General features: G+C 44.3%; 1 protein-coding gene across 1 annotated transcript; it reads right to left on the minus strand.

Moving 5' to 3' along the window:
* Positions 1 to 11,628: 11,628 nt before the first annotated feature.
* Positions 11,629 to 33,335, minus strand: LOC141083058 (hepatocyte nuclear factor 6-like). Its single transcript, XM_073567231.1, has 3 exons — positions 33,024 to 33,335; positions 31,764 to 32,777; positions 11,629 to 12,767 (listed from the first exon to the last, which is right to left on the minus strand). The coding sequence occupies exons 2-3, from the start codon at positions 32,707 to 32,709 to the stop codon at positions 12,451 to 12,453; spliced, it is 1,263 nt and encodes a 420-aa protein (XP_073423332.1). The 5' UTR covers positions 32,710 to 32,777; positions 33,024 to 33,335; the 3' UTR covers positions 11,629 to 12,450.
* Between the last annotated feature and the right edge of the window lie 38,754 nt (positions 33,336 to 72,089).

The following is a 72,089-nucleotide window of genomic DNA, read 5'->3' on the forward strand; positions in this document are numbered from 1 at the left end:
CCGTTTTTCCTATCAGACGTGTTGGGACATTTTTGGTAGGGTTTTTGCGGATTGCAGCCAGCATCTTTTCTGTCCTTTCCTATCTAGTTAGTTGGGCCCCATCGTTTGCTCTGCCTGTCTTTCTGTCTGTGTTTGTGTTTTCATCTGTTTTCACAGACAATACATGTTGGGGGCTGTCTATTGCTTTGGGGTCTGCTCTGGGGCAGTTTAGAGTTCCCCTTTCTTTCTTTAGGCTTATTTAGTTCTCCGGCTGTGAAGAGGCCTCTAGGACCACTGTAGGAACGCTCCATGGCTACTGTTAGTTGTTGTGAATAGGATCAGGGGTCTGCAATCCGCTAGCTACCAACCTCTCCGGTTTTCTGGACTTAGCTTGCATTTTTATTTTTTCCTCCTCTGGTGACTCATTCATAACACTCACCATTCCATGAGCAAGAGATTCTTCATCAGACGTTCACGCTCTTTCATTTGTTGAATAATTTGCTGCCAAATAAACTGGTCTTGTTCATAACGAGTGGGAGGTATTCCAGCTGTCGTCTGCTCCCTACGGCATAGTTCAGGTTGAGTGGCAGACCACGGAAGCATATCTTGACCTGATGAATCGGCCGTCTCTGGGGATTCAGACCTATGCACTTCCTGATGGACGGCGGACTATCCGAATCTGAGAACAAGGCGAGTGTCTCTTCCTCATAACAGTCAAGAACCGTTGGGGTGAGCGTTTCGGTGGTGTACGGCACTCTCTCTCTTCAGGACCCTGTGACAAGCAAGGATGCAACATGCTACGATGGACTATTTGGGTAAGTGCTCCTTCTTCCCGTCCAGGTTGAACTTCTAGCCCATCAGACCTAACTCGGCGTTTCATTCAATACTGGTTTTTCTCCCATCGATACTCCTACTTGCTTCGGGGCCGCTTGTCTCGGTTCAACACTCGATCTCCTGCCTTTAGAACTGTCCCTCAAATAGGGATCGTTTCATGGTGTTGAAGTTCTCAGAACTTAGTCTGCACCAGCTGGTGAAGAGTCTGTAGCTGATGTCGATGTTCTCAGACCCAGGAAGATACTCCTGTCTGCGGGTAGTCTTCTTCCAGATCCAACTCCAGCTCTGTAATTTCCCATTCCTTTTGCCCAAACAGCATAGTGTAAGGAGTGTATCCTCTTGTACTGTGCACTCAATTGTTGTACACCCAGACCAATTCAGCCACGTACTCAGGTCACCATATTTTCCAATCTTCCTCAAATGTTCAGAGCATCTGAATTAGCTTCGGATTGAAGCGTTCACAGGCTCCATTCCCCTGAGGATGATAGGGTGTCGTCCTTGACTTCTCAATCCGGTACAGACAATGTAATTCCTCCATCACTCTACCATGGAAGCAAGCACCTTGGTCAGAATGGATCCTCTTCGGGCAACCATACACCCGGATGGTCTTGGCAAATGACTTGCACAGCTGACTCAGCAGTCTGATCCCGAGTTGGAGTCACCACAGCGAACTTGGTAAAGTGGTCAGTCAGCACCAATGTTCATAAATGATATGAGCTGGGTCCACAGTTAAATAATCGATCATCAATAACTCTAAGGGGGCAGAAGTTACGATGGTCTGCGTCGGGGTTCTCTGCTCCAGAGGTTTGGCTAGTTCACAGCTCTGACATCATTGACAGGCCTCTTCTACTGTAGTCTTCAATCAGGGGGATATACGAGCTTCTGTAACCACTGTAACATCTTCTCCGGACAAAAGTGAGCCCCTCTCTCCTTGAAGTAGCTGTAACTGTCCGGGTTCCTTTCAGAGTCATGAAGAGACCGGCTCGCATAGGCAATCACCCATCCCTTCCCTTCCTGCATTAGCGATAGCACGGCCCCCAAACCATGCAGACTTCCATCGGTGTGAAGAATGAAGGGCTGAGAAAAATCCACATAGGCGAGTATTGGGGCCTCAGTAAAGGCCATCTTCAAGGCTCTGAAGGCTTCTTCCTGGCTACCTCTCCATTGGATAGTCCGATTTTTTGAACCAGACGGCACTCTCTTAAGTAGTTCCAGCAGTGGATTAGCTATGTGGATGAAATTCTTCACGAACCTTTGGTAGCACCCAGTAAGCCCCAGAAAAGTCCAAACATCTTTCACTGTCTTCGAGGTGGGTCAGTCCTGTACCGCCTCTGTCTTCTCACGGGCTGATACGATGTGTCCTAGGTACCCAATTTGTTTATAGAAAAGGTGACATTTTTGGGGTTTCACTTTCAGGCCATGCTTCTGTAGTCGACTCAACACTTGCTCCAGGTGTTCTTCAAAGGTGGCTGCATAGACGATAATATCGTCCAGATAGATGAGTGTTGCTTCGAAGTTCAGATCCCCCAAGCATCTTTCCTTCAGTCACTGAAACGTCCCAAGAGCGTTAGTCAGGCTGAATGGCATCCGATTAAATTCAAACAATCCCATGGGCAGTATGAACGCTGTCTTCGGCTGATCGTGTTCAGCCATGGGCACCTGCCAGTATCCGCTGGCCAGATCCATGGACAAAAAATACTTCTCCTTTCCTAAGGCAGATAACGACTCCTTGATTCGGGCAATGGATAGGAGTCCTGCACCGTGCAAGCATTCAGTCGTCTGTAATCGACACAAAAGTGCAGGGTCCCATCCTTTTTCCGGACTAGAACAATGGGAGCCGCCCACGGGCTCTGACTCTCCCGTATGACTCCACTCTGCAGCATGTGGGCCAGCATCTCTTTTACTTCCTATTACATCTGAGGCGCTATCTGTCGATATCTCTCCCGAACTGGGGCAGCACTTCCTGTCGGAATTTCATGGGTTATAGCCGCGGTGCACCCACAGTCATCTTCATGGCGAGCGAAAACCTCATTGCGGATGCTCTGGTGTCATTGTGACAGCTAGGGTTCAGGGGTCCCCTTGTTTGGCTGACAGCTGTACGTTCTCCGGTTGCACCTGCTCTTTTGACATTCCCAGCAACTGAGCCACTTTACCCTTATGCAAGAGGGTGAGGTCTTATTCTCCCAGGTTGAAGCACCGCACCACAACGTTACCATCATGGACTGTGGCTAATGTCAGAGCACTGAGAAGTCCCGAGGGTATCTGACCCATTACGGTTAGCTCTACCTGTACCTCCACCCTTTCGAGATGTGTACAAGCTCCTATGGGCAACGTGAGCACAGTCTGACCAGGTCGTGGGATGAGTTTAGCAGCTGCAGTGACTATCACTTTTCCTAGAAATCTCCCTTCGCTCGAAGTTTCCTGGGCCTGGGCAACCCTTATCAATTGCTGAAACACCTTCCTCTAGGGTGTTCATGGGCTCCATCTGTTCAAAAAAGCACCTGGTGGCTCGCTGATCAGAATTCCAAGTTTTTTCACCACATCCATCCTTAGGGTCACCGTAGGACCGTTGCCAGTTTCTCCAGTGACCAGCACGACTCCTCTCCGGCCCACATCTTTGACGCACACTTTAATCTGCATCCAGACCACCCCTGCAACCAGGGATGGGCAAGTGATTGGCTGCCATCAGCTTGATTACTGGACCCCACTCTGGCCTCGTCACCTCAGTGAAATGACGTCTAAAGTACGTTTCCGGCATGGTGGTCACCTGCAATCTGGTATCAACTAAACATTGAATGCCACCACCATTCATTTCAGCCCATACGAGGGGACTCTTAGAAATTAAACATTTGGGACTGCCTTCTCTCCACCTTGATCTCTCAGGCTCCGGGCGGCATCCGCCAACCATGCAGACCACTGGTTTAACAGCTGCCGAGTCAGAGACTGCCCTCGTCTTGCACACCCTCGGGCATAGTGTCTGACGCTCCCACACTTGAAACAAGTCGGATTACTCTCTGCTTGGGATTGTTCCATTCCCGGGCGGTGTTCAACTAGCAAGTGGGGCTCGAGGCCACTCCTGTCTCTAGGCACATCCAGAGCTGGAGTGGGGGCTCTTCTGAGGATGGACCTCTCTTCTCACATTTGCCGTATTTCATTCCGAATCTCTCGGGCCCCCTCTGGTTCAGCTGTGGGCGAGGCAGGTACCCCATTGCTTCGGACCATCCGTGGCAAGGCTGCGGTCACCTGCTCCTGCTCTCTTACACGCGCTTCAGCCCCGATTTGTAAGAAAGTCATACACGTCCTAGCACGCAAGTGCTCTCGCAAAGCTTGCTTAAGTGACACGTCTCTGAGACCCGCCACAAACTGGTCCCTCAATATCACGTCAGGGGGCCCCACTCCTGTTACCCCCACATCATCCTGGGCGATATGCGTGTGCACCTCCTGTAGCACAATAATTTATTGCGTCACTGATTCCACCTCCCTTTGGAAACGACTGAACAAGCGCAGCCGCAATTCCCCAACATGGGTGGGATCTCCATGCATCTCCTCCAGAATCTGTAACACCTTGGTCAACCCGCTCATGAGGGGGACATTACAGAACATCTAGCCTCACCGTCTAAGGCCAACAGGGATCATGGGATGCATCCTTAACATGCCTTTAACTTGCTCAGTCCAGTCCCACAGCATGATATTACTCCACATAAATTTTGGGAGATTGCTGAGCATGGCCCCAGTGGCAATCTGAACTTCGGTGCACCCTGGAACATTTGGTCTGCTGTCTCTACGTTCGTAGACTGCATCCTCCTGATTACGCCAAATGTAATGCAGTAACTCAGGGATTACAGAACAACGCTGTACAACAATGTTATTTAATTTTTTAGCAAAAGGTTAACAATGACCTCATCGCAGGGAGTTAGTGAGCAGTAAACAATCAACAAGGGAAGTAAAGAGTTTACGCAACAGTCTGATATTTAAACGGCACTTATTGTCTTCTCTGGTCCTCATCTACATACAGTCCGATGGGAATTAGGGTACCAGCAATTGCCTGCGTGATGTCCTCAAATGAAGTCTAGCAAATCAGGGACCATCTTCTGGCAGCAACAGGCGGTCACTGGTTTTGCCCTCTGGGCCCTTAGTCCATAAATCTGCGCAGAAGTGGGGAGAGCTGCAGGAGTCTTTTTCCACAACGTGTGCTGCTGCGCGTCTGTCGGCAATGGAGAAAGCACCTCAGGGTCCTGCATCTGGCACCCGCTCCTCCGTGCAAGCACTGAACTCTGGCTAGCACGGCGCACTGCACACACAATGGCTCATTGGAGCGTTCACGCAAGTTCTGCCTCTCTCGCTGCGGAACATACCGCACACATTCCTCTGCTCTCGCTGCTAACTCTTTCCCGTGCTTCCTGTTCACTGCCTGGCTTAGCCACACCCCCTCTCCCCGGGTCATGGGACCTGTCCGGATCCCCATTCTTTCCCCCCCCCCCGGCAACACTGGACGCAACCTAGACAGTTCCGGACCCGGCATGACGCAGGTACTCGCAGCCCGGTCTTCCTCCTTAGGGCAGAGACACACTGCCGTATTTTTTGTCCGAGACTCGCATTGTAAATCTCGCACTGGCTGTCTGCTCTCCTGACCTGAGCTTGACAGCTGCATAGTAATCCATCATGCTGTCATGCTCAGGTCAGGAGAGGTGCCAGCCAGTCCGTTCAGTGCGATGCGATTATCACAGGGGAAATACGCCAGTGTGTCTCTGCCCTTAGAGTGATTTTTGGGTGGTTATTTTTGGTGTTTACCATTCACAAACCCAAGGATGTGAGTGTTAGTATGACCGAAGCTTGTATTTGGACCTCCAATGGTTCGGTATTAATAATTTTGTGAAAGCAAAATGCACTCTCAAGCCTTTAATCTTTCAAAAAAGGACATTTAATTTCTGCGTAACATCACCACGGACAAATCACACAATGAGGTATCAGAGAAAAAACTTTGGTATAAAATGTATGTGTTTTTAAAATGTGTACAAGCAAATAGACTTTGGTTAATCAGCACAAATAACAAAGTTTAAACATTCAAGTTTCCTCTCCCTCCTATATGTGTAATATATATATATATTTATATAGATAGTAAAATGCACAGCTGGAACGCTGCATGGATGAATCGGAAAGAAATGAGCAATCATAGACGCTATCATTCTGGACCATTAAGGGTATGTTCACACAAGGACTTTTATTTAGAGTGGATCAACCCCCAAATCCTCCTCAATAACTGCCTCAAAAACTCTTCCAACTCATTTTTATTAGAAATCCACTTTACTGTTCATGTGAGGAAATTTTAAAAAAATACTTGGTGGAAAAAAGAAAGCGCATGGTCACTGTTTCAAAGCTGATCCTTAATGAAACTTCTCCAAACTAGGCTTTTTTAGCAGAAGCTGAGAGGAAACTTTAAAACTTCTCAAAAACTTTCAGTTTCCTTTAAAAATAAAAAATAAAAAAGGCTTAGCCACTGACTATAAACACACAGAGGTTTTTTTTGCAGCAGAAAACAAAATCAAATTGAGGAACAACTCTTCAAATTCTCCTCAAAATGCAAAGCTCCTTAAAATCTTGAAGGTTTTGCTCAGTTTCTTAACAAAAAAGTCAGCAAGGAAAACTTAGTGTGCACATAACCACTGAGAGTAAATGTTACATTTTTGAGGAGTAGTTTTGAGGAGGATTTTGGAGAGTTTCTGCTCAGTTCCCTGTTCAAGATTTCCGAAAGCATACTCAGTGTGAACATACACTTACACTTATAAGAGCAAAACTCCTTGAAAATGTAGAGTTCCCGCTATATGCACAAGGAGTCTTTTTGCAGAGTTTACAGAGCAGAAACTGAGCAGAGCCTACAAGTTTTTGAGTATTGAGTTTTTGAGGGAGATTTGGAGAGTGTCTGCTCAGTTTCTGCTTCAAAAACTGCTAGAAAAACTAGAGGTGCATACCCTTAGGCCAGGTTCATACTGCGTTACAGCAGCCCGTTCGACGCATAGTGTTGACAGGCTGCGTTAACGCTATAGTATAACGCAATCGTGTTATGCTATACTGCTAGCACAGATGATTCATCTGCACTAGCAGTGACAGAGCCTCAGACACTGCAGCCCATGTCCGAGGCCGATTATGGCATGCGTTGGCGATGCGTCCAATAATAGGGGTTAATGGCAGCGTTATGCCGCGGTGTAGCGCAGTCCATCTAACGGAGTGCTACGACGCAGTATGAACCCAGCCTTAGAGTTTCTTCACATTGAGTTTCTTTTCAGGATTTTTTGCAGCCAAAACTTTATAATCAAATCTCATAATTGTTACCTTCTCGTGGTTTTTGGAGGGTCTCTTCTCCAAAAACTCCTGAAAAATAAACAGTTTTGTTTTTTTTTTCAGGCTGATAAATCTACTCCTAAAAATTACTCCCAGCAGATTTTGGTGTGGTTTTTGCAATGTCCTACATTTTTGTCACTGTATTGGTGTAGTTTTCGACAACTTTTGCTCCATGGTTTGGATGCACCTAAAGTAAGTTTCCTCTTCAAAAACTATTGTCAAAAAGTTTTTTTTAAAAACACAGAAAAAATGTACAATGCCAAAGAAATGACATGCGCTAACACTTGTTATAAAAAAGAGTGGGAAAAAGTGACATATTTACTGTTTTCTCATTCAAACGATTGGGAAGTTTTGGTACAATCAGAATCAGGGCCAAAAATCTTGAAAAAAAAAATTTGTGTAAACATACCCTAAGGCCGAGATCACACATGCGAGAAACATGGCCGAGTCTCGCATGTTAATACCCGACACTGCAGCTGGCACTTGGGAGCGGAGCGTGCGGCCGCATAGCAATACATGCAGCTGAACGTTCTGCTTCTGAGTTCCGGCAGCAGTGCCGGGTATTAACATGCGAGACTTGGCCGTGTTTCTCACATGTGTGGTCCCAGCCTTAAGTGAAGACGCCCTATGGGATATTTGGTGCTAATGAGAAAAAAAATCACTTCCATTTTCCCTAGCAAAAACAAATTTTTTCTAAGGGCTCATACTCACATGCGAGAAACTCGGACGAGTCTCACACGTCAATACCCGGCACTGCCGCTGGCGCTCAGATTGGAGCGTTCAGCTACATAGAAATACACGCAGCTGAACGCTCCGCTCCAAGTGTCGGTGGCAGTGCCGGGTATTGACGTGCGAGACTCGTCCGAGTTTCTTGCATGTGAGTATGAGCCCTAAGGATCAATCTCTATAAAATGTAGGTGGGTCTCTGACTAAAGCCCTAGGTGCAAGATTGGCACCTGTTGGTCATTTTATGGATCCCAATAGCTGATAGCAGTTCATACATCAACTATCAAAAGTCGCTTTTATGGTAATTATCCACCAATAATAAATTAAATAATTAATAAATAATATCAATGAAATAAATACATAGTTAATATAATAATAATACATAATAAATAAATCTTAACAATTCATTTTCACCAGTTGAAGCATTTATGGATTTGCATAAAGGGTTTATGAAACAAAAAAAATTTGAATTTTTCCAGAAACAGCGCCTCTTTTCCTCGTGGCTCATGTCGGGTATTACATGTCATGTCTGAGATGCAATACCAGAAGGTAAACCAAGCAGATCATTTCACCTAATCTCATACAACCCCTTTTGACTGTAACATAAAATGGAATTATGGAAAAATAAAATGTGGCGTCTCACAGATAACCGCGTCCAGCATGTAAATAAATAAATACATTATTAACATCGTCATCTTGCAGGTAATTTTCGCCTAGGATTGCACTTTTTTAAGTTAATACTGTTTCAAAAATACAAAAGAAAAAAAACCCGTAAAATTGAATTGTCGCTCAGCGATCATTTCCGATTTTTTAATTTGTTCTTTTAACCCTAAAGTGTCGCCTAGTCACTAATTCGTCTGGTACCCCCAATTCAATTGCTCAATTTGCAATTTTAGCCAACTATGATTCCAATGGATCCACTCAATCCCATGAATTTCACCTCCACTTGTCACCCCTTCCCTGTAATCCTACATCCCACCTACTCCTACCACCCAAAAAATACAAACTCACAAAAGCCATGGCAGCCATGTTGTGGGTTACAAAACAATTGTCAAGCGCATACATTTCTTCTTTGGTATCAAACGAAAAGGATTATGAGTAATTCGGTGAAGAGCTCCACCATTTTGGACCTGAACAGTCTTTTTATGTGTGTTGTGAGGGCACAATGAATAAAAAAAATTATTAACAGATGCATCATTGACCGTAACCACTAGAATGATCAACATTGTGCCACATTCGACTTCATTTTAGCCCTTGAGGCTGCTATGGGCATATATACATGAAGGGGAGGGCCTAGCTTAGGTCACACCCCCTTCTTTATTCATGAGTGGACCTATTTTGAGATCTTGTTACCCTTTCTGTACCCTGAAAGTCCCAGTATAAGTTTTCTGGTGGTACCAATCCAAACAAGGACCTCCAGATCCTCTACGTACACCTCTGTTGCAAAGGAAACCATGTTGTAGAATGTTCAATTATTAAATATTTCATACATCATTCATCCTGGACCTCATACTTGGCCTACAGCTATATTACAAATACCCGTCAAGACTAATTTTCTTTTATAACCCCTAAGAATGAGGTAGAACTATATTGATATGCCAGTTTAGCCATGCCAATGAAAAAATAAAAAGGAAAAAAGTCCGTACCTCCAATCTGTACCATGTTACTACTTTCTTCTACATATGGTTTCATGCAAATTTAGTGAAGGAACCTTAATGGAGGTGGTGAGGAATTGAGAAACTGGACCTGGTGGTCCTAATGTACTGGTCTTGTTTTGCCCTTTGCCCTATACCAGGCTACTATAGCCTTATGTCATGTATGCCATTATGGTGTCAATGGTACAAGCTTATTCCCATCATACAAGTCTTCTATGTTACTACTTGGATCTTCCATTGTCGAGGTCACAGTATTGTGGCTTCAAGCCCTCATTATCCTCATGTATAGGGAAGTTTCACTAATAGATCCATATTAAGTTCCAAAAAAATGATCTGCATCGTAAACATACACATAGACTACTTTAGTGGGGAATTTCAACTTTGGTGTAACATTACATTCCTGCCAACAGATCTCCATGACCAGATAACATCATGTAAAACAAGTCAATATGGACAATCAATATATGCTGTTATATTTCCATCTATGATATCATGACATACAGACATTAAAGACACGGAGGGAGGGTGGGGGAGGAAGGATGGTATTTTCGATGGAAATTATGGTGCTAAAATGGCCGCCTAGTGTTTGCTTTATTTGAGCAATAACTATTCTCTATGTTGTACAGAGCAATGTATAAGATGTGTCCAAGAGACAGACTCTATCCAAGGTCAAGATGTATACAAGTTAGTTTTGGTTTTTCAATGAGAGATGTCTTTAATAGAAAACCTATTTTGAAGTATTTGAATCAATCAAGGAGAGTCCCTAAACTAGGAGAGCCACTACAAGGAGTGTTTCTGGAAGAAATTACACTAACACCTCATTAATATTCATGAGCAACATGTAATGCTTTACTTCTCCTGCGGGAGCACTGTAGGGTAACTAAACAGTTATCTGAAGAGCATTGTCGCTCTATCTGCATAACCATGGCTGGTTGCATGAGGGAACATTACACCATTGGCCACTATTCATACATCACAATGTGCCACATCAAAAGATTTTACTGTATACTCTCTACCACTAGAGCCTGACAATTGTTCTCCATTATTTTAAAATACGGTTGAATTGATAGAGTAAGTGTAAAAGCCAAAGCAAAACATTGGAGATGACTACGGAAGTCAAATGGTTAGTGATTTCCCGCAGAGGATGTGATCACTGGATGGAGAGTGACTTGACCTTCCAACCCCTACCTCCTCTAATCTCCTACTGTTCTATTGAACTCACTAATTCCCCATCAGCTGGTCAGGAGTAAAAATGAAAAGAGCCTGGGGAGGGTCCGGCTGTACTTCCAGACTGCATCCCTTAGCTTATAAAGGCGAAAAAGGTCAACACCTTCTCAAAGTCACATCACAAAGCTTTGAATTTTTACTGCTATGGATGGGGCTTTTGCTACACAAGCTGGTGACTGAGATAATAGAATATCGTGCTGTTGTGATAATTAATTATTTATTGTTACACAGACCTTTTTCTACACTCAGTCCACTTTGGGTGGTTTGGGGGCTATTTCAACAAGTTGGGCTTGAAAAATGAGACCAAACATGAATTTGTCTGCAAACGTTCAACTAAGACCAAGTAAGTACATAGTAAATATCTACAGACCCAAAGTAGGAGACCACTAGTGATCAAGGTGGGTACATCGACTTAGGGTTATAACTTCATAATGGAAGAAGGAAAATGTAAAAAATAAAAAACATACAAAAATGAAACAGAACTTTACATAAACTCAACTAAAAATGGCATTTGAAGATGGAGGAGAACCTTCCTACTAACAGAATGACCACTATTGTGGGTCCTTCTATGGTTTATCCCCTCCTACTATTGAAGTGTCTGGGAATTGCATACACATCTTGTCTGGTGAGGCATGATGTTTGACATTTTTGTTGCGGGTCTTCACCAGTTTTACTTTGGTTCAAAACTTGCATGGCATTTTCAATACTGACCTGGACAACATGCGTTCTTGTGGTCAACATTGTGCCTGCAAAATCTGTCCTCCAAAAAACAACAAGGGCTTACTGGCTAAGACTATGGTTGACCGTTTGAAGAGTAGAGAAGGCAGTCTCTACTACTAGATGAACCATTATGTGCCTCTGTGTGTAGTATGTTATTCATCTTAAAGGCACTGCCCGAAAAATGCTGTCAATCTGATCGATGAAACGTAACACTATTTACAACCCATTTATGACTACCGCCTCTTGCCCTTATATTAATGCATGATAGAGCCTTATCTGAGGTTAGCTGAGATTAGTATGAAGTATTTCAACAGCCTGTCGTTGTCAGCTCTATTCAGAGGTAGCTATTGAACGTCATTTTTCATGTAGTGTCTAAAATAAAAAACTCGATGAAAGTTTGTCATCACACGTTGGGCATGGCGGAGGAACAGGTGAGAACCAGTCTGCATACCTTCTTGATTATTCACCCACAGATCGCTAGTGTCAAGCTCGTTCCCTAAAAACATTTTTGCAACCTTTTAAAAACTTCGGTGCCATAGCATGTGAATGCCAAACATCTCTGATGGTGAACCTACCAAAAGGCCTATTGACACCCAACCGTCATTGGTGGTAAACCAACGAAAAAACACAGTTATCACCCGACCATGATCGATGGGGAACCAACCAATAGACCTGTTGCCACCAAACCATTATTGACCAGGCAAGCGAAGATGATACCTGTATAAATCGTGTGCAGACAGTGTCATATAAAATAAATAATGACCGTGTATAGACTAGTCTATAGTCCTAAAACATGTATCAGCCAAACGACCGCAATGAATGATGGTAAAGCAAGGACCAGTCTTGCCCTCATAATAACTTTTATAAGTCTTTGTGTACTAAAGACATATCAAGGTCCAAGATGGAGAAGGGATGACAATGAAGACTGGGCTGATACTATCTTTGGTTGATAGCACTATAGGCATCACTTTCATGCTTTGGTGCAAGCAATGGCTGAGCCACTTTTGGATGATAAAGAGCTGGAAGAGGATGGAGGACGCCCATGACCCTCATCCATCCACTTGTCCAAGCTTCTCCTGCGAGCATTCATGAAGAAGTTGCTGACAGTGGACAGCTCAAGGCCAAGCTGTTGGGCGATGGTGATCTGCAATTCCTTGGAGGGCCTCGGGTTCTCATGAAAAATGGCATGTAGCGTGCGTCGCTGGATATCGGTGAAGACCAAGCGGTGCCTCTTAGGAACGTGATTTCTTTCGGCTTTGGTTTGCTCTTGCTCTTTCCTTTTGCAGGCTGTGGGCACAGGTAACACAATAAAATTAGTACACATCATCAACACGGTCAGCGGAAGCAAATCATTTCAACTCTTTGAGTTTGTGTCTATTATTAATACAATATCGTTGTATAGTCTTCAGTGTAAAGACACAATATTAAAGAGGTTGTCTCAACATGAAAATTGGCTAAAATTGCAAAGTTGATGGGAGAAACATATTAAAATTAATCAAGAATTGAGGTACTTCTATAGTTGACTGCATTTTGCCTAGGTTACCGGCCACCTCAGTGGTTGTCAGCCTTTTAAACAAAGAATGCAGTGCTTATGAGCTCTTTTCTATAGAACTTGTAAGTGCTTGTAAGCTCTGATGCTGGAGAGGTAAATCTGCCTCTGCTTTCAACATTGGAGAGTGCTGCTGGTCTGAAATGTCAAACATTAGTAATGCATTGACCCCGGAAAACAAGAACCTGGGAGGCAAGGGAGCAGCGTGCTCCTGAAGATTGATCTTGAGAAAACCCCTTTAATTTTTCTAGGATATTTTCATTTATGTATAAAATAGTATGCTCTCCAATACAGATATTACATTAAGTCATTGGCAAGTTAATTTCCTAGACTGAACCAGTGAGGGCATTGTTAATTCTTACACCAATAAATTGTGCACAGAGTAATGCAAATAGTCCACTTTTCACCTTTTTTTCTAGTAATGGTTCGACTTCTGTACAGTCTGATGAAATAGCATGGCTATTACAAGCAGGAGGTTAGAGGTGAATGTTTTGTAGGACTCTGCCCAAAATTCCCATACAGGCATATAAATCTTGGGTTTAAGGCTATGCAGGGATTGTTCTGGCTTAAAGAGGCCACCATGTAAGATTCTATCAGTCTAGAACAAAGCAACACAATTGCCCCCACTAAATGACTCCGCAAGAGGGCAAGAAAAAGTGTCAAGTTGCAAACTTATAAAGGCTCCATGGAAATCCTGATGTCCTAAGGTGTCCTTCAGCTTTTCCTCCATTGAGGGGACTTATGGAACAGATTGCTTAAGCCATTTTCAAATACTTCAATGAGGATTTACAGATTCTAAAATGGAGTAGCAAGTGGCTACGAAAAGCATCTCTTGAGAACTCATCATGTTTTTGTATATATGGACTCATTCAGACCTCAATAGACCACACACAGAAAGCACCACAGACCTATTATAGCTAACGTGCCAGTTGCACAATGCCGATGGTCTACATAGAAAAAAACTGCATTGTGCAAAACTTTAATCCTTTTTATGGAGCAGAATAATGCATGCAACGTAAAGGCAGCACCGGTACCCATCCACTATGCGGATGAGCTCCCAGAGCCTTCTATGTCCGCAATTTGAGGACATGAATGGTACAATCTCCCATACGACCATCTGAAAATAGCCTTACGCAGTCTACTGATTTTTACCCTTTTGCATTTCAAGATATAAAGACTCATCATGGTGCGAGTGTATGGAGCTGAGGCCACTCCACATAGAGCAGATGCCTGTTGTCTTATTCAGCCAGCACCTGCCTTTAACAGAAGCAATCTGAGCTAACTACTTTTAATCACTGACATTTATTAATTTTTAAACAATCAATGGCTAATATAAATTTAATTTATCATAGGACAACCCTTTTAAATGGGTCCAACAGTACGTCTGACACAGGATTGTGGGGTGCTAATCTGTTGTCAGGGTGTGTGCACACGTTGCGGATTCTGCTGCGGATCTGCAAAATGAAAAACGCAGTGCCCACGGTGCAGAATTTTCCGCGCGGATTTGCTGCGGTTTTAAATCCGCACTTCTTTGTGCGGATTCCGCAGCAGTTTGGCACCTGCTCCATGACAGGTGTCAAACCGCAGGGAAAAACCGCAGGCTAATCCGCAGAAAGTCCACAGATAAACCGCAGGTCTTTTGACCTGCGGATTTACCTGCGGATCTGGACAAATCCGAGCGGAAAAATCCGCAGCAGATTCCGCAACGTGTGCACACACCCTCATAATATTTGGGGGTTACTGAAGGCTCCACTCACCAGCAACTTCATGCTCCTTTGAAGCTTAGCCTGTGGCTGGGCTTCATAGGAGATGATGATTTTTTATTATTTTCTCAAACACTGATGAATACATAGTACATACAGCGTCGGACTGAAGCGCCTTGGGCCCACCAGAGAAAATCATTCTTGGGTCCCACTATGTAGCTGCATAAAAATAAATACAAGACCACCAATTGTGTGATAAAACGCACTAATATCTGGGTATAATATAAGGTAGTACACGTCTTAATAATGTTGCAGGGGTTGGGGTAGCCCCCTCACAGAATATAAAGCAGCCCCCTCCTAGAATATAATGTACCCCCCTCATAGAATAAAAGGTAACCCTCCTCATAGAATATAATGTAGCCTCCCTCATGAAATATAATTCAGCCCCCCTCATAGAATATAATGCAGCCCCCTCATAGAATATAATGCAGCCACCCTCATAGGGTATATTGCAGCACCCCACAAAATATAATGCAACCCCCTCATAAGGTATAATGCAGCCCTCCATAGAATATAATGTAGCACCCTTATATGGTATTATGCAGCCCCCCTCATAGAGTATAATGCAGGCCCTCCACAAAATATAATGTAGCCCCCTCAGAGTATGATGCAACCCCCTCATAAGGCAGCCCAACCATAGAATATACTGTAGCCCCCTCATAGGGCATAATGCAGTCCCCCACATATAGTATGACGTAGCCCCCAGAATATAATGTAGCCCCCTGAGAGAATAATGCAGCCCCCCCACAGAATATAATGTTGCCCCCTCATAAAGTATAACGCAGCCCCCTCATAAGATATAATGCAGCCCCCCTCCACCTCCATCATTGTTCTCCCCTCCACCCCCATCGTTGTCCTCATCACCACCTCCATCACTACCTTCTTAACCACCACTCCTATCATTGCCCTTTTCACCACCTCCATCATTGCCTCCTCCCCCACCACCATTGTCCTTTCCACCACTACCATCTTTGTCCTTGCCACCACAACCATCATTGCTTTCTCTCCCACCACTCCCATCATTGCCCATTCAAACACCTCCATCATTGCCCCCCACCACCATTGTCCTTTCCACCACAACCATCATTGCCTTCTCCCCCACCACCCCATCATTGCCCATTCCACCACCTCCATCATTGCTTCCTCCCCCACCACCCCCATTGTCCTTTCCACCACCAACAACATTGCCTTTTCCCCCACCACCCCATCACTGCTCTCTCCATCACCCACATCATTGCCAATCTCCAATACACACAAACACACAGCACCACACCACTCTCTCTCACACACACACACACACACACACACACAAAGCACCACACCACATACAAACACACACAGACACGCACACAGCACCACTCACCTCTCCGCACATTCCCTGCAGCCACAGCACATCCCGGCAGCTTTCTCTCTGAACCAGCCACGCTGAATGGTGACGTCATCCAGCTGTGCTGTATCAGACAGGAAGTGCCGGGCAGGAAGCAGGATGGCATCGGATCCCTGCAGCTCTGCTCTACTGCCAAGCTACAGGGATTATTCCCTTCCCGCCGATTGCCCTCAGGGTTAGCCGCCCTGCAGGTACCCACCTCCAGGGCCCCGATGCAGCCACACCGGCGTTACATGCGAGCAGTGTTAGCCTCAGCCTGCGGCTAACACTGACTGCTATTAAAGAGAAATGGTATTCACTCCTCTCCATGCCCATGGGGGCGTGGGGAAGTGTGAATATTTATTTCTCTTTAGTAGCAAGGGCAGGCTCCTGTCTCCAGCTGCTGCTCTGCTGGCATTGGATTGGTAGAGCCCCCCTGACTCAGGGGCCCTATAGCAGCTAGGTGTGTTGCTTTAGCAACACACCACTGGCTGGGGGCCCCTGGAGCAGTGGGAGCCCTAAGCAGCTGCTGGCCAGTATGCCAGCAGGTGTCAGTGCCTTGGCCCACCGGAGAATCCTCTGCTTCTCCGGTGGGCCTGTCCGTCCCTGAGTACATAGTACAAGCAATCAAATGATTGCAGCCCCTTAGGAAACTAAAACAGAAAGTACAAATTCAAGAATGCTTTAGAAAAAAAATGAAATAAAATATATATTAACTTTTGAATCACCCCATTTTCCCCATTCAAAAATAAAGAAATACATAAAATAAAAAATAAACATAATTGGTAACCCCACATCTGTAAAAATATGATCTATTAAAATATATGGTTACAATAAAAAGTAGAGCTCGGCACGCAAAAATTAAGTCCTCACACAGCTCCATCGACTAAAAAGTAAAATGTTACAGATCGCAAAGAATGGTGCGACAAACCACTTTTTTTTTTTTTACAATTTGATTTTTTTCAATTTTTGGGGTGAAGAAGAGAAAAAAAACAATAGCTTTAAAAGAAAAATTGCCCATGTCTTTACAGGGTTATTCCCTAAAATCAAGTTATTCCCTATTCATAGGATAGAGTATAATTTGCTGATCTCTCTGGGTCTGACCTCTGGGACCCCAAGGCTCTGTAACCCTGAAAACCAGACTGTGCAGCTACGTTCTGAATGCAGCAGAAGTATGCATACTCGACCTCTGCTCCATTCATTGCCTGTGGGTCTGTCAGAAGTAGCCGAGCTTAGCCTCACTCTCTTAATACCAGACAAAGGTCATATCACATTTGGGAACAGAGTTTTAGCTAGATTTTCCTTAAAATAGCCATTAATAATAGCTCCAGGCTTTATTACCTCCACATAACCTGAAGCTCATTGGCCCCAATGCTAAATCTCCAACCAAGCCCCCCAACTATCACAAGTCTTCCATATATACCAAAGGAACCTTTTTCATCCCACCTAGACTTTAGTGCCTGGGCGTGACTGCATTTTCTGCACCTACCATAGTTTTGTCCTACTGCCAACCCCACAACTTGCTATGTTCCTGGCTAAATGGGTGTGGAATACAGTCCATTTCAAAACCACCAAGTACAGATTTGAAAATAGGAAAATGGAAACTCCTTGTTGGCCACCCTGCCAAAGACTTGAATTTTGCTGGTTTTGAAGAAAAGATGAAGTATGAGTAGGCGTAGGCATATGCCATCTATACACTTTACATGGCTGCCATACGCAAGAGTGTTAGCGCAATTGTGTACAAGAGAGCCACCATCACACATATCTGGCCGAGGCTTATCCCTTAGAGGATTGACTGTCCAAAATTGGACATGTTGAATCCTTAACTTCCCTGACATCATTTGTCGGGGTAGACTGGAGGGACTGTGCACAGTTGAGACTGTCGATGTCAGCAGATCCAGCTGATATTAGTCCAATGTGTATGGGGTCCTATAGGTTTGGCATTGGTTGAGCATGGGTGCAAAGGAGCATCTTGTTATTGGGTGGGGGTGAGGTTGTTCACTAAGGGGGATCATTTTCATTACTTCTCTTTACTTCTCCTTCCATGTCTACACCTCTAACCATTGTACCGTAAAATACTGTATATAATACCTGCATAGACCAAACTGAGCTTTGCATGTGAATTTTAGTCTCCACAGCCTTCATTATGCCCAGCATCCTAAAGCTCATTACAGGCAAAACTCTCTTGTAACAAACAATATTCAGCCCTTTTACTATGTGCGTCCATCCCTCGTACAATGATGATATTTCATTAATAACATACAATCTCAATTAGTGTCGTATTAATGCTGCATTCATACTCCATAATTATATTAATGTTTATCAATACACTATATCAGGAGAATTGATCGTGTTACAGGTTATGGCATATAAACCTTGCTCCCCACCGCCACCACCCACCCATTCCTTGTTTTTTTCTTGTCCCCATCTGGTCAGTTCTCCTTTTCGTTCCCTTCCCCCCGCTCTTGTCTGGGACACTGCACACTGATAGAAAAATATTGATCACGACCCAGCTGTGCGGAATACAGCACTGTATATATGCATGTTAACCCCAACAGGACCAGAACGTTGCATGCATCCAATTCTTCCAATTCCCTTCTCAGAGATAGGTAAGGGGTTCTTCATGAAAAGGAAGGCTCTGCAGGAAAAAAGGGTTAAGAGCGATCTTGGAAAATCTATATCTTTGAGGTTGCATTCAACCCCCCCCGCCTCCCTATTTTTTCAAGACGGACTAAAAAATCGACATCTTTAAGGGTTAAGCAAAGCCCGTAATAACAATTCAGATAAAACTAGCATACAACCGGTGGTAATGAAATAAGACCAGTAATTGGATACAAAATGACAATAATTACTTGATATGTTCGGCAGCACGAGAGGATCAGCCATCTATAAAGCACCTTCTTAATGAAAGATTTAATAGGAGGGCAGCTAGGGACAATTTACAGGGTAAACTTTCCATTATGAACTTGTAAAGTAATGGCGATTTCTTGCATATGCAACGAGGGGAGGTGTCATAGTTCGGTCTATGACACCGAAGGAGTCTTGCTGGGAGGAGGAATGTGACAATTTTATTGGAATAGTGATTTGTACGTAGTGGAGAAGCAATTAATGGACAGAGTCTGTAAGCTCAGCACATGATAGCACTATATAAAGGTTAATGTGATCGCAATCAAGATGGCTTAACTACACTGCGGTGCATGATAAGCTATTCACCTGTCATGGAGAGTCGCTTGGATCACGTGGTTATTGGGTTATAGGTGCCTATATATTAGCATTTCTTGTATTTAAAGGAACCTAGTAGATGGTGGATCTGTAAGCTGTGAGTTATAGCCTATTTCCATTCATATTATCTATATGTAGTTCAAAACATCTCAAACATCTTAGACCAAAACACCATCCTTTCTCATACTGGTAAAAGTCTATTGCTTATTTAGGCTCCGCTCATTCTTCTAGGACAAGAGTGGACCATGATTGTAGAAAAGGAGCACTCAGGTTCTCACTAAACATGGAGAAGGATTTAAGACGAACCATGAGATGGGACATCTTTCTCAATTCACAATTCTTTATATGTGACCTTTGAAATGAAACTAGACCACAAGGCCAATCAGAAGGTGAACGTTCCTCTTTTAAAGTCCTTAAGGTTGCCATACACATTAGATACCTGTTAGCCATGTATTATACCTTTGGACCACTAGAGTTGAGCAAAAAGATTAGCAGGACCATGGTACACTGTCCATATTGGTAATTTGTGGCATTCTGACCGAGGCAGTGGTACCTTCTTCGGGCAGCACTCTAAAGCCTAGTAATCACTAGAGTAGTCCAAGATTGCTAGCATTCAGGTACCAGATGAGGAAGTTTGCACTGTCTAGGTCCAGCATCCAAGACAGTACTCAGTGGCAGCCAGATCAAGGCAGTGCGCGCGTCCTCAGCCAACACCTAAATGCCTTATAATCACAAGAGGCATCAAGGATGCCAGCATTTGAATACTTGCCTAAGAAGATTGCATTGCCCTCGTCCGATTGCCATGAAGTACTCACGTTAAGCAGGGTCCTGCAAATCTTTTTGCTCAACTCTTCTGACTACCCTTAGCTGCCAAACCTAGCATGTGCATGTTCTTAGTAGGAAGAAGAGAGTAAGCAACTATTGTAGTCTGGTGGCTGGATATTTCCCTAAGAACAAAAGGATTGGCCCATTAAAATCCAATTGCTCAATCTTTATCTTCCCAATATTTGTCATTGTAGGAGAACTGTGAAGTCCCCATACCCTTTAGAAGGTCATCTAGTCTCGTTGAGATGTGAATGGCTTTTGGCAACACAGCTAGATTCTCAGTTCCCAAGACGTTTGGAGAGTCATGAGGCCCCCATACCCATTAGAAGGCCACATGGTCTCATTGACATGTGTATGGCTTTTGGCAACACATCTGCATTCCCAGATCTCTAGCAGTGTGGAGAGTCAGGAGGCCCCCAAACCCATTTGAAGGTCATGTGGTCTTGTTAAGATGTTTATGGCTTTTGGAAACACACCTGGATTCTCAAGAAGTGTGGCGCTACTAAGAAGTGCCATGATATGGTAAGCAGCAGTCATGGCTTTGATTGATAAGGCACAGGCTGATCTGTAGATACAGTGAAACGTCATCAGAAGGCCACCACATTCTCCCTAAAAGACTAGTTTTTAATGCAATTAGGGGTAGTCAGCTAAACTTTTTATTGGGAGATATGATTTCTTTCAAAGCATTGTCATAAAGCACAACTTCAGCCATGAAACTTTAGCCATGTCTATCATTACTCTCATAATGTTCTCTTCTTGGGCCCCTAGATAGGTAAGATTTACATTTAATAGGAACCCTTACATGTTGCTCTATTGCTCCCATACATATTGAAGGACATATATAATCAAATATCATGACATTTAATGGTCCCTTTTAGGAAGATATGGGTCAACTGAGGGCCATGTATGGAACCCAATCCAAACAAATCAACAGGGATTCCGGCTTAGTAAAAGGGGAATGGCTGGCAGTGTGTAAATGTGTAGGGTAAGAAATAAAATAAATGAAAACATTTGGATCATTGAGTTCAGATGTTTAGTAAACGGCTTAGAAGAGATCAGGATTAATTATGGTGTATAAGTCCCAAGATGGCAGCCCCTTGTTTGAGTTTTTCAAGACTTGTGGTTATTGTCAACTTCCATGAGGAAGCGCTTCCTCATTTTAATGTCATACTAAACAATGAGAAAGCGCCATGACACCTGTTTGTAATCATGATATACAACACTTCCAGACGTGAACATGTCCTAAATACATGGTGGTAGATCAGTGAGTAAAGACATCTGCATCCATACATGAGTTGATATGAGCGCAAGATCAAAGCTTTCATAGTACTTTATATTTTCACATTTGTACATAATGTTTCATGAGCACATTATGTTCCCTAAAGTAAGAGCAAATCTCAGGATTGAAGTTGCTACAGAAACCAGGGAACGTCATCATGACGAACATGAATAACTTTTTCAATTAGAAAATGTGCAACATTATGCTAAAGAGAGAGAAGACCACCGTCTCTATGGTCTTGAGCAGCAAAGACCAGACATCTCTGGTTCCAGAGGACATAAATTTGGAAATCGCAACCATCCCAAAACCATTCCAGGCCTCCCATAACATCACAAGCACCCACTGAAATGTCAAAATGCCATGTCATCTCAATGTTCCCACCTCTTTCTGACGTGATCCCCCTCAAGTCTAAAGTCTACAAGAAATGCTGAGATTTATTCCATTTTTTTTCAATATAGGAATGATCATTTAGAAATAGTAATTATTATGTCAAGATCATCAAACCTTTTTAGCCACATAGTAGTAGGTCAATGCTTCCAGAACCATCACTCAAAAATTGATTGTGCTAAAACTTGTAAATGAACTTTTTTTCATTTATTTTTCTTTATGTAATTCGTTTTTATAAACATGGATTTGAAATGTTTTTTTGAGGAAATAGAGCATCAGGTTGAACATGGCATAAACATCCATATTCAGCCTCGTGTTGATGTGGTTGTGTTTAAACCATTAAATGATTGGTTTTACCATACCTACTGTATCTCTTTGTGATATGTTTTCATGTCTTTCCTTTGCTGACTTGTTTTGGGTCGTGTTGCTGTTTTTTTAGCTTTTTAAAAAAATCTGTCAAATAGTCTGTTGAGCTTCATGTAATTTTTTTAAGCCCTGTTTAACTGGCAAACAAATACTGATATTCCGGTTCAAAAAAATTATTAACCTATCCGCTGATTAGGTGGTAAATACTGGATACATTGTGACTCTCACCAATCTGGCATTTGACCAAGATGACAGAAACTGAGTAGTCTGAACTCTTCATGAGCAGCGACAAAGATGACATTAACTGAGGAGCCTGAGCTCTACATGAGCAGCGACCAAGATGACAGAAGTTGAGGAGCCTGAAATCGGCATGAGCAGCGACCAATATGGCAGAAGCTGAGGAGCCAGAACTATGCATGAGCAACAACCAAGATGACAGAAGCTGAGGAGCCGAACTCTGAATGAGCAGCGACAAAGATCACAGAAGCTGACGAGCCTGAATTCTACATGAGCAGCGACCAAGATGAAAGAAGCTGAGGAGCCTGAAATCTGTATGAGCAGCGACCAATATGACTGAAGCTGAGGAGCCTGAAATCTGTATGAGCAGCGACCAAGATGACAGAAGCTGAGGAGCCTGAAATCTGTATGAACAGCAACCAAGATGACAGAAGCTGAGGAGCCTGAGCTATGCATGAGCAGCGACCAAGATGACAGAAGCTGAGGAGCCTGAAATCTGTATGAACAGCAACCAAGATGACAGAAGCTGAGGAGCCTGAGCTATGCATGAGCAGCGACCAAGATGACAGAAGCTGAGGAGCCTGAAATCTGTATGAACAGCGACCAAGATGACAGAAGCTGGGGAGTCTGCACTCTTCATAAGTTGCGGCCAAGATGACAGAAGCTGAGGAACTAAAGAATAAAGACAGTACTGAATCATGTTTTCATTAAGAGTTGCTTTTATATTTTTACACTTTTTCTAACTCCAAATAGGGATATGATTAGGGACAAGGCTATTGTAAATGATAGAGTTAGGGCTATGGTTAGGGACAGGGTTTAGCAAAAAAAAAGTTACGTTTACAAAAAAAAAAAATGATAAAAAAAATCAGAATAATGTATACCTTTATTTTAAATGTCATGTCTGATTTCAGCAAAATCAGGAAATAAAACAAAATACAATATATGAACTTATATGTAAAATATATATTTTTTGTACATAATGTTGGATTATTCTATGTTATATGGCATAATTCGATATAAAATATCCAGCACAGCTATCATTTCATCCACCTCTGAATTTTCTTCCCTTACCATCGTTAACCTCATAAAATCACAAACGTATATAAATAGCCTCGAAAATCAAAAATGAAAATAAAAAAAATTGGGGGGAAAAAGGGGCTAATTTCTGTAAAATCAAAAATCAATAGGACGCTCACAGAAAGCTCCCCTTGGGAATGAAGCGCGAGGGCTTGTGGGTAGTTTATGAGTGGATTGTGTGTGTGTCTCTGTGAGTGGCGCTGACTGAGTCCGTTGTAGAAATCAATGATTTTTTTTTTTTTTTTTGCCATAACCCTTCCACTGCCAGGCCTTAGAGAAAGTCTGATTTTAAAGTAGCCTCAATTCGAAAGGCTTATCAATTATTCATTTTAAGAATGCATGTATAAATTATTCTGGGGGTTTCGCCAATATTGAAGCTGTGATCATGGGGTAGGGGCAGAACATGTTTTTATGGAAGTCAGATTGAAGACCACTATATTTCTGCTTTCCCCCAGTCTGAGATAGTTGTACATAGAAACAATGGATTGTGTTCAACTGCACAATTAATGACCATAATATGGACTTTAGGTAGTGAAACCCTCGAAAGCTAAGCAGATGATTGAGCACCATCTTGCCTTTTATGGATTGTGGCATCTGATCAAAATTCAACTTGACTAATGTTGGTTAATGTCCATTAACATACAGATATGCAGAGAGCATAGCTGAATTAAAACCCCACGGTCCTGTATGTAGTGTGTACAAACAAGCATGGTTAAAATGCCTCACAGGGGTATGATTAAAAAACCATCAATCAATCATTCACTGTAGAGTACAATTACTGTATCTAACCGCACTGGAGATAACACTGCACCAAACTGCTCAAATACACATGGCGTCAAGTATGTAGAATAGCGGGAGTGATAGAGAATAGAAAATATAGAGAAAATTGAGCGCTATGGATATGGGTGATAGATTTATAATAGAGAGATAGATAGATAATAGAGATAGATAATAGACAGATAGGTAATAGATAATACAGTAGATGATCGATAAATAGATAATAGAAAAATAGATGATAGACAATATATAATAGATAGATGATAGATAATAGATAGATAGATAATAGATAGATGATAGATAATAGATAGATAGATAATAGATAGATGATAGATAGATAGATGATAGATAGATAACAGATAGATAATCGATAGATAGTTATGAGATATTTATAGATAATAGATAGATGATAGAAATAGATAATATATCATATATGAATAATAGATAATAGATAGATAATAGATAGATAATTAGATAGATAGATAATAGATATATATATAGATAGATAGATAGATAGATAATAGATAGCTAATATATGATAGATAAATAGATAATAAATATATAGATGATGACAATATACTGTATAATAGATAGATGATAGATAGATAATAGAGAGGTGATAGACAATACAGTGTATAATAGATAGATAATAGAGAATAGATAGAAAATAGATAGATAATAGAGAGATAGATAATAGAGAGATAGATGATAGATAATAGATAGATAATAGATAGTTATGAGATAGATAGATAATAGATAGATGATAGATATATAGATAGTAGATAGATAATAGATAGATAGACAGATAATATCCAGATAGACATAAGAGATAATAAATAATATAGGGATAGATGATAGAGAGAAAAGATAGATAATATACACGTGTGTTTATATATCACCTAAAGTAAATCCAGATTTCCAGATGACCCCACATCTTTCCCTGCACTTGATGGCTGATTTAATCTGCCATCATGTGTCTTTAACAACTGTGGTCTCTGACAGTGAGATTTAACACGCACCAGCGAAAGAGTGTCACAAATCCCGCCCATCAGCGCCCATGTCATGTGATCATGGGGCGTCAATGGGTTGTAATGACAGCAGGGGGCCTGTAGAAGACCCCTGGGTCTTTCATTACGATACTCCTGTGAACGCCAGCTCGTGGTCGGTGTGTGATTCGCAGCTTCAAGTCTCCTAAGGAGACTATTGTATCAAGTGAAAAATGAAAAGTTTAATAAAAAAATGATAAAATAAAAAAACACAAAAGTTCAAATCAGTCCCATTGAAATTAAACCAATAAAAAAATACACATATTTGGTGTCACTGCGCTCCCAAATGCCCGATCTATAAAAATATATAAAGTAGATTAATCTGATTGGTAAACGTCGTAATGAGAAAAAAATCTAACCGACAAAATTGTGTTTTGTTTGGTTGCCACAACGTTACAATAAAATGCAATAACGGGCGATCAAAAGATTTTATCTATCACAAAATGGTATCAATAAAAACGTCAGCTCAGCGTGCAAAAAATAAGCCCTCACCCAACCACAGATCACGAAAAATGGAGATGCTACAGGTCTTGGAAATGGCGATATAAGCAAAAATTTTTGCTACAAATTTTTGCATTTTTTTCCACCACTTAAGGAAAAATATCTATACATGTTTGGTGTCGGTGTACTCGTACTAACTTGGAGAATCATAATGGCTGGTCAGTTTTACCATGTATTTAACATGTAACTAAACCCCCCCCCCAAAAAAAAGGTGGAATTGTGCTGTTTTTGCAATTTCACTACACTTGCAATTTTTTACGTTTTCTAGTACACTATATGGTAACATCAACGGTGTCATTCAAAAGTATGACTGGTCCTGCAAAAAAACAAGCCCTCACACGGCTATATGGCTGGAAAAACAAAAAAGTTATGGCTTTTGGAAGAAGGGGAGGAAAAAATGAAAGTGCAAAAACAGAAAATGGCAAGGTCACGGAGGGGTTACTTCTCACTGTAACTCACAATACCCGTTCTGACGCCCTGTAGATGAGAGCCAGTCCCTTATGTGCATTGATGATAGATATTACTGTCATTCCTTTACTCTTGCAGTTTTTCTTGCATTTTTCTATCATTCTCATTAATATTCATTGTGAGAAGCGGCGCGGGGAGATTTTAAAATGCAAAAGTAAATTGTTTAAATAAAGCAGCTGACAAGTTATTCTGAAATAATTAGGAACAGGGAGGTTTTCCATTGGTGAGGGCCATGTTTTATATCTACCCTTGCTGTGTTAATTTCTAGGCTGCTTGATCGACCCGGATGTCACAGTCACTTTTCCTGCTAGGTGGCTGCAACTATTCACACTTTAATGCACTGACAATGGAAAGGTTAAAATGGACTTTGGGCCTTTGTTCATGTGGCTTGCAGGGATTTTCTGTTATTTATTATTATTGTTTGTTTGTCTTATTTTTCCTTCATTTTATATTTTTTTATTTTTCACTTTTTTGTCCTCTTCCATTGTGGCACCTTACAGCTTTTATACTTTAATGATCCTTTAATTTATTTTAAGACATTTTAAAACCACAAATGCAAAAAAAATGTATTATAATTTTAGACTTATTATTATTATTATTACATTTAACACATTTATATAAAAAGTAGTGTTCAACTGGAAAAATATCTTTAGTTCCTATTGTAATCTATGATTTTCCCATATTTTTGTCATTTTCTTTAAGCCTAAACAAAATTATTAGAAATTCCCTTGAAGCGATTTTAAGTTTTTCTTTTATTAGCTGCCATTGGTGCCACAATATGACATTTACAGGAACAGGTTGCTAACTTAAAATTGGCCATAGAGGTATTATTAAATACAATAATTAACCATGATTAAGCCCTCTTAGGGTGAAACGCGTAGGAAATTGCTCCCCTCCATACGCCTCTTTATGTCGTTTTTACCTGATGGTATGAAGATTTTATATTCTCAATAAAGCAATTATTATTTTATCTCCTGGAAACGCTGGAAAAATCCTTCTTTATGTTGCGCATGCACTGTACGCCCGGGTCAGGGTGTTTCCATGCGTCAGAGGTGTGATCAGGAGTGAAGAGGGGTGAGCTGAATACTTCTTGTTTGTGCAAAATAATTAACTAAATTACATTTTTTTAAGTGCGGTGCATTCTTACTGTATATTCTTGTAATGATAATTTATTATGAAAAATAATCTGACATTGTAAGAATTAACGCTTTAATTTGCATAGACGGCTTAGATTAAAATCAATGACGTTGAGAAATGTGGAGATACATACAGTATATTGTATGCCTTTACAATCCTTATTTTTACCATCCTTGCCTTTATATTTCTTGCCTTTACCCTCCTGCCCTGTACCACCCTTGCTTACCATATTGCTTTTGCCATCCTTACCTTTTACATTTTGCCTTTAACAACATTTTTACCATCTTTGCCTCTACTATCCTTACCTTTACCATCCTTACCCTTACCATCCCTTGCCTTTGCCATTCTTACCTTTACCATCTTTGCCTTAATCAGCCTTGCTTTTACCTTATACCTTTCTTGTCTTTACGATCCTTGTTTTTACCATTCTTGCGTTTACTCTCCTTGCCTTTACCTTTCTTGCCTTTACCATTCTTAACTTACCATCCTTGAATTTATTATCATTGCTTTTGCCATGTGTACCTTTACTCGCCTTATTTTTACCATCCATGCTTTACAATCCTTGCCTTACCATTCTTGCCTTTACATCCATAACTTTTCCATCTTTGCCTTTACTATCCTTACCTCTACCATCCTTACCATTACAATCCTTGCCTTTACCATTCCTATTTTACCATCCTGGCCTTTACCCTATTTGCCTTTAGCATCATTGCCTTTACCATCCTTGGCTTTATCATCCGTGGCCTTACTATCCTTTCTTTTTCCGTCCTTGTCTTTACCATCCTTGGCTTTTCCATCCTTACCTTTATCATCCTTGGTTTTGTCATCCTTACTTATACCATTCTCACTTTTTCCATTCATACCTTTACTATTCTCGTCTTTACCATCCTTGGCTTTACCACCTTTACCTTTACCATTCTCACTTTTACCACTCACACCTTTATCATTCTTGCCTCCATCCTTGGCTTTTCCATCCTTACCTTTATCATCCTTGGTTTTGTCATCCTTACTTTTACCATTCTCACTTTTTCCATTCATACCTTTACCATTCTCGTCTTTACCATCCTTGGCTTTACCACCTTTACCTTTACCATTCTCACTTTTACCACTCACACCTTTATCATTCTTGCCTCCATCCTTGGCTTTCACCATCTTTGGCTTTACCACCCTTACCTTTACCATTCTCACTTTTACCATTTGTATCTTTACCATGCTTACATTTACCACGCCTTTTAACAATCGTACCTTTGCCAACCTTGGCTTTACGTCCTTCAGCTTCCACTAGGCACTGCACAGGACCAAAAATATTGGCCCTGATCTGTCTACATGGGACATTTTAGATGACAGGGTCTATTGGGTAGCAGCTGATAAAAGTGACCTGATTTTCTATGGTTAATATTATAAAACATCTGCGCTATTGATATAATGGTTTTATTGGTATAATAAAGAAAAAAATCACAAACGTCTCGTATTATAATTGACTGCCCACGATAAAATTTGGAGTAAAACTACTAACCCTAACGCAAATATCAGTAGGGTTTATTTTCCAGTAATTTACGTTAAGATGAGGTATGTGATTTTCAAAACTGTATGGAAAATGTAAAAAAAAGTAGAAAAAAGAACTAGCAACTATATCTTACAAATTCATACAAAACATTCTCTACATGTGAAATATATGTTATCCATATAGAAAATGGTGCTTTTTTATAATATAAAAAATGGTATTCACTCATAAAAACAGTTGAAAACGACAAAATCTGACTGGATATTACATTCTCACTATAAAACAGTGTATGATTGCTTTCCTTATAGAAATGTATAACTAATTGCATACATTTCATATTATTGGTAAATTCCAGAGGACATGTAATGGAGAATAAATTATCCTATTTAAAAAATATGTATATATATTGAGAATATTTCAAGAAATGACCCATGGTCAGCAGTTCATTGCTTTCCTTCCATGATGGAGCCTTGCCGCCATTTTCTATGTGAAGTGCTGTAAAGGCTGCCGTCGAAGGGGAAAAAAATTAATAATCTGCACTTTCATCAGGTCTTCTCTATGATCTCTCAACTAATCAATGAATTTCTTGGTCAGAACACAATGCCGATACACATATATAAGAAGTGAAATGATCCCTTTCCTTTTATCAATACAGCATGCAAATAAATTAAAAAAATCTATTTCCTACATTATACCAAACACCAACTTCAAAGGGTACATAAATAGATAATAGATAGATGATAGATAGATAATAGATAGATATATGATAGATATATAGATAGATAATAGATAGATAGATAATAGATAGATATATGATAGATAAATAGATAGATAATAGATTGATAGATAATAGATAGAAAAATAGATATAGATAGATAGATAGATAATACATAGATAGATAGATAGATAGATAGACAGACAGATAATAGAGAAATAATAGATAGATGGATAATAGATAGATAATAGATAATAGAAAGATAGGTAAATAATAGACACATAGATAGATAGATGATAGATAGATAATAGATAGATAACAGACAGACAGATAGATAGATAATAGATAGATAACAGACAGATAGATAGATAGATAGATAGATAGATAGATAGATAGATAGATAATAGATATTTCCACAGTCCGATAACTTAAAAAAAAAATTGCAAACACTTCCCAAGATGAATCAGAATTATAAATACTATTGCAAAGATTAACTTTCAGGCTGATAGAAGAAGATCTAAGCCCAAGGTCCAAATATTGCATTAATTTAGGGATATTACATATATATTTATACACCTACAATTTGCCCACTCTTTCCTCTAAAGCTTTCCACTTTGGCATTATGTATTTTTATACACAAAATAGGCTAGAAAAAATGAAAGCTCCGAATTTCAGATCTCAATTAATGTTACTGTACTATTGTATGGAGCATGAAATGTATGAAACGCTACCTATAAAATATAATATGGGATAGGTGAACATGCAGAGGCATGATTAAACAGCCATAGACAGAGAGATATTACTGGACAGAAAACAATATTATAGATCAGTAGATGGATAGGAAGAATGAGAAAACTATAGAAAGATATTGGATGGATAGGTAGAAAGAAAATGAAAAATGGGAGAAGAAGAGAGAAATACGGATAGAAAAAAAAAGAGAGATAGATCATTGAAAAAGAAGAAAAAGGGTGTAAAAGAGTGACAGAAAGAAAAATGGATGAGAAAGATGGAAATAAAAAGAAAGGTATAGAAAGAAACATAGAAGAAAAATTTATATAAAAGAACGATAGAAAAAAATGGACAAGAAAGATGTAAAAAGAAAGATTGAAAGGAAGAGAAAGAAAAAGACAAAGAAGGAAAAGGGATGAAAAAGAAAAATAGAAAAAACAATGGACAATAAAGATGGAAAGAAAAAGAAAGGTGGAGAATGAAGAAAGATAAAAAGAAATACAGAAACAAAAAGGATAAAAGAGAAAGATAAAAAATTAAATGAGCGAAAAAGAAAAGAAAAAAGAAAGAGAAAGAAATATAGGAATGAAGAGGGAACGAAAGGGTGAGAAAGACGATTAGCGAGGAATAGAAAGAAGAAAGGGGGAGAAGGAAGGATGTAAAGAAGAGAAGGAAGGATAGAATGGAAGAGAAAGAAAGAAAGGAAAGAAGAAGAAAGATAGGAGGGAAGGGAAAGAGAAAGAGAAAGAAAGATAGCGAGAAAGGAAGAAAGATGGGAGAAGAGAGAGAAAGATGGGAAGAGAAAAAAGATAAAAAAGAAAGGAAGAAAAAAGATAGCTTAAAAAGAAAGAAAAGAAAAAGAAAGAGAAAAATTAAGAGGAAAGTAATGAAAGAATGAGAAAGAAAGATAGAAATTTAGAAAGAGAAAGGAAGAAAAGTAGTTTGAAAGACTGGATGTGTCTTTAGATAATTAATGCACTGCAGGTTTAGCTTCCCAGGTAATGTGACATGATGGCTCCATACACATCGTATATGACTGACAACCAAGAAAAACACAGGGAACTTTGGTGAAGACGTAGCGAGACTATAATGAGCACAAGGGTGTATGACTTGTAGTATTCAATGTATATTAAATAATGCCGGTGGTAAAGGTGAAACCTTATGCCACCCTTGTACTAAGACAATGCAGGATTGCGCATATGGGCCCACCTTGATTTTGGTGTCTAATTTCACAACTGAGAAGACATTTGAGATTGTTGTCACCCAAATGTGTGTTGGACCTTTCCCTGTATTGTCCGAGGTCACCACCAGCATGCTTGAAATAAAGTATCTTACCTTCTAACCTTAAAGCTGCCATTCTCTGGAACTCAGGCTCCTGAAGCCACCGCCACATCCTCTTGAAAGTCTCTCTTCCAGATTTTAGCTTGCTCCAAGGTTTGGGGTTTCTTAGAAGGTCTGATAGGGTCCCCTGTGACCTACACAGGACTCTCTCAGCAAAAATAGCTTGAGGAATACTGTATCTTTTTAGTTCTGCAATAATTCTTTGGGCAACATCTTTGGTATTTATCTCTTCCAGCTGGCTGGAAAGATTGGTAGTGTTTTGCGTTGGCATTGGTGGATTTTGCCTGCAGTTTATCTCAGATCTGTGATGCACATAGTGATGTTGGTGCATATTGTTGGGTGACCCAACTCCAGAGGATGGAGGTGGGGATAACTCTCTGGAAAAGTGCTGGTCTATTCTGCTGAACATACTATGATGGTGGGCATCAAACCCATTGCCAGATACCATCTTCTCATTAGACAAATGTCCGGAAGGATGGCCGTAGCTGTGCATGCCTGTCAGGTTAGGACTTGGTAAGGAGGAAAGGCTTTGTCCCATGCTTATATCTTTTGGATAGTGACTATAAAAGTTACTAGGTGGGCCAAGGCCTCTGTCCTCTCTCATGAGCGTAAAACTTCCAATCACATTTCCAACTGGGACGCATTGATGGTGCTGGTGATGATGGAACTTGTCATGGAGAGGTTGCAGTGGTGTCAAGGTGGTGTAACTATTAGCAGATGCCGGGGGTGAATCGCCCCCAAATCCAAGTCCTGGATGTAAGGAGGTCGCCAGATGATGATCCGACCGGTGATAGTCACTTCCATCCAGAACGGAAGTCATACTGGAAACCAACGAAGATCTGGGAACAGGTGGATGTAAAGTCCTATTGTGATTGTGCATAAGCTCTTGGCCTGAGCCAGAAATGTCTTCACTGGTCTCCAAACCCAACTGGACATTCATGTCTTCAGGCTACAACATCCTCCGCTTTATCTAGTCGTAGGGTGATTAATCTTTTTACTCTAAATTGACTGGAGAGAACCACAGCTTTAGCTCGGAGAGTCTACTATATGTCTTAATTAAAAAAAAAAAATGTCTTAATTCTGATGACTGTTACTCTTTTGTCTGGTGAAACATCTCCCTTCACCCTCCCGGGGACTATGATGGTCTAGGACCACTATCTATTCGGCATGAGTTAACCCATTATCACCAAAGCTATTGGAGCATTGAGTCTATGGGAAAGATACATGGGTCAATAGAAGAAAATATATCCTTACCTATGGCTACGTCGTGTTGGGCTAGATAGGTCCTTCTTCAAGAAATCCTTTTGAGCAGATGTGATATTGTCTTAATGCAGGGGTAGGAGAGTTTGTAGAGGCAGCAGGATGCGGAGATAAGCAGCCACAGAGTGGAGGGGTCTTCTTCTTCTCTGGAAGCCTCAGTCCTCCTATTGTGATATTGTCTCCCCTCTCAGGGCTCCTGCTCGCTTCTGCTTCCAACCCACAGCTAAGTCTCATCGATTATAGTCCCAAACACTCCAGTTTCCTGCTACCACACGTCACCAGCCTAAAATCTGACAGATGTGCAATCAAACACCAACCAGGGCTAACTCTTTCATTGCTGGACCCTCCTTCCTTCCTTTCTTCCATCCTACAGACAATTAACATAAGCATCCCACCCGACGAAACGTAAGGTAGAAGTAATACTAAAAGAGATACAAGACTAAAAGAAGAGTAAAATACGATGACGTGCAAAAAGCAGTCACTGATATGCTGCAAGTATTATGCACAAGAGAATATTCCATATAGAACATGTAACAATTGAATATACGGAATATAACGCTGCTACAGATCAGCGCCGTATGAAAAAAAGAAAAAATACAATATAAATATTTCACAATAGGATAGGTAGATAATAGAATGATAGATAATAGATAAATAGATAATAGATAGATGATAGATAATACATAGATAGATGATAGATAGATAATAGATAGATAGATAGTCAGATACAAATAGATGGAAGGAATATCCGTCTAATATAGCTAACTGTCCAATCTCCCACATTTTTTCGGCATATCCATATAATACACCATAAATTAGTGATACATGCTTTTCTTACCTCTTGTTTGGCCCATAGATGTGAATGGACAAAGCTACCATAATGCAGGAGCAGCTCGGCCCCCACCCTAGAGGTTGTCGATTCGGGGCAGGCCTTGCAGGTGTACAGTACAGTGGTCCAGTACATTTACTATTAATAATGCCAGAAATAGTTGAAAATTATATCGGAAATAAGCTCCAATCTGTCATAGGATTTATTCCGACTATAAGACATGACAAGATGCTCCATATTTAACAGTTGTGTGTCTCTTCCTAAGTTCGGGGCGTCTTACTTCAGAAAGCTCTTGTTTAGGACTTTCTGATCATTTAATAATAATTATTTCTATTCTAGTAACTGTACGTTGGAATTATTTGTGCACTGTGTGGCAGTTTTTATTTTATGCAGCATTGCTACTAATGCACTGTATGAAGGCAGGACGGCCGACAGATAAGTGCCCCTATGCAGGAGCATATATAGCATTTAAAGTTAAAAAAAATGATCATATGCCTAGGGCAGGAACTACTTGTCGCATATGGAGGTGAAAGGCCCTTTACCCCATTGTATTATCTTTTATAGTATACCATACAGTGATATGGCACTAATACATAGACACTGTTTGGTAAGGTTCTGTATACTAGATATGGAGAGCCAGTGGCCCAGAAGATAATGCGCAGGGCACCATCCTATATAATTATGGCCAATTCCAGTCTACTAACATACTGTACACCATTATGGCGCAATGATGTCACCACATGGCAGACGCTGCACTGGGACACACAGGACAGAGTAGATTTCTACACCACTAATTGGGAAAATCGGGTTTGGTGAGTATTTTTTACAGTGGGGAAAGGGGGCATCATAATTTGTGTGGAGCATAATGATTTGTGGGGGTGCACTGGGGGGCATCATACTGTGTGGGGGCACTATGAACATCATACCGTGTTTAAGGCACTGTAAGGACATCATATTGTGCTGGTCACATTATGGGACAGTAAGAAGAAGGACTGGACCAGGGGTACCGCTCTTGCGCCGGGTCCAGAACTGTTGGGGCTGTCACGTTTGCTGTCCGGGGGAAAGCTTGGAAACCTGGACCGACCTTTGCATTCAACAGCAGGTGGCGTAGCTAAGCTCAAAAGGCCAGAGCGCATGAAAAAGCAGGGAAACTTGTCGGAAACATGCAGCGCTCAGCAGGGGAAGTTTGGTTCTCCGTCCTCTGAGCACCATGACAGCACAGGCCCGCGCTATAGAGTCCCTGTGACCACGTACAGAGACTGATCAGAGATGTGCCATGTAACCTTTGGTTCCAGCAACTGAAGGTGCCAAACGCTCCGGGCCAGTAAGTACCGTGCGCATGCCGCTTAAGAAGGACCGAAGGGGAGACGATGACCCAGTACATGAAACGTGCTACAGGAGATCCACACTGCCATTACTAGAAAAGACGGCATAGGCGTGGAGTCTACTGACATAGTACTGTGGAATCAGTTGGTGACAGGTTTCAGAGACGCGCTACTGAAACAGGCCTTGCGAGAGCGCTTGCCGGTAAATTCACGTATGACCTTTTCAGAAGTCGGGAGTGAAGCGCGCGCACACGAGCAGGAGCAGAGAGCGACAGCCCGGCGGGGAAAGTCCAGAGCAGAGAGGTATCTGTGACCATGGCCACTGAACCGAGATGTGTGGAAGAGTTGCGGAAAGAAATCCAGGATATACGAGAAGAGTTGTCTGATTCAAAGAAGAAACCAGCAGCATCATCATACCATCCCGGGGGTCGAACTGGTCCTGAACCTCGTTGCAAAGTGAGAACGACCCATAGAGAAGAGAAGAACTCCCTACATGCTACAACTGCGGTGAGATTGGACATTTGGCTCGGGGTTGTGTGCGACGAGGGCAGCCCCTTCAGCGCCGTCTGTTAGGCTCCGAGGCTGGGGGACGCCGCCCGGAGCCTGAGCAGTTAAAAAGGAGAATAAGAAGTCCACAAGTCTAGTTTCCATGTGTCCTCTTGTCTGGGCTGAAATGGATGGTCGGGCCATTCGCCGTTTGGTTGACACTGGCTCACAGGTGACTACAATGTCTGAAACATACTTCAGATGACATTTCCCGATGCGATCCGGCCTGAATGGGACCGGTGATAAAGTTGATGGCTGCTAATCACTTACCCATCCCGGTCGCAGGGGTGGTCTGGATGCAAATCACCATCTGTGGCAAAGACCTGGGTCGGAAGCAGGGGTGGGATTCAGCGGGTTCTCCCTGGTTCGGTGGAACCGGTTGTTAAAAAAGCAGCCGGCTCCCCGAACCGGCGAGATTCACAGCCGCGATCCGGTACTTTGATGTTCCTGCAGCAGGCGGCAAGGAGCAGGAGCAGAGGAGGACTCTTGCTCTGCTTCCTAGTCCCGCCCGCCGCGCCGGATACCGCGCACTGATACATGCAGCCGGCCAGCCGCAGGGACTGAGCACACCCCGCCGGACCCCAGCGGCCCCGCGCACTGATACTAACCAGGACGAACCGCGCGCCGCTACCCAGTGTGAGCTGCGCGTGGTCTGCGGCCTGCCTTCCTAGTCACTCCGGGCCCGGCCTGCCATCTTCATCATCCTGGACTGGTCACACCGGTGCTGCTGTGTCAGGTCAGTATGTACTGCTGCTGCCTAATGGGGACCTGCTGTGCTGCCTAATGGGGACATGTGCTGGCTGCATATTGGGGACCTGTCCTGCCTAATGGGGACCTGTCCTGCCTATTGGGGACATGTGCTGCCTAACGGGGACGTGTGCTGCCTAACGGGGACGTGTGCTGCCTAATGGGGACGTGTGCTGCCTAATGGGGACATGTGCTGCATATTGGGGACCTGTGCTGCATATTGGGGACATGTGCTGCATATTGGGGACCTGTGCTGCCTAATGGGGATGTGTGCTGGATATTGGGGACCTGTGCTGCCTAATGGGGACCTGTGCTGCATACTGGGGACCTGTGCTGTCTAATGGGGACCTGTGCTGCCTATTGGGGATGTGTGCTGCCTAATGGGGATGTGTGCTGCCTAATGGGGACCTGTGCTGCATATTGGGGATGTGTGCTGCATATTGGGGACCTGTGCTGCCTAATGGGGACGTGTGCTGCATATTGGTGACCTGTGCTGCCTATTGGGGGCGTGTGCTGCCTAATGGGGACGTGTGCTGCATATTGGTGACCTGTGCTGCCTATTGGGGACATGTGCTGCCTAATGGGGACGTGTGCTGCCTAATGGGGACCTGTGCTGCCTATTGGGGACCTGTGCTGCCTATTGGGGACCTGTGCTGCCTTTTGGGGACCTGTGCTGCCTATAGGGAACAATGCTGCCTATTGGGGACCTGTGCTGCCTATTTGGGAACAATGCTGCCTATTGGGGACCTGTGCTGCCTATTGGGGACCTGTGCTGCCTTTTGGGGACCTGTGCTGCCTATAGGGAACAATGCTGCCTATTGGGGACCTGTGCCTGCCTATTGGGGACCTGTGCTGCCTATTTGGGAACAATGCTGCCTATTAGGGACCTATGCTGCCTATAGGGACCTGTTCTGTCTATTAGAGACCTGTGCTGCCTATTGGGGACCTGTGTTTGAGGAAAAGGTGCGTGTAAATGGGTGTGGCTTAAAATGGGTGTTGCTTAAAAATGGGTGTGGCTTTCCTACACACAAACACAGAACCTGTTGTTAAAAATTTGAATCCCACCACTGGTCGGAAGGGAGTGGTGTTGACCGCCGCAGACGCAGGTAACGGGAATGCTGTCACTCTAGAGATGAATGTGCTGAAGGAATTCGGAAGTCTCCTCATCAACGAATCCCCAGATGTTTTCCTGAAACAGTGGAGCCCTCGCACTCCCAAAGGAGAGTGTTCCAGCAGTTAATTCGTATGGCCCAAGGCCAAGAAACCTCTAGTGATGGGAAGATGCTGGGAAAAGTGATCATCCCAGCCGCAGCCAACCTTGTTCTGCCACTGGGTCAAACAGTGTTCACTCCCATCCGGGCTTGCACCCCTATGGAAGGAGTCAAGATACCAATAGAGCCAGCTTTCATGGAGCAGCACTGGGTGGCTCGGATGGCGAAGTATCAATATAGAATCGACTACAAGAGGGGAGCTGAGAATACTCACGCATATTCCTTATCCAGAGTGACACACGAGAAACCTGGGCCCAACCCAGATGAAGAACTGGAGGCTGAAGAGGTCCCTGAGTTCTGTAATTCTGCCAGGACGTTGGCAGCTACGCAGGAACAGGTACAGGCAGTGTCCCGGGAATGCATACTGGGACGGTCTTGTGATGAGTGGGTCCAATTACAACAGGAAGATGGAGAACTCGTTCAAATGAGACAGTGGGTAACTCTAAAACAACTTTCCAGTCAGAGAGAGAGATGCCCTGTCCCCAGAGACTCTACAGACCCTTCAGCAGTGGGAAAGGCTCCAACTGAAGAATGGGCTGTTGTACTGAAAGATCCAATTACAACGGGAACTGGGTGTCACTTGGCAAGTGGTGATCCCTGAGGCGCTACTACCTAAGATGGCCATGGAGGCATATGAAAGAGGTGCTCACTTCGGTCAAGAGAACACCTTTCAATGGCTGCAAAAGCTAGTCTATCATCCTTGACTGAAAGCTGTGGTGGAAGAGGCCTGTCAGCAATAGAGTTAGTGCGAATTAGCTAAACCTCTGGAGCAGAGAGCTCCCTCACAGACCATCGTGACTTTTGCCCCTCTAGAAGTAATGATGATACATTATCTAACGATAGGTCCAGCTCACCACAGATATGAGCATTGTCTGGTGATGATGGACCACTTCACTAAAGGTACTGTCACACTAAGCGATATCACTAGCAATATCGCTATAACTTGTGATGTTATAGCGATATTGCCAGCGATATCGCTGTGTCTGATACTTACCTACGACCCGCTCCCCCGCTGGTTATCGCTGATCGTGCGAGAACGTCCTGGACCATTTCTCGTCGTCAGCTTCCTGTGGCGCTTCCTGTGGAGAGACGAGCGACGAGCGTGGAGCCGAGCGGGAGGACGCAGGATAGCCTAGTGTGACAGGTAAGTAGCGACCCCCGTCCCCAGTGATGTCGCTGGTGAGATCTGCCTGTGTGGCAGCTCACTAGCGACCACTTAGCGATGTACCAGCTATCCTGACCGCGTCATATCGCTGGTCGGGATCGCTGGTACATCGCTAAGTGTGACAGTACCTTAAGTTTGCCATTGTGACTCCTACACATGATCAAACTGCTGAATCAGCACCACATGCCATTTGCAAGAATTTCATTCAAGTGTACGGCTGCTTGAAGATAATTCACTCCGATCAAGGCGCTTGTTTCCTAGGACGAGTGATGAAAGAACTGTATCGCCTGTACCAGATCAAAAAATCTCGGACGACGCCTTATCATCCTCAGGGAAAGGGAGGCTGTAAACGGTTCAATCGAACTTTAATCCAGATGTTAAGGATGCTAGAGGAAGACCTAAAATTCCGGTTACCTGAATTCTTAGCTGAGTTAGTGTGGGTGTACAGTAACCGAGTACATCGCACTACCGGTTATACTCCATATACCTTGCTGTTCGGCCGGCCAGGAAGAGAGATTACTGAGCTAGAGTGGATCCAGAGGAGGACTACCCATGGATGGGGTGTCCACCTGGGTCCGAGAACTTCATCATATTCTACAGACACTACAATGCCTGGTACAGACTAAGTTTAGGGAACTTGAGCATCCAGAGACAGCTCCTCTGAGGGACAGCTCTCCAATCCGGGGACTATGTGTTGGCCTGAGATAAGCGTCCTCAGGACAAACTGGAGTACCGGTGGGAAAAAACCCATATCAGGTGAAGCGGAGAATCAACTCCAAAGGGTCCGTCTATGAAGTCCAACCTGAAGGGGATGAAAATGCCCCCACTCCAGTAGTTCACCGGAATATGCTAAGTAGAAGAGAAGCAAAGTGCTCCTGAAATACTCCCTCTGGCAGTTGCTAATTGTCAAGAAGAATTGCCTGATCTGTTGCCTATAGACCCAGGAGAGGGACAGGTGCATGAAGTTCCTGAAATCCCTGAAGTGGCTGCTTCGTTGGAAATGGGCGCGTCCCCGCTCTCGTCTGTTCAGCCTGACTCGACTACCCAATCTGACTCGCCTACTCCTTCTGACTTACGGCGCTCCAAAGGGGCAACAGCCGAGATACCCCCCAACAAATACGATCAAGACCAATTTATTTGTCAACAAATCATCCAAGAAATAGGAGAATGTCAACATTTACTACAAGAACTCTCGCCCATGGAATGGCGAGCAAAAGGAGAAGGGGAGTGTAAGAAGAAGGACCGGACAGGGGGTACCTCTCTTGCGCCGAGTCCGGATTTGTTGGGGCTGTCATCTTTGTTGTCCGGGGGGAAAGCTTAGAAACCCGGACCGACCTTTGCACTCAACAGCAAGGGGCTTATCTAAGCTAAAATGCCCCAAGCACGTGAAAAAGCAGGGAGACTTGGCGGGAACAAGCAGCGCGAAGCAGGGAAAGTTTGGTGCTCTGTCCTCTGAGCACCATGACAGAGCAGGCCTGAGCTATAGAGTCCCTGCGACCACGTACAGAGACTATGATTAGAGATGTGCCGTTTGCCCATTGGTTCCCGCAACTGAAGGTGCCAAACGCTCCTGGCCAGTAAGTACTGCGCGCGTGACGCTTAAGAAGGACCAGATGATTCACCGTGAACTGTGCCCTATCTCACCCGCATACATCTGTTGAGCTACGTTAAGCTCCGGCAGTGTTGGAGACTGCACTGCTCTCCGCACAACGAATCCTGGACCCAGGACCCCGTACAAGATATCAAGGACTCACCGCCACCGCCGGGAACTGGATCATCAGTGCCTTCAGAACAACACCGGACTCATACGGGCTAACGGCGTTGGCGCCACCATTTGAACTTAGGACTCTGCAGTCAGGAAGTCATTGGACTGATATGTTTTCCCTTAATGAATGGTTGCCTTACTTATTACAATTGTTATCTCATCCTGTACACCCTTTGTGCTAATATCATCTGCTATACCTCTTTTTACCTCTTCTCCTCCCTGCATGGAGTATCACCCTGTTCAAGTAAAATTAACCTTAACCTTTGCTCTGCCTCCTGTCCATTACTGCATCTGGCAACCTGCTCACAGGACCATCATACTGTCATGTCGGACGCTGTTCACACCACAGCATCCGGCAGGCAGAGGTAGTTCCACCTCCAGCCACTATAGCCTCAGTGGCGCCGGCCTGATCTTCAGGCTCTCGGGGGTTAATCCTGCTGGAGACCAGGTTGGATGGTTAGTCACGCCCACGGTCTTTAAATAGTCATGCTGGCCTATGGGCGTCGCCGATTATAGCTTGTGTTTCATACCAAGTGGTTCCGGTCTGGAGTGGAGGTGTTCAAGAGAGAGAGATTCATATCTGGTGTCGTATGATCCGTCGTTATCCTTTCTCCTTCCCATATTTGTGTTTAGTTGTGCCCTGTTCACATTACTGTTTATTCCCGTGTGTGTGCGGCGCAGTGCAGTTTAAGTTCTCCCTGTCTGTCATTATTTGTGTGGGAGCTTTGGTGGTGACTTCTCACTGGGTGGAGGGTTAAGTGCAGGGCTGAGCAGGAGATAAGGAAAGGTCGGAGGCTCAGGCATTTGCACCTTCAGCAAAAACCCTGGGTTGAGGGTCAGACAGGGTTTCCCCTAGTAAAGGGACACCACAGGGGCCCCGGGTATTTCAGCCTTAGTTGAACTAAGCCCCCGTGACATTATAATCGGCCCACATTTTTTCAGGAGTCCATGGATCCATTAGATTCTATAACCCGCCAGTTGGCGGCGCTGTCCATACAGGTCTCCGAGTTGAATGGGGCAGTTCAGCAGCAGGGCCTGGTAGTAGCAAAGGTGCAAACGGCATCTGCAGGTATCGGTGCAGAGCCGAAGTTTCCGCTGCCAGAACGATTTTCAGGCGATCGCAGCAAATTTGTCGTATTTCGGGAGGCCTGCAAATTATACTTCCGCATGCGGCCAATATCCTCAGGTAATGAGGCCCAGCGAGTAGGGCTGGTGTTGTCATTACTGAGTGGTGACCCCCAAGCATGGGCATTTTCCTTACCACCTGACTCTGCTACATTTCATTCGGTCGATAATGTTTTTTCTGCCCTCGGGCTCATTTACGATGACCCTGACCGACTGGCTCTAGCGGAATCTAAAATCCGCGCCCTCCGCCAGGGGGAGCGCTTGGCAGAAGACTATTGTTCGGAATTTCGCCGCTGGGCTGTAGACACACAGTGGAATGACCCAGCACTGCGGAGCCAGTTTATTCATGGGGTATCAGGGAGGGTGAAACAAGCCCTCCTGATGTATGAGACTCCGGCATCATTGGAGTCTGCCATGAGTTTGGTGATACGTATTGATCGCCGTTTTCGTCAGGGGGCACAGGAGACGCTACCTCTGGGGGAAAACAGAGGTGCAGGTGTGGTTGAAGTAGATGAGTCCCCTGAACCTATGCAGATTGCTGGCGTGGCACAGGTTCAGCCTCGCGCTCCGGGAGTCCGGAAGTCCGGAGCATGTTTCTACTGTGGTAAAGGAGGTCATTATGTTAACGTTTGCCCGGTACTACCTAAGAGGGTCACACAGGCGGAAAACTGTTAAGCTCAGAGGGTATGGAGGAGACCCAACTGAGCGTATGCATATCCTCCATGATGGTATCTCAATGTATGCTCCCTGCCAAGGTTATTGTCGCCGGCAGAGAGCTACCTATATCAGTGTTTGTGGATAGCGGTTCCGCCACCAATCTCATAGATGAGGAGTTTGCACACACCGCCGGGTTTAAGATTGAAAAACTTCCTCACCCCATACAGGTGGTGACCATTAATGCTGTTCCCCTCCCTCAAGGGGAGATTACTGAGTTTGTGGCAGAGGTGAAACTCCACATTGGGGTCCTACATTCTGAGTCGGTTACATGTAGGGTCCTCCGTAATCTCCCAGCACAAATGGTCCTGGGTTTTCCATGGCTGTCCAGGCACAACCCGGTAATTGATTGGAAAACTCAGGACATAGTACAATGGAGTGGTTTCTGCCAAGACAATTGCTTGGCCACATGTGTGTCCGCCGTGACGCCCAGCCTGCCGGAGGCTTTGCAGGATTTCGCGGATGTTTTCTCTGAGAAGGGTTGCTCAGAACTGCCTCCACATAGAGCCTATGACTGTGCTATTAGGTTAAAACCCGGGGCCAAATTACCTAAGGCCAGGATGTTTAATATTTCTGGTCCTGAGAGACAAGCTCTGAAAGACTACATCGCGGAGAGTCTGAGCAAAGGTCACATCCGGCCTTCGTCCTCGCCTGTAGCCGCGGGGTTTTTCTTCATTAAGAAGAAAGATGGGGGGTTACGCCCGTGTCTGGATTTCCGAGAGTTAAACCAGATTACTATCCGTGATCCCTACCCAATGCCGTTGATCCCGGATTTGTTCAACCAGGTAGCGGGGGCAAAATGGTTTTCCAAGCTGGACCTCAGGGGGGCGTATAACCTCATAAGGGTCCGTCAGGGGGATGAGTGGAAGACGGCGTTTAACACTCCTGAGGGTCATTTTGAGAGTCTGGTTATGCCGTTTGGGTTGACCACCGCGCCTGCCGTTTTCCAACATTTTATTAATGATGTCTTTGCTCATGTCCTGGGGAGATTTGTGATTGTATACCTGGATGATATCCTCATTTATTCTAGCGATCGGGACACTCATTTGCAGCATGTTAGGCAGGTGTTACAGTTGCTCCGGGAGAACCAGCTCTATGCTAAGCTGGAAAAATGTTTATTTTTTGTCCAGGAGTTGCCCTTTTTGGGATATATTGTGTCCGCAGCTGGTTTTAAAATGGACACCGCTAAGGTGCAAGCGGTGTTGCAATGGGAGAGGCCGGAGAGTCTGAAAGCACTCCAGCGGTTCCTTGGGTTTGCGAATTATTATAGGAAATTTATAAAACACTTTTCGACTGTCGCCAAACCGCTCACGGACATGACAAAAAAGGGTGCCGATCTGGCGAACTGGCCTGAGGTGGCTATACGTGCATTTGAGCGTCTGAAGAATAGTTTTGCTTCAGCCCCCATTCTGGTGCAACCAGACGTGTCTAAACCTTTTGTGGTAGAGGTTGATGCGTCGGAGGTGGGAGTGGGGGCAGTACTGTCTCAAGGCTCGTCCTTGAGCGAGATGCATCCATGCGCCTACTTCTCCAAGAAGTTGTCGCCGGCCGAACGGAATTATGATATCGGCAACAGGGAGTTGTTGGCCATCAAACTGGCTTTTGAGGAATGGCGACACTTCTTGGAGGGGGCGGCTCACCAGGTCACAGTTATCACCGACCATAAGAATCTGCTCTACCTGGAGTCGGCCAAGCGTCTGTCTCCTAGGCAGGCTCGCTGGGCATTGTTTTTTACTCGTTTCAATTTTCTTGTGACGTACCGTCCCGGGGCTAAAAACACCAAGGCGGATGCTTTGTCTAGGTGTTTTCCGGGGGGAGAACCTCGGGAAGAGCCGGTACCCATCCTCCAGAAAGGGGTAGTGGTCTCGGCTCTCACGACTGAGGTAGAGGCGGAGATTGCCGAGGCCCAAGAGGAGGTACCACCAGGACTTCCCGCCAACAAATCATTTGTACCCCTGCATCTTCGGCCTAAGATGTTGAAGGAACACCACGATTCGGTACTGGCTGGTCACCCAGGGGTGAAGGGCACCTTAGAGCTGGTATCGCGTCGTTTCTGGTGGCCCAAAATCCGGCAGGACGTGGTCTCGTACGTGGCAGCTTGCATCACGTGCGCTAGGGCTAAGTCACCCCGAACCCGTCCTGCTGGCACGCTACAGCCTCTGGGGGTACCCAATAGGCCATGGACAGAAATCTCCATGGATTTTATCACTGACTTGCCAGCCTCGGCAGGGAACACGGTCATCCTGGTGGTGGTTGACCGTTTTTCAAAGATGGCGCATTTTGTGGCGTTGTCTTCTTTGCCCAATGCTAAGACGTTGGCTCAGGTATTTGTGAAGGAGGTGGTCAGACTCCACGGAGTACCGTCTGACATAGTATCTGATAGGGGTACGCAATTTGTGGCGAGGTTTTGGAAAGCTTTTTGCTCAAGGTTGGGGATCAAGTTGTCACATTCATCGGCGTTTCATCCACAGTCTAATGGACAAACTGAGCGCATGAACCAAAATCTAGAACAGTATTTACGATGCTTTGTGTCCGACAACCAGGAGGAGTGGTCTACTTTCCTTCCTCTGGCCGAATTCGCATTAAATAATCACCGCCAAGAGTCATCAGGAGAGTCTCCATTCTTTTGTGTGTACGGTCAACATCCTCAGTTTTGTACCTTACGTCAGGGTGACTCCGGGGGTGTCCCGGAGGAGGATCAGCTAGGAGCCCAATTGTCATCAGTCTGGAGGCGGGTGAAACAGCGTTTGTTGAGCATGAGTGCCAGGTACAAACGGGTGGCTGACAGTAGACGCGTGCCAGGTCCGGACCTGTGTGTGGGTGAATGGGTGTGGTTAGCTACGAAGAACATAAAACTCAAAATCCCTTCTTTAAAACTGGGTCCAAGGTTTATTGGGCCTTTTAGGATTTCTGCCATCATTAACCCAGTAGCTTATCGGTTGGAACTTCCCACGGTGTACAAGATACACAACGTGTTTCACAGGGCTTTATTGAAAAAGGTGGTAGGCTTGGTGGACACGGCGCCGATGCCACCTCCAGTCATGGTGGATGGCGAGTTAGAGTTTGAGGTCGCCAAGGTAGTGGACTCTCGAGTAGTACGCCGTACTCTTCAGTATTTGGTGCACTGGCGGGGGTATGGTCCAGAGGAGAGGTCTTGGGTTCCAGCCTCAGACATACATGCGGATCGGCTGGTCAGTTCTTTTCACCGTCGTCATCCGGACAAGCCGGGTCCTATGAGTCTTGAGGGCCCTGGGGTCCCTCGTAGAAGACGGGGTACTGTCATGTCGGACGCTGTTCACACCACAGCATCCGGCAGGCAGAGGTAGTTCCACCTCCAGCCACTATAGCCTCAGTGGCGCCGGCCTGATCTTCAGGCTCTCGGGGGTTAATCCTGCTGGAGACCAGGTTGGATGGTTAGTCACGCCCACGGTCTTTAAATAGTCATGCTGGCCTATGGGCGTCGCCGATTATAGCTTGTGTTTCATACCAAGTGGTTCCGGTCTGGAGTGGAGGTGTTCAAGAGAGAGAGATTCATATCTGGTGTCGTATGATCCGTCGTTATCCTTTCTCCTTCCCATATTTGTGTTTAGTTGTGCCCTGTTCACATTACTGTTTATTCCCGTGTGTGTGCGGCGCAGTGCAGTTTAAGTTCTCCCTGTCTGTCATTATTTGTGTGGGAGCTTTGGTGGTGACTTCTCACTGGGTGGAGGGTTAAGTGCAGGGCTGAGCAGGAGATAAGGAAAGGTCGGAGGCTCAGGCATTTGCACCTTCAGCAAAAACCCTGGGTTGAGGGTCAGACAGGGTTTCCCCTAGTAAAGGGACACCACAGGGGCCCCGGGTATTTCAGCCTTAGTTGAACTAAGCCCCCGTGACACATACAGTGTGTGCGGCACTGTAGGGGCATCATACTTGGTGGGGGCACTATAGGGGAATCAGACAGTGTGGGGGGAACTGTGGGGGTTAAATAGATTCTGGGGGACATCATACTATGTGTGGGCACTCTGGGGGCATCATACTTTGAGGAGGCACTATGTGGGAAACACTGTGCGTGGAGCTTTATAGAGACAACATACTTGTGTTGGGCGCTATAGGGGCATCATACTGTGTAGGGGTTACTATGAGGGTATCATACTTTGAGGACGCACTATGGGGGATCATACTGTGTTAAGGGCACTATGGGGTCATCATACTGGGAGGGGCTACTATTGTGGCAACATTCTGTGTGAGGAGCTCTATGGGGGCAACATAATGTGTGTTGGGTGCTATAGTGGCATAATACTATATGCGTTCCATTGAGAGTGTCATAATGTGTGTGGGGGCACTGACGGTATTATAATATATTGGGGGTACAGTGGTGACATCATATTGTGTTGGGGGAGTACTGTAAGGGCATCATATTGTACAGCATTCTTGGAAGAGCAATGTGGGGGTATCATACTACTTGTGAGCTATAAAAGAGGCATCAAACTGTGGGAACATTAAAGGGATTCACTCAGGACACTATTCCTGTGTGGGGGGAGCACAAAAAAGGCTAAGCAAAGTTAGGGGTGGGGTATAGCTGTAAATAAATGTATGCCCCTCTTTCCAGTCTTTCAATGCTGGGAGGTGTGAGTAGGTGATTCCTGATGAGGGGGTGTAGCAAAGAGAAGTGACTATGCTGACGGCCATGCCAATTGCCCTATGTAACACGTGCAATCTGCCTCATTTTGGGGTCTTTTTTTTATCACCTATACATGTAAGAGCTGCAGACGGCTGCTAGTGCTGGCTGAGATATTGACGTGCCCTGTACAGTATTGTCTGCTCTGGAAGACAAAGGCTTCTCAAGAAACAAGCCCACCAATAAAATCCTGGGGTCACTGCGTTCTCACCTCATCATCTAATTCTAATAGCTGCGTATAATTAGTGCTTTATAGCGTGTAGTAAACTGGCAGCTTGATGCACAATATCCCTGGCTGCCCAGAATGCCCATTACACTGGGAATGAGGGCAACACCTTATAGGAATATATTGAGATAATACAGTAGGGTTATACACAGATTGTGATAGCACTGGGATTAGGTCATAGGGTTTGGTACAAACTGGGATTTATTTTCTAGTCCTTATTTTCCTCACAGGCATTATCAGGCTGAAACAGAATTTGCAAGCTCACAAGTACAAAGTGCTGAGAGACATGGCCGAGGTGAGGAGGCTGAGCCTGACAACCGCTGAGCCAGACACAGGAGAACAATGTGTTTAGTGATCAGAGACACAGCCGAGGTGAGGAGGCTGAGCCCGACCACCACTGAGCAAGACACAGAAGTACAAGATGTTCAGTGCTGAGAGACATGGCTGAGGTAAGGGAGGCTGAACCTGACCACCACTGAACAAGACACATAAGTGGAAGACTGGGCCAAGAAATATCTGAAGACAGGTTTTTCAAAGGTTTTATGGACTGATGAGATGACAGTGACTTTTGATGAACCAGATGGATGGTCTGTGGCTGGATCAGTAACAGGCACAGACCTCCACTTCCACTCAGACGTCAAGGAGGTGGAGGTGGGTTACTGCTATGGGCTGGAATTATTAAAGGGAATCTGTCACCCCATTTTAGCCCTATCAGCAGCTGGCACCGCTATAAGGGGCTTATCTACAGCATTCTGTAATGCTGTAGAAAGATAACAAAAACAAGTTAGATTATACTCACCGGGGGGCGGGGGCGGTGGGTGTCGCTGTCCGGTGCCTCCTATCTTCATACGATGCCGTCCTACTTCTTTCTTCTTCCGCGGCTCCACGGCTGTTGAGGGCAGAGTAAAGTACTGCAGTGCACAGGCGCCGGACCTCTCTGACCTTTCCCGGCGCCTGTGCACTTTAGTACTTTACGCTGTCCTCAATAGGGCAGATATGGTACGCCTGCGCAGGAGCAGCGGCAGAAGCAAGGAGGAGGACGGCATTGTATGAAGATGGGAGGTGCCGGACCAGAGGCCAGGGGAGTATAATCTAACTTGTTTTTCTCATCTTTCAGGTTACACCGGGGGCTTATCTACAGCATTACAGAATGCTGTAGATAAGCCCCTGATGGCGGTGCCAGCAGCTGATAGGGATAAAATGGGGCCAAACTCAAAGCATTGAAGTCTCCACGGCTCGGGCCCAGGAAAGACCTTAAAGATCGAGAATAATTACTTGGCTCTTTTCCCACCTGACCTAAACCCTTCTCAGAACTTAAGATGAGGGATCGTGAGAGCCAGTCAATGGCATCATTGCCTTCCAGTATTCCAGAAGAATGATTCTTACTAGATGAGCTGAACTGAGGATGAAACCCATATGCGACAAAGAATGGGGAATTACCAGTATACTCATGACAACGATTATTTACTGCAAATTCAGCTGAAGGTAACCCAATTTTCCTGATTCTCAGACACAAAACACCTAGGATAAGTTTCAATATTCTGATTAACCTGTTCAGTTTGCCCATTAGACTGCTGAAGAAATGCTGAACAAAACGACAGTTGGATCCCCAAACGAGTGAAAAACGCCCTCCAAAATGTAGAAATAAACTGCACCCTCTGGTCAGAAACAATATCTGTAGGGATCCCATGTAATTTTACAATCTCACTGATGAAAATTTTCACCAAGGTTTCGGCGTTAGGTCAATAAAATGTGATATGTCACTGAATCTTCCACCACCATCAAAATTACAGTATTACCTGCCGACACGGGTAGATCAGTGATAAAATCTACTGATAAATGAGTCCAAGGTCTAATGGGGATTGCCAATGGTTGGAGAGACCCAGATGGACAAGTAAGAAAGATTTTAGAATGCTCACAGACACTGCAGGTGGCTACATATACCTGGACATCCTGATATACCCCTAAACACCAAAAACACAGAGTAAGAAGATCTGTGGTGGCTTTATTAATGTGATGTGCAGCCAAGACCGAATCATGATGTTCACTAAGAACTCTCAGACGAAGATTCACAGATACAAACAGTTTACCTAATGGACAGGCAGCAGGGCTGTCCCCCTGAGCCTCAGCAACCTGTGTCTCAAGATCGGAGCATATAGATGCAATAATCTCCCTTTTTTGTAGTATAAGAACCGGTTCACAATTATCTCCACCCCCAGGGAAACGATGAGAAAAAGCAACTGGCCTATATGTAACCAAAATGTTAAACCTAATGAAGAACAATGCCCATCTTGCCTGTCGAGGGGGCAGACTCTAGATATATGAGATTCTTATAATCTGTGATTACCAAAACCGGATGAACTACCCCCTTCAAAAAATGATGCCACTCTTCAAAGGTCCACTTGATTGCCAAGAGTTCCCTGTTACCAGTGTCATAATTTCACTCCACAGATGATAGGATTTTTAGAAAAGAATGCACGTGGATGACATTTACCAGGAGACGCACCCTATGAAAATACAAGCTCCCCTTCAGACCCGACAACTTCAACAATAAAAGATTGAGTGACGTCAGGCTGTTTCAGTATCGGGGCAGATGCAAAATATTCCTCCAAGGTATCGAATGCCTCCCTGGCCGGGCTGGACTACTTGGAAAAGTCAAGATAGATTAGTACAAATCTACCTACCAGATGACTAAAGATGTCATTTACAAAGTGCTGAAAGATTGTAGGAGCTAGTCAACCCTAATGGCATCACCAGGTTCTCATAGTGTCCCACAGTCCTATTGAAAGCTGTTTTCCACTCATCCCCGTCTTTAATACGAATGAGATTATACGCCCTCCTAAGATCCAGCTTAGAAAACCATTTTGCTCCTACTATCTTATTAAAGAGGTCCGGGATGAGAGGGAGCGGATACAGATCCTGGACCGTGATCTGATTTAGTTAGCGGAAATCTAGGCAGAAGTGTAACCCTCCGTCTTTCTTCTTTACATAGAAAAACTCCGCATCAAAGGGGGATTGGGATGGTCTGATGTGACCCTTTGCCAAACTTTCTGCGATATAGTCCTTCATGGCCTGCTTCTCTGGACCAGAGATATTATATAATCTGCTCTTTGGCAGCTTGGCCCCAGGGACAAGATTAACGATGCAGTCATAAGGACAATCGGGAGGTATTTAGGCACAGACTGGGTATCCATCCTTGCATGCCAGGTGCCAAAGCAGTGTCTTTGACTATACTCACTTCACTTTACCACCTCCCGAGTCTGCCAATCTACCACAAGGTTGTGCAGAGTGAGCCAAGGAAGTCCAAGAACCACAGTAGAGGGCAGACCCTCTAGCACATAATAGTCAGTACTTTCAGAGTGCATGGCCTCTACCTGTAGATGACTTGAGTAAAAAACCCTATATCAATTCAATGGTGGTACACAGCACCTCATGGAAATATAGGGTTAACTTTACCCACAGTGGAAGCGCACATCATACCCAAGGAGTCCTTCCTTGGACTACGTCCAAAAGTCACAAAAAGAAAGGACAGCGCCTCTTGCACTGGTGAAAATAAATCACATTTATTCTGTGACGTTTCGATCCAAATGATCTTTATCCAGCACAGTACATATCGTATCAACCCCACTTAAATAGTGTATATACCATCCCCTCATTAACAACCACTAATCACAAACATACAAAAGCAATTAGATAGCTAAAGCACAATTGACAAATATAAAAGCACCCCAATTGTCTATGGGTCAAAAGAATCCCATCGTTCATCTATATAACATACTAGCTGAAGAGCGTGGCGTTGCCTGGGCATAGTAACCAACTGTGGTTAGTTATAACAAATTATAATGATTATATTGCACATAAAAACATTTCACATCATATATTCAACACTACAGATTTGCAACACAAATTAACTAAACGATTACCCAAGTATTGATAGTATTTTATTTTCAAGTCATTCAAGATTTTTGGTTTTTCCTTTCGGTGCAAAGATCAACAGATTTTTGGCAGTTCCAACTCTTGAACAGACCACGTAAAGTTGACCATGAGAAAAGCATGGAGATTGCAAATCGATCCCTACTACTTTCAAGGACTGTCCCTGAGCATTGTTAATGGACATTGCAAATAGCAGTTGAACTGGAAACCGGAGGCGTTTAAAGTAAAAAAACAAAACAGATGGAATGAGTGGAATTCTTGGAATGAAAATGTCCTCTCCTTTGGCACATCCTGTTTCTGAGCTGTGTATCTAACCCTATCCTGTGTGATAATGTCTGCTGAGCTGTGTACCTAATCCTCTCCTGTGCGATACTTTCTGCTGAGCTGTGTATCTAATCCTATCATGTGTGTTACTGACTGCTGAGCTGTGTATCTAATCCTATCCTGTGTGATACTGACTGCTGAGCAGTGTATCTAATCCTATCCTGTGTGATACCGTCTGCTGAGCCGTGTATCTAACCCTATCCTGTGTGATACTGACTGCTGAGCCGTTTACCTAATCCTATCATGTGTGTTACTGACTACTCAGCCGTGTATCTAATCCTATCCTGTGTGATACTGACTGCTGAGCCGTGTATCTAATCCTATCCTGTGTGATACTGACTGCTGAGCCGTGTATCTAATCCTATTCTGTGTGATACTGTCTGCTGAGCTGTGTATCTAATACTAATCTGTGTGATACTCTGTGCTGAGCTGTGTATCTAATCCTACCCTGTGTGATACTGTCTGCTGAGCCGTGTATCTATTCCTTTCCTGTGTGATATTGACTGCTGAGCTGTGTATCTAATCCTATCCTGTGTGATACAGACTTCTGAGCCATGTGTCTAATCCTCTCCTGTGTGATACTATCTAATCCTATCCTGTGTGATACTGACTGTTGAGCAGTGTATCTAATCCTATCCAGTGTGATACTGACTGCTGAGCCGTGTATCTAATCCTATCCTGTGTGATACTGACTGCTGGGTCGTGTATCTAATCCTATTCTGTTTGATACTGTCTGCTGAGCCATGTATCTAATACTATTTTGTGCGATACTGTGTGCTAAGCTGTGTATCTAATCCTATCCTGTGTGATACTGTCTGCTGATCTGTGTATCTATTCCTATCCTGTGTGATACTGACTGCTGAGCTGTGTATCTAATCCTATCCTGTGTGATACTGACTGCTGAGCTATGTATCAAATCCTATCCTGTGTGATACTGGGCTCCCCCTGCAGTCTGTGTCAGAGGGTGGTCTGTGTTGGCACGGTAATAAATTGTGTTATTTCCAGCTTTACAGAAGGACGATAACACCATAGAAATGATAAGAATAATAGGCCACATTGTTTGGTGAATTGGAATGCGCGGGGTTAAAATTTCGCCTCACAACATAGCCTATGACGCTCTTGGGGTCCAGACGTGCGACTGTGCAAAATTTTGCGGCTGTAGCTGCGACGGTGCAGATGCCAATCCCGGACATACACACATACATACATACAAACATACACACACACATTCAGCTTTATATATTAAACTAGCTGAAGAGCCCGGCGCTGCCCGGGCATAGTAACTAACTGTGATTAGTTATAACAAATTATAATTATCCTCCATCCCATAGTCCTGTGCCCATATACCCATCATACATATCCTCCATCCCATAGTCGAGTGCCCATCTACCCATCACACATCCTCCATCCCATAGTCCCATGCCCATATACCCATCATACACATTCTCCATCCCATAGTCCCATGCCCATATACCCATCATACAAATTCGCCATCCCATAGTCGAGTGCCCATATACCCATCACACATCCTTCATCTCATAGTCCCATATACCCATCATACATATCCTCCATCCCATAGTCCCGTGCCCATATACCCATAATATATATCCGCCATCCCTTAGTCCCGTGCCCATATACCCGTCATACATATCCTCCATCCCATAGTCCAGTGCCCATATACCCATCACACATCCTCCATCCCATAATCAACCATTATGACAGCATAATGAGCGGCGGGGCTTGCAACCTATGATGACATCAGCGTCACCATGGCAACCATTATGACATCATAATGAGGGGCGGGGCTTGATACACACACACTTTTTCCCCATTATGTAGATAGGGACAAAATTGTTTGGTGAATTGGAACGCACGGGGTTAAAATTTCGCCTCACAACATAGCCTAGGACGCTCTCGGGGTCCAGACGTGTGACTGTGCCAAATTTTGTGACTGTAGCTGCGACGGTGCAGATGCCAATCCCGGACATACACACACACATACATACACACATACATACACACTTTGAGCTTTATATATTAGATAAGAATATAAATGTCTGGAAAGTCTACAGGCCATCAATGACAAAAACAAAGTTCCAAACAATCGTAGTGTGGCATTTCCGTTGCCTTAGTGATCCTCTATCTTCATCATCAAACAGACACGCCCACAATCTTCCAAAGCCAATCATACTGCGCATGCTCTGGTGTAAAATACCCGTCTCCAGGGCACAGAGTCAATGTTGATTATGGGTATAGGTCTGGACAGCGTATGTGGTTTAGGGCTCTGGACCTGGACAAACCTAGTGTCAATCAAGTTATACCCCACCCCACTGTCCATAAAAGCAAGCAACCACCTTATTTTTGCCCAGTTGGATTTCAGCAGGCAGAAAAAATTGTATCTTACCCACGGTGGAGATATGTACACCCGAGTTGCTAACGTCCCTGCAACCTAGGCTCCTTAGTTTTCCAGCAACTGTTCACAGTGAGGTAGGGAAGGACACGTGCCCAAGAAATGTCCCTTTCTACCACAGTAAAAACACACTCCCCCTTTGTGCCGAACAACAGACTGCTTTTCAGAACAAGCTGCCCCACCACCCAACTGCATAGGTTTCTCAAATGACTCACACCAGGATTCCCTTGGCCCTGGACCTACCGCACAATGGGGTGTCTCTTTATATCTCTGGCAAAGATGGCAATCCACCCAGATAGCCAGAGACATGGCCGCCACAAGCAAAACTGGAGTCTCATACAGGGTTAAGGCATTTTTCACTCTTACTGATAGCTCTTCACAGAACTGGCAACGGAACGCCGGGTCGTTCTACTTAGGATCACTGGACCACCTCCAAAACTCGAAGCAATACTTTTCCGTCGGCCGGTCTCCCTGGCTGATTGTGGACTCATCCAGGGAGATGCAGTCGGGTTCGTCATATATATGACCCAGTGCCAGAAAAAATTCCTCCACCGTCTGGAGCGATTGGGAGTCAGACAAGAGAAAGAATGCCCATGTTTGGGGGTAACTCTGAAGGAGAGAAATTATCCCCATACGTTGCTCCTCGGTTCCTGAGGAACAAGGACGTAACCTGAAGTATAGTTAACAGGCCTCTCTGAAAACAACAAACTTGAACCTGTCAGGCAAAGAGATCTTTGCTGTAAAACAAAAGTACATAGATCTGCCACCTCCATGCTTAGCTGCTGCAGTTGCCCTGTCAAAGTGTCACGCCATCTCTGCATAGTCACCCGGCCATCGCTCCCATGCCGCAGCCCCTCGCCGCCCGACAGCCACGGCGGTCACCTCTGACAGGCACGTGGCAGATGGCGTCTTTGTATGCAATGCGCATGCGCCATAGGCCGCGGCCGTGTCTCCCTTCTGCTTCTTGTGCTCCGGCTATGCCCTGTCCTGGAAGCACCCCCTGACCAATGGCAGACCAGACAGGTGCATATCAGGCCGCTTCCCCCTGAGAGAGGCGCCTGATCGTTGTGTTTCCTAGCACACTGGGCCTCGCTTTTTCGTGTGCTCTCTGCAGTCTCACAGTCCCATTCTCGTGTGCTCCCTGCAGCAGCCTCGCAGTTCGGCTATCCGTGTCCCCTGCTGTACTCCAGTCCTGCCTCCAGTGTTCCTGTTCCTGTTCCAGTGTTAAAACGCATCTGCCACCTTTCGGCCCAAGTTTACAACTTATCCAGATCCTTCTGTAGCAGAATACTATCTTCTTTTGTATTGACTACTTTACATAGTTTTGTATCATCTGCAAACATCGATATTTTACTATGCAAACCTTCTACCAGATCGTTAATAAATATGTTGAAAGTGCTATTATTTGGTCACTATTTGGTGGTAATATGTGGTCTGGTAATGATGTGGTGGTATTTGTTCCTTGTATGTGGTATTATTGGTCACCATGTGGTGGTGATATGTGATCTGGACATAGTGCGGTGGTATTTTCCCCTTGTATGTGATATTATTCAGTCACTGTGGCGGTAATTTGTGGTCTGGACATGGTGTGCCGTCATTTGTTCCTTGTATGTGGTATTATAGGTCACTATGTGGTTGTAATATGGTGTCTGGTCATGGTGGGGTGGTATCTGTCCCTTTTATGTGATATTACTGGTCATTTTAAAAATTTAAAAATAAATAAAAATATACCTAAATTGGATATTTTAACAAATGTTTAATAGGTTAGAGTAGAGTAGGGCCTTTCCGAAAGAGTCTACCTTGTTGTGGCGGCTTAAAAAATCTTTTGGCCAAAACAAAAGCTGCTGGCTATATGTGTGATCTGGTGATGGGAACTGTTAATGTGTGATTAGTGAGAAGTGGAGTTTTTCCAAGAGAGAGCGGTGGGACTGTGGACAGGGGTGGAGGCGGAGCTGGGGTGGAGCCTGGGGGGAGTCTCAAGGGGGCCCTGAAAATTTTGCCATTATGGGGCCCCGAAATTCCTAGTGGCAGCCCTGACCTCGGCCTAATCTCGGGTCGGCTTATATGTGGTATATACGGTATATAGTAGTGCCGATAGTGTGCAGGCTTTATGGATATATAGTAAGATGTTTTAATCTATGTATCTATCTACTTATCTATCAGCAATCTATCTACCTTTCTGATCAGAGCTCACAGCAATTATATACTGCGTCACACTGTGCGCTTTACCATAAATCATCTTCTCATCAATACTTGGTGCTGTATTTCCCCAGCTCTGTGCTTTCTTTCCTATAGATATGAGCTTCTCTCCCCACAGTACAATGGAACCTGAGGACCAGGGATTAATGTGTGCCCCCCGATAGCACAATGTTCCGATTTGTATTTACGCATAGAGATTTTTCCATAGGATCCAAATGATTCCTTCATAGAAATGATGACCGCCATTACTGGAAACCACTGAACTGTATGTACTGGGACCATCATAATTGGAGATTTATTTAATTCCTAAAATTCAACTGTAATGATGACAATTATAACACGATGACTCAATTTATCACTGGCAATAAGAGTTTTGTTGAAATACCCAGCCTAAGTGTAATATTGCACAAAGTCTAATAAATCGCTATCATATGTATATAATAATAATAATAATAATAATCTTTATTTATATAGCGCCAACATATTCTGCAGCGCTTTACAGTTTAACAGTTTCAAAGCACAAGTCATAAGTAACAACTTTAACAATACAATAATTAAAGCAAAATAAGATGACCCTGCTTGTGAGAGTTTACAATCTACAATGAGGTGGGGGAGATATAAAGTACAGGTGTATATTTACAGTGAGGTATTTACATTGATGGTCCAGCCATCTTGAGGGAGTGAGGGATGGATGGAGATAGTGAATGGGCTACTCACGCACACTTACACATAGAATGATTTTGATTAATGAACGTGATAGGCCTCTCTGAATAAATGTGTTTTGAGGGAGCGCCTAAAACTATGCAAATTGTGGATAGTCCTAATTTCTTGGGGGTAGAGCATTCCAGAGGATTGGCGCAGCACAGGAGAAGTCTTGGAGTTGGGAGTGAGAGGTACGGATTAGTGCAGAGGTTAGTCGAAAGTCGTTTGCAGAGCGCAGCAGTCGGTTAGGCCGATAGACAGAAATAAGGGAGGAGATGTAGGGGGTGCCGCACTGTGTAGAGCTTTGTGGGTGAGAACAAGTAGTTTGAATTGGATCCTTTAATGATTGGGAAGCCAATGTAAGGACTGGCGAAGAGCAGATGCGTCCGAGTACCAATTAGCCAGATAGATGACCCTGGCTGCTGCATTAAGTATGGACTGGAGAGGGGATAGTCGAGTAACGGAGAGGCCAATTAATAGAGCGTTGCAGTAATCCAGGCGGGGGTGGATCAATGCTACAGTGAGGGTTTTTGTTGTTTCCATGGTGAGAAAAGGGCGGATTCTAGAGATGTTCTTTAGGTGTAAGCGACAAGAGCGGTCAAGAGGCAAGAAATTGTATATGGGATATGAAGGAGAGATTGGTGTCAAACATAACACCCAGACAGCGCGCCTGCTGCTGGGGTGTTATTATACTGCCACCCATGGAGAGGGAAATGTCAGATTTAGGGAGGTTAGTAGAAGGTGGGAGCAGAAGAAGCTCAGTTTTGGAGAGGTTTAGTTTCAGATAGAGAGCGGACATGATGTTGGAGACTGCAGACAGACAGTCACTGGCATTCTGTAGTACAGTGGGGGTAAGGTCAGGGAATGACGTATATAGTTGTGTGTCATCACCATAAAGATGGTACTGAAAGCCAAATCTGTTGATGGTCTGTCCAATTGGGGCCGTGTAGAGAGTGAAGAGAAGGGGGCCAAGGCCTGAGCCCTGAGGTACCCCGACAGCGAGAGGAAGAGGAGATGACGTGGAGCCAGAGAACAAAACACTGAAGGAGCGGTCAGAAAGATAGGAAGAGAACCAGGAGAGAGCAGTGTCCTTAATGCCTAATGACTGGAGCCTAGAGAGTAGGAGATGGTGGTCAACAGTGTCAAAAGCTGCAGATAGGTCAAGAAGAATGAGCAGAGAGTGGTCACCATTACGTTTTGCTGTCAGAAGGTCTTTGGTCACTTTGATGAGTGCAGTTTCAGTCGAATGTAGGGGGCAGAAGCCGGACTGTGAAGTGTCTAGGAGTGGAGAGGTAACGGGTAAGGCGGGAGTAAACTAGGCGCTCCAAAAGTTTGGAGATGAAGGGGGGATTGGAGACTTGTCTGTAGTTGTTTGTGCAGGATGGGTCGAGAGTGGGTGGGTTTCTTTAGTAATGGAGTAACGATGGCGTGTTTGAAGGAGGATGGGAAAATGCCCGAGGAGAGGGAGAGATTAAAGATTGTAGTTAGGTGAGTTGTGACGACTGGAGAGAGAGACTGGAGGAGATGTGAGGGAATGGGGTTGGTAGTGCATGTGGTCGGACGAGAGGAAGAGAGGAGTCTGGAGACTTCTTCCTCTGTGATGGGATCAAATGTGGAAAGTGAGCCAGGGGAGACACAGGAAGGGATGGGAGTCACAGCACTTGGTGGTTGGGAGCAGATTTCCTGACGGATATTATCTATTTTTTCTGTAAAGTGGGAGGCCAGGTCATCAGCACAAATGTCTGTGATAGGGACATGTGCTTTTGGCCTGAGGAGGGAGTGAAAAGTGTCAAAAAGTTTCTTGGGGTTGTTGGCTAGTGAGGAGATCAGGGTGGTGAAGTAGGTTTGTTTGGCGAGGTGAAGGGCCGCGTTATAGGTTCTTAACATAAATTTGAAGTGGATGAAGTCTTCTGGTGTGTGGGTTTTTCTCCATAGGCGTTCAGCACTCCTCTAGCATCACTGGAGAAGTTGAGTTTGCGGTGTGAGCCAGGGCTGTTTTATTTTGTGCTTGGAGGTTCTGAGGGTGAGGGGAGCTACTAGGTCTAGGGTGCTTCTAAGAGTGTCGTTGTAGTGATGAACAGCCAGATCAGGACAGGAAAAAGGAGATTGGGGACAATGATGAGTGTAGGAAGTCTGAAAGTGTCTGAGGGTTAATGACTTGTAGATTTCTGATTGTGTGGTAGGTAGGAGTGAGCAGGGGTGGGCGAGGATTTGTGAGCGTGAAGGAGAGTATGTTGTGGTCAGAGAGTGGAAGTGGTGAGTTATTTAGGTGGAAGATTGAACAGAGCAGGACAAAGACCAGATCAAAGGTGTTACCGTCCTTGCGTGTCTCAGAGGCTGAGAGCTGTGAGAGGCCTAGAGAGGTGGTTAGTGATAGAAGCTGGGATGCAGATGTGGAAGTAGGGCTGTTAATGGGGATGTTGATGTCTCCCAGGATAAGAGTTGGTAGTTCTGAGGACATGAAGTGGGGCAGCCCGGCAGAAAAGTGGTCAAGGAAGTGGGTGGGTGAGCCTGGGGGCCGGTATATGACCGCTACTCTGAGGGAGAGGGGACAAAAGAGCCTGATGGTGTGGACCTCAAAGGAAGGGAATGAGAGTGATGGAACTGGGGGGATGACCTGGAAAGTGCATTGTGGGGACAGGAGTATGCCGATTCCACCAAAATGTCTGCTTGTGTGTTTCGGGGAATGAGAGAATTGTAATCCACCATAGGAAATGGCAGCAGAAGAGACAGTGTCAGAATCCTGAATCCAGGTTTCAGTGAGTGCCAACAGATTAAGAGAGTTGTTCAGAAAGTAGTTGTGCAGGAAAGGAAGCTTGTTCCAAACAGACCGTGGATTCCAGAGGGCACAATTAAAAGATGGAGATGAGGGAGTGCAGGTAATAAGATTATTATGGTTTCGATAGGAGGTAGGGTAGGGGTTGAGGTTGGGGGATGGTGGACCAGGGTTGGGGGAGATGTCCCCTGCAATCAGTAGGAGTAGGACGATAAAGAGCAAATAGTTGTTGGATTTGCAAGTAGTTTTTTTTCTGCAATGTTTTGGGGCAAGATGGTCTGAGGTTTCTCAGGAAGGTGAGGAGTGCATGGGAGCTGTACATGGGAGAGGGAAGTATAGATGGGCTGATGTGTATGAGTCTTGATGGAGGAGGGATGGGGCGGTGAATGTGGATGGCAAGGGAGCACAGGAGGATAGAAATAAAGCACATGGCAAAGTGTGGGTTACCTGATTCCTGCCCTGATTAACTGTCATGGATAACTGTTGTTTTCTTGATGCTTAGCTTCTGTGATGCCTTGCTTATGGGATGCCAGCGTGCACCCCTCACTGAGTGCTTCCCCTTAGGAACTACTACATATATAGGCCACACGACAAGGTCAGGAGAAAGGGATTGTGGGAGCTGGTTTGAGATAATTTGGCAGCTGGGGCCAGCACACCAGGGGGTGGTTAGATGATCAAAAGCAGAAGACCAGGCTGCATCTATACCTTACACCTGATAAGATCTAGAGAGGCCCCAGTCACGGATATAAAACAGTAAAGGGGGTTTTACACATAGCGATATCGCTAGCAATATCGCTAAAACGTCACCGGTTTTGTGCCGTTATAGCGATATCGCTAGCGATATCGCTATGTGTGATACTTACCTCCAACCGGCTCCCCCGCTGTCCATCGCTGATCGCGCGAGAATGTCCTGCTCCATTTCTCGTCGTCAGCTTCCTGCTGGGGCTTCCTGCTGTGACGACGAGCGACGCGTGGAGGCGGGCGGGAGGACGTCAGGATCGCTGTGTGTGAAAGGTGAGTATCGTGCGCTGCGTCGCTGCTGCATCGCTGCTGCATCGCTGTGAGATCTTTCTGTGTGAAAGCTCACTAGCGATCATTTAGCGATGCACCAGCGATCCTGACCGGGTCGGATCGCTGGTCCGATCGCTGGTGCATTGCTAAATGTAAAAGGGCCTTAAGTATTAAATACAGTGCAACAAAAGAATTATACCAAAGCTTTAGCAGGCATATTAAAATATGTCGCAAAATGGTAAAGCAGCAGAAGACAGACAGCAAGCTGAAGTATGGAGTTGTACCATTTGGATATATTGCAGCAGAAATGACAGCCAGCAGAGGTGGGGAGTTCTACCATTCAGGCTGCTTGCTAACAGTACGACGCGCACCTCATAGAATTATCCATAGATGGATCCATAGGCTGGACTATTATCTCACCTTCCCTTAGCTGCAGTAAGCTGTGCAGGGACATCTCTAAGGTCCAGGAATGTGGTGCTGAAATATCAGCTCTGCAGAGAGTCCTCAGCCACTGGACAACACCTACAATGTTCCCACGTAATGTCAATCAAAGGTTTATAATACAAGAAGTAGCAGCAATATACACATAGTACAACAGAAGATAGATAGATAATAGATAAATAATACAGTTAGGTCCATATATATTTGGACAGAGGCAACATTTTTCTAATTTTGGTTCTAGACATTACCACAATGAATTTTAAACAAAACAATTCAGATGCAGTTGAAGTTCAGACTTTCAGCTTTCATTTGAGGGTATCCACATTAAAATTGGATGAAGGGTTTAGGAGTTTTTGCTCCTTAACATGTGCCAAAGGGACCAAAAGTAATAGGACAGATTAAATAATTGTAAATAAAATGTTCATTTCTAGTACTTGGTTGAAAACCCTTTGTTGGCAATGACTGCCTGAAGTCTTGAACTCATGGACCTCACCAGACGCTGTGTTTCCTCCTTTTTGATGCTCTTCCAGGCCTTCACTGCGGTGGTTTTCAGTTGCTGTTTGTTTGTGGGCCTTTCTGTCTGAAGTTTAGTCTTCAACAAGTGAAATGCATGCTCAATTGGGTTGAGATCAGGTGACTGACTTGGCCATTCAAGAATATTCCACTTCTTTGCTTTAATAAACTCCTGGGTTGCTTTGGCTTTATGTTTTGGGTCATTGTCCATCTGTAGTATAAAACGACGACCAATCAGTTTGGCTGCATTTGGCTGGATCTGAGCACACAGTATGGCTCTGAATACCTCAGAATTCATTCGGCTGCTTCTGTCCTGTGTCACATCATCAACAAACACTAGTGACCCAGTGCCACTGGCAGCCATGCATGCCCAAGCCATCACACTGCCTCCGCCGTGTTTTACAGATGATGTGGTATGCTTTGGATCATGAGCTGTACCACGCCTTCGCCATACTTTTCTCTTTCCATCATTCTGGTAGAGGTTGATCTTGGTTTCATCTGTCCAAAGAATGTTCTTCCAGAACTCTGCTGGCTTTTTTAGATGTTATTTTTAGCAAAGTCCAGTCTAGCCTTTTTATTCTTGATGCTTATGAGTGGCTTGCACTGTGCAGTGAACCCTCTGTATTTACTTTTATGCAGTCTTCTCTTGATGGTAGATTTGGATATTGATACGCCTACCTCCTGGAGAGTGTTGTTCACTTGGTTGGCTGTTGTGAAGGGGTTTCTCTTCACCATGGAGATTATTCTGTGATCATCCACCACTGTTGTCTTCCATGGGCACCCAGGTCTTTTGCATTGATGAGTTCACCAGTGCTTTCTTTTTTTCTCAGGATGTACCAAACTGTAGATTTTGCCACTCCTAATGTTGTAGCAATTTCTCGGATGGGTTTTTTATGTTTTTGCAGCTTAAGGATGGCTTGTTTCACCTGCATGGAGAGCTCCTTTGAACGCTTGTTTCCATCACAGCAAAACCTTCCATATGCAAGCACCACACCTCAAATCAACTCCAGGCCTTTTATCTGCTTAATTGAGAATGACATAATGAAGGGATTGCCCACACCTGTCCATGAAATAGCCTTGGAGTCAATTGTCCAATTACTTTTGGTCCCTTTAAAAACAGGGTGGCACATGTTAAGGAGCTGAAACTCCTAAACCCTTCATCCAATTTTAATGTGGATATCCTCAAATGAATGCTGAAAGTCTGAACTTCAACTGCATCTGAATTGTTTTGTTTAAAATTCATTGTGGTAATGTCTAGAACCAAAATTAGAAAAATGTTGTCTCTGTCCAAATATATATGGACCTAACTGTAGATAGATAGAGAAATATAGGTGCAGCACCAGCAGAGGCAAAAATATATAAGTAAGTGTAAAGCCAGCAAAATCAAACCTCAATACATAGCCGAAAAAAGATGAAGGCAGCACCCCAAAAGACCAAAATTCATTTTTGAAAAAGTTCCGCACTTGGAAGGAAATGTCGTCTTGTTTTAATTGGTCAATAAAGCACTGAAATTTGGACTTTTGGAGTGCTGCCTTCATTTTTTTGGATAGATAGATAGATAGATAGATAGATAGATAGATAGATAGATAGATAGAAAAAAATCAGGCAGCGCTCCAGTTCAAGGAAAAATTGTGGACTTTAATCCAGCACCAAGTGGTGCAACATTTCGACCTCACAGCACGGTCTGTGTCAAGCACATGACACTTGACACATAGTGCTTGACAACCGCATTACTCAGGAAGTATTGCACCCAAAATCTGCTCAAGTTTGTGCTGCTGTTTTTTCTATTTAGATAGATAGATAGATAATTGATAATAGAAAGATAGGTAATAGATAGATAATAGATATGTAAGAGGGGGCCAGGACGGTAGTCGTAGCCGAGGTCACAGGGGCTCTGGTGTCCTGACCTCCTCCCACAGGAAAACTATCAGCTTCCTGATAGTTTGGGGTGATGGTCCATAGACAGGGATTCCACTGTGGTGCGACCCAGCTCCTGTACACTGGGTTTCAGTGCTTAGGGTTGAAATAACGGACACAGATACCGGCTCAGAAGTCAAATCAATGATTTTACTTTGCTCTTCAACGTCTCGGACACATCAGTTACATTACAGTCCACACAGCATTCCTCCTGCACTTTCCCTTTCTTGCTGTAATGTCACGTGTCACTGAATACACAGCCTCCAGCAGGGTGAATTTCTATAACACCCGTGAACCTGGATACATCGCCTCCAGCAGGGCGAATCTAAACAGAGTTAAGGGAAACACCGGGGAAACCGATACAATGGAGGGCCCTGCAATAGGGATCGGGGACGGGGAGACCTCCTGCACTCCCCTGAGTCAGTGTCCCTACACTCCTAACGATCCCTAGGCAGGTTCCGCACCTGGCGACGAGCTGGATTCCTCAAATCCCTAGCTCGCCCTGCACCTATCCGTTTCTAGTGAATTGGATGGTGCAGAAACTAATCCCACCACTGCACTAATACACACACAAGGAAAGTAACAAACAGGGAAAAACACCACTTAGCTTTGCTCTGTTGCTATTGCTCCCAGCAACAGAGTACAACACAAAAGTTCAGCTTCACCCCTGAAGCTCGACACCTGAATTCAGCTTCCGCCTGAAGCTATTACACCAGAGCTCCCATGAGCTGCAAGGAACTCCTCTCTGAATTTCCTTCCTTCACCAGACTTGGTTGGAAATGAGCAATATCACCAACAGTGAGTGAGACCACCTGCTACTCCTTTATTGGTAGCAGCCAGGGAATCACACCTGCTTCATAATCACGTGCAATAACACTAGCGGCCACCGGGGGCAACTAAACTAAAGTACCAGCGTGCAATGACCCTAACAGCCACCGGGGGCAAAACTACTGTAGAACTAAAACAACCACAGTGTAATGACCCTAATGGCCACCGGGGGCAAAACCAACTTTAAGCAAACAGCTTAAAGGAAAAAAAAGGTTACTTGTGCAAAATCTGTCATCATCCAACCTGGATCATAACACTTACTTTATGCATCCTCACATGCATTACGGGGTAGTAGCGACCTTGGCGGTACTGCAGCATCACTCCTGTAGGACCACAATTGATAGGGGGTTCAGTCTGAAAAATTGGGAAAACTTTGAAAGTGTCACCAAGTGCAGTGGCAAAAACCATCAAGCGCTATAAAGAAACTGGCTCACATTAGGACCGCCCCAGGAAAGGAAGACCAAGAGTCACCTCTGCTGCGGAGGATAAGTTCATCCGAGTCACCAGCCTCAGAAATCGCAGGTTAACAGCAGCTCAGATTGGAGACCAGGTCAATGCCACACAGAGTTCTAGCAGCAGACACATCTCTACAACAACTGTTAAGAGGAGACTTTGTGCAGCAGGCCTTCATGGTAAAATAGCTGCTGGGAAACCACTGCTAAGGACAGGCAACAAGCAGGAGACTTGTTTGGGCTAAAGAACACAAGGAATGGACATTAGACCAGTGGAAATCTGTGCTTTGGTCTGATGAGTCCAAATGTGAGATCTTTGGTTCCAACGACAGTGTCTTTGTGAGACAGAGAAAAGGTGAACGGATGGACTCTACATGCCTGGTTCCCACCGTGAAGCATGGAGGAGGAGGTGTGATGGTGCTTTTCTGGTGACACTGTTGGGGATTTATTCAAAATTGAAGGCATACTGAACCAGCATGGCTACCACAGCATCCTGCAGCGGCATGCTATTCCATCCGGTTTGCATTTAGTTGGACCATCTTTTATTTTTCAACAGGAAAATGACGCCAAACACACCTCCCGGCTGTGTAAGGGCTATTTGACCAAGAAGGACAGTGATGGGGTGCTACACCAGATGACCTGGCCTCCACAGTCACCAGACCTGAACCCAATCGAGATGGTTTGGGGTGAGCTGGACCGCAGAGTGAAGGCAAAAGGTCCAACAAATGCTAAGCATCTCTGGGAACTCCTTCAAGACTGTTGGAAGACCATTTCCAGTGACTACCTCTTGAAGCTCATCAAGAGAATGCCAAGATTGTGCAAAGCAGTAATCAAAGCAAAAGGTGGCTACTTTGAAGAACCTAGAATATAAGACATATTTTCAGTTGTTTCACACTTTTTTGCTAATTATATAATTCCACATGTGATAATTCATAGTTTTGATGCCTTCAGAGTGAATCTACAATTTTCATAGTCATGAAAATAAAGAAAACTCTTTGAATGAGAAGGTGTGTCCAAACTTTTGGTCTGTACTGTAGCTGCTATGGCGTCCAGGGCTTAAAGCCCTTATGGAATTGTCGGGCGTGTTCACCTTTCTGACTTAATCCTATAGCCTACCCTTACTTAACCCATAGCATCTCCTCCTACAACTAACCCCTATGTGACCTTCCTATCAGCTATACCTAACAAGGCCCACTAGTATACCCCCATCTAGTGGCCCACAGCAGAACTACGCTTACCCATATCTATGAACTCTATACTAATAGTGACCTCCACTATTGAACCCGAGGGATACACTGGCTAACCCTAAACTTATACATCAATATGAAAAACATAATACAATACAATCTATACAGCATGGTAACACATATATAATGTGGCAGTACCAATGAGAATGGCGGCAATGCACAATAGTGTAGCAGTACCGAGCATAATTATATCTGCACAACATTTACAATATATTAATATTAGAACTCCTGAAAGGGGAGGTGGCATTAAAGGGATATTCTACTTCAATCCCCTATATTCCCCTTTCCTAAAATGTGGTCATCCCGACCAAACAAACTACAATATTCACAATGAAGCACAGCAGTCCAATTTTCTGAAGATGCTAACCCAGCTCACAGTCCTCCGGGTTAAGTCCATCAATATATACATTATATATGACATGTTCAAAAGATACTGCCCGTTTTCAGAAGCCATCAGTCTCTTTGAGGTAAAGCACCCCTTTCCTTAAGGAGAGAAAGCTTTCCCAATAGTGAGGAAAAGCATCATTGTTCTGTGACCGACATTTAATTCAGAATCCTGATTATCTGCTTGTTAATGATTTCAGTGTTTCTGGCTCCATCTGGTAACCAGAGTCATAACTGCAGTGTTATTGTTTGTTTTACTTTCATTTTCCTTTTTCCCTCCGTTCGCAAGGCATTCTGGTAAAGTTGTAATGCACCCTGGTAGCCTTTTGCAAATGATTATGGTTAGTTCAGCCCCATTTTCCCTCCAGTCCACCATATTCCTTCAGCCTGCATCCTGGAAGCATCTAATTTCTCTTCTCCCCTTGTGACAGCATCGTTGGTATGTAATCATGCTTCCTGTGTCTAATTTCTGTCCCATATTAGCCTGCCTAGTTAGTTTTCCCCTGATCAGCTAGTAGTGCAGATGTTGATTCATAATGTATTATGTATGATATGTATCCTTGATGTACCCTGTATTGACTCAGTGTATATATATATATGTTTGTATTGTAGTTTCACCACGCCAATATACCACCATGTTCAATAAAGCACAGATTCAACCTACAGTCTCCTTATTGGGCACCGGTATAGCGGCTTAGCTGCCTGTATAAGCTACCTGAAGTTTGCTTCATTTAGTGAGGACAGAAGAGTGAAACAGCGGCTCTCCAGCTAGTGGGAATTCAGGGAAGAGACAGTCTTCCATCTTGCAGGACCACAGTGAAACAGTGGCTATCCAGCTAGTGTGAACTCAGAGAAAGAAGAGTCTTCCATCCCGCAGGAACTAGTGAAACTGCAGAAATTCACCTTGTGAGATTTAAGTCACCGGCTACACAGAGACTAATATAGTTACAGCAATCTCTGCACAGCCAAGCATTCCTCCAAGACACCATGTCCCACAAATCACACAAAACAAAATCATTTTACTTCCGTCTCCTCAAAGACTGTATCCATCAGCAGCGAGGTCGCCATTGCCTGCGCAAATGCTGAATCCGCCAAAATGCGAGCAAGATTTGTTGTAGAGGAGATGGAACATAAATTAGAGAAAGCATGCCTAGATGACCAAGAGAGAAAGTCACACATAGAGAAAGATGACCAAGAGAGAAGGATGCAGTTAGAAAAAGCATGCCTAGAAGATCAAGAGAGAAGGTCACGCTTAGAAAGAGATGAGCAAGAGAGAAAGACGCAGTTAGAAAAGGCACGTCTAGATGACCAAGAGAGAAGGTCACACTTAGAGAGAGATGATGCAGTTAGAGAGGGCACACGTGGATGCCGCCTTAGAGAGTCTAGCAGTAAAAAGAGAAGCTGCCACAGCACTAGCCGAAGCAGAATCACTAGAAGCCGCCACAACCCTGAGCTGCATAGCCGAAGCAGTACGTCAAGTCTGAAGTTGCCACTGCAAGATTCACCACAACGCACATCTCAGTATGTTAATGAACTTCCTGATCCAAGCTATGACCAAGAACATGACACATCCAGTGAAGCGAGTGAGAGTCATCATGAGGCTCAGCTCCAGGAAAACATGGAGCAAAACAATTCTGCTAATGACTACCTTGCCCCTCGCCAGGTAACCAACGTGAATCACCTTGCTGACACACCTCACGTAAGACCGAAGCAATATGACACCGGCTGGCGCCACCTTGAGGATACTAACAGGTATGAACGCACCTCACATCACTATCAGGGTGACCCATCACCAGTATACTCTGCTGACAACCGGTTCACAACAGAATTTGCTAAGTTCTTCACACAATGTGATCTGGTTGCCAAGGGACTCATGAAATTCACTGACCAAGCTGAAGGTTACAGAGCTTGGAAAGCTTCCTTCCAAAATGTCACTAGAGACTTGGGGCTACAACACTGGGAAGAGATAGACCTCTTAGTCAAATACGTGGGAGAAGAGTCAGTCAAACACGCAGTAAGGATCAGAGACATTAACATAAATCACCCTCAAATTGGCCTTAAAGAAAGACGAGTGTTACGGCTCAGCAGAGGTAATAGAGAGAGCCTTGTTCAAAAGAATCGATGACTTTCCTATAATATCTAACACAGGTCTCCCAAAACTTAGAGAACTACAGGTGTTGGACAAAATAATGGAAACACCTGGAAACATCAATAAAAGTTAGTTTAATATGGTGTAGGTCCACCTTTAGCGGCGATTACAGCCTTAATTCTCCGAGGTATGGATTCATACAAGGTGTGAATTGTTTCCAAAGGAATTTTAGCCCATTCTTCAGTTAAAACACCCTCCAGTTCTTTGAGCGACGATGGCGGCGGAAATCGACGTCTAACTTGAATCTCTAAAATCAACCATAAATACTCAATAATGTTGAGGTCTGGGGATTGTGGGGGCCAGATGAGATGCTCAACTTTATTAGAATGTTCCTCGTGCCATGCTTTAACTATTCTAGCTGTATGAATTGGTGCATTATCATCCTGAAAGATGGTGTTCCCCTCCGGGAACAGTGCTTGAACCATAGGATGCACTTGGTCGCCCAAAATTCCTAAATAATCTCAGCTGTTAATTCTTCCATGAAGGGACATCATTGGCCACGAAATAGCACCCCAGATCATCACAGAACCTCTGCCATGTTTTACGGTTGAGAGAAGGCAGTCTGGATGGAATGCTTCTTTCGTCTGTCTCCAAACGTACTGTACACTCGGCTGGAGGTCGGAAATAGGGTAAACGATGATTCGTCTGAGAATATCACATGTTTCCACTGCTCGAGGGACCAATTCTGGAAATTTCTACACCACTCTAATCGCTTGGAAACATTTGTCATTGAGAGCAGCAGTTTTCTAATTTCAGCTCTTCCGTGGAATCCAGATTTGTGCAGTTCCCGACGAACAGTTTTCGTGGAAACTGGGTTCTGTACGTGTTCATTGAGCTCAGCAGTGATTTTCAGAGCCGTGGTCTTGTGATCCTCTCTCACAATTCGCTTTAGAGTCCGACGATCTCTCTCAGTCAACTTCGACTTTCGGCCGGACCTGTGCTTTGCTGCAGACGTTTTTCCTTCTCTTTCAAACGCAGTCATTACTTTGGAGACATTACCTCTTGACCCGCCAATCATTCGGGCACTTTCTGTTACACTAGCGCCTGCCATACGAGCACCAACAATTTGGCCTCTTTGAAAATCCGAGAGGTCTGCCATTGGTATCAGGTTCTCATCAATGTTCTTACAATTCTGCAAAACAAACATTTAATTTACTTACACATATCACATAACACAAATAATCAACTACAAAAATTACCATATATCACAGTTTGCATGTTTATAACATGTTCGAAGATTATGATGCCAAAACGTTAGGCGTTTCCATTATTTTGTCCAACCCCTGTAGGTGACCTGCTAAAAGAAGTCCTAGTTGCCAAATGTGAAGGTGACCTACAAGGACTTGCATTCCTTGACACAGCCAAAGGTGTTAACCCTGTAGTCCAAAAGTTGCCCTACAATCTACAGGAGAGGTGGCTCACACGTGGTTCCATGTATAAATACAAACACAGTGTTCCATTCCCTCCCTTCTCCGTTTTTGTAGACTTTATACATGAACAAGCGACAATCAGAAATGATCCCAGCTTTGATTTTGCAATGTCATATGCCACACCGTCACCAGCAGCAAACCCACGCTGACTTTTTGTGGCAGTGCACAAGACTTATGTTTCTTCTCCAAGTTCCAATTACAGGTCTGCTGGCTGCTCTCAATCAGAGACAAAGGTACAGGACCCTGACAAGCAGTGCCCGCTCCATCAGAAGCCTCATTCTCTCCTGCAATGCAGAGCCTTCAGGGGAAAATCTATGCCAGATCGCAGAAGCTTCCTGAAAGAGAACGGTATCTGCTACAAGTGCTACTCATCTACCACTCATCTCACCAAGGATTGTAAAGTCAGTGCAAAATGCACAGAATATGGCACCACAGATCATAACACTGACCTACACCCTGGCCCAGCCCCATGGAGTGCACAAAATACGCCAGTTGACAGTGAGCATGGCGGGGAGGAAAGGAACACTGGTGCAGCAATGCCAGAGATCACTTCACAATGTATCGAAGTCTGTAAAGGGACAATAAACAGTAGGTCCTGTTAAAAAATATGCCTCATCAGAGTGTACCCAAAGGGCCATAGAGACAAAGCTGTAAAGCCCCCGTTACACACTGAGATATCGCTAGCAATATCGCTGCAAAGTCACCGATTTTGTGACGTTGCAGCGATATGGCTAGCGATATCACTGCATGTGATACCTCCGACCGGCTCCCCCGCTGGTAATCGCTGATCGTGCGAGAAGCTGCTGGACCATTCCTCGTCGGTCACTTCCTGCAGCGCTTCCTGCTGTGACGACGAGCGACACGTGGAGCCGGGCGGGAGGACGCAGGATCGCCGCGTCTGACAGGTAAGTAGCGATCCCCGTCCCCTGCGATGTCGCTGGTGAGATCTGCCTGAGTGGCAGCTCACTAGCGACCACCTAGCGATGCACCAGCGATCCTGACCGCGTCATATCACTGGTCGGGATGGCTGGTGCATCGCTAGGTGTAACGGTACCCTAAGACTGTATGCTATCTTGGATGATCAAAGTAATCGATCCCTGGCTAGATCAACATTCTTTGACCTATTCAACATCAAAGGACCAAGCACTCCCTACTCATTAAAGACATGTACAGGTACTGTGACAACAGCAAGCAGGAAAGCCACGGACTACCAAATTGAGTCCTTAGACGGACAATTCTGCCTACCACTACCTACAATCATCGAGTGTAATCAGATCCCAGACAACAGATCTGAAATCCCTACACCAGATGTGGCAATCCATCATGCTCACTTGAAACGCATAGCACACCTTATACCGCAACTCGACCATCAGGCTCAGATAATACTGCTGTTGGGAAGAGACATCCTGCAGGTCCATAACGTGAGATGTCATATCAATGGACTCCACAATGCTCCCTATGCCCAAAAGCTAGACCTAGGATGGGTCATAATAGGAAGCGTATGCTTGGGACACATGCACGCCCCATCTTCTGTGACAAGTATGCTAACAAATACACTGGAGAAAGGACGCCCATCTCTGTTTCAACCTTGCAACAACGAGTTCCATGTCAAGGAACTACCACACAGCATCCAACTACTCAGTCATTTAATAGACTTTACTCATGACAACAGTATGGTTTCAGGAAGCTATGAAGATCAGTTGGGGTGCACAGTATTCCAGAGAACTAAGCAAGACAACCAAGTAGCAATGTCGGTAGAGGACAAGTTGTTCTTAGAGGTAATGGACAAGGGTCTTGTAAAAGATGAGACCAACAGTTGGGTCGCACCTCTTCCTTTCAGAACCCATAGACCACGTCTACTGAACAACAGAAATCAAGCATTAAAATGTTTCTCCTCTCTCAAACACAATCTACAAAAGAAACCAGAGATGAAAGATGACTTTTTCTCCTTCAAGTCAAAGATATTTGAGAACT

The sequence above is a fragment of the Dendrobates tinctorius genome, unplaced genomic scaffold (genome assembly GCF_039654945.1).
Source record: "Dendrobates tinctorius isolate UK_male_01 unplaced genomic scaffold, ASM3965494v1 ptg000019l, whole genome shotgun sequence".
Taxonomy (NCBI): domain Eukaryota; kingdom Metazoa; phylum Chordata; class Amphibia; order Anura; family Dendrobatidae; genus Dendrobates; species Dendrobates tinctorius.

Excerpts from the sequence above, each read along its gene's own strand:
- LOC141083058 (XM_073567231.1), bottom strand. The coding sequence starts at position 32,709 with ATGAATGTCCAGTTGGGTTTGGAGACCAGTGAAGACATTTCTGGCTCA. Across the intron at positions 12,768-31,763 it reads GGCAGCTTTAAGGTTAGAAG|CCTGCAAAAGGAAAGAGCAA; the intron begins GTAAGATACTTT and ends CTGTGCCCACAG.